We start from the raw sequence: 70,684 nt of genomic DNA, 5'->3' as shown, positions 1-70,684 counted from the left end.
AGGCCGGTAGAGTATGAGATTCTTAATCTCAGGGTTGTGGGTTTGAGCCCCACTTTGGGCCAAAAGGGGGTTGGACGAGATGACCTTTGTGGTCCCTACAATTCCTTGAAAAGTAGCAAACCCTACTGCATTGCTAGCAACAAGGCACTGAACTTGCCCTGAAGGAAGTCAACAATGTACCTTTAAAGTTGGAGGGCAAGTGTCCCTATTTTCCAGGTATAGTCCTGGATTTTAAAAAGCCGTCCCGGTTTCCAATTTGATCCTGGGATGTCCTGCTTTACCTTAGGACGTCCCTATTTTCATCGGAGAAATGTTAGAGGCCATGGAGGGTGTCTGAGCCAAGGAGATAAGTAACTGTGCAGCCTTTAGAAGACATCTGAAGGCAGCTCAGTCTAGGGAAGTTTTACAATGTTTAATTACATTTTTATATAAGTTGGAAGCCGCCCAGAGTGGCTGGGACAACCCAGTCACATGCATATAAACAATAAAATTATTATTATGGAATAGGACGTCCCTATTTTCGCTGGAGAAATGTTGGAGGGAAGCTCAACACCAAAAAAACGAAGATCATGGCCACTGGTCCCATCACCTTCTGGCAAATAGAAGGGGAAGAAATGGAGGCAATGAGAGATTTTACTTTCTTGGGCTCCATGATCACTGATTTATGGTGTTGGAGGAGACTCTTGAGAGTCCTGTGGACTGCAAGTAGATCAAACCTATCCATTCTGAAGGAAATCAGCCCTGGAAGGACAGATCCTGAAGCTGAGGCTCCAATACTTTGGCCACCTCATGAGAAGAGAAGACTCCCTGGAAAAGACCCTGATGTTGGGAAAGATGGAGGGCACAAGGAGAAGGGGACCACAGAGGACGAGATGGTTGGACAGTGTTCTCGAAGCTACCAGCATGAATTTGACCAAACTGCGGGAGGCAGTGGAAGAAAGGAGTGCCTGGTGTGCTCTGGTCCATGGGGTCACGAGGAGTCGGACATGACTAAACGACTAAACAACAACAACAACAAATGCTAGCTCTGTTGCTATCTCACTTTGATGCCACCTGGTGCCACAGCTGCTGGTGGAGAAAATTCTTGGAATGAAGGAGATAGATGGCCCAAACTTTCTAACGGTCCCTATTTGCCTGGCCTATTTACGGAATTACAGAAGTCATCCTGGCTTCTAATTTGGTCTCAGAATGTCCCAGGGATGAGCTGGCACTTGGAGCTGACTTGTGTGGCACCCAAAAGATGTGTATCTTTTGGTGTGCTGCCCTTGTTCGAGCTACCAGCACAAGACACGCACCCCGGTTTTTGCCAGAGCATGGCTTCATGTGCAGAGAGCCATTCATTGGACACCTGTTCAGAATTGTCCAAAGGAAGCAAATAAGACAGCCACGCTCAGCCCTAGCGCAGCAAAAAGCATTTCCTGGCAATGGCCCAGATTGCTCATGATCCAAGCCAGGAGGGTCATCTCATTTCATCACCTTTTGGCAGGAACCTTTTCATCTGCAAAGTTTAATGAACTCGTGTTCCCGAGGCAAAGAGCTGTTCAGCGCATATCTCTTTCCTAAGCATACAGAGCCAGGCTGGCAAACTCTCTCGACTGTCTAGAGCTTGAAGGTCTTTTGCAATTAGTCTGGCCAAAGCCCAGAGGCAAACGATGCTCGTGATGAAGGGTGAGGTCAGTGATTCATGTATTGCGCTAAGTGAGCCGGGCATTCAAAATTAAGTGTTTGGGGTAGTTTGGATGGGAGGTAAGGGTCAACTAACCCAACCCACCTGCTTGCGAGGCCTGTCGATGCAGTAATGGCCTAACAAATTTGACTGCCCAAGGAAGAAAAGACTAAAGGGTCATCTGCTGCAGCACTAAAAAGTAGCACTTTAATAATAATAATAATAATAATAATAATAATAATAATAATAATATATTATTTATACCCCGCCCATCTGGCTGGGCTTCCCCAGCCACTCTGGGCAGCTTCCAACAAAATATTAAAATACAATAATGCATCAAACATTAAAAGCTTCCCTAAACAGGGCTGCTTTCAGATGTCTTCTAAAAGTCTGGTAGTTGTTGTTCTCTTTGACATCTGGTAGGAGGGCATTCCACAGGGCGGGTGCCACTACTGAGGAGGCCCTCTTCCTGGTTCCCTGTAACTTGGCTTCTCTCAGCGAGGGAACCGCCAGAAGGCCCTCGGAGCTGGACCTCAGTGTAGAATGATGGGGGTAGAGACACTCCTTCAGGTATACAGGGCCGAGCTGTTTAGGGATTTAAAGGTCAGCACCAACACTTTGAATTGTGCTCGGAAATGTACTGGGAGCCAAAGTAGGTCTTTCAGGACCAGTGGTATACAGTCTTGGCGGCCGCTCCCAGTTACCAGTCTAGCTGCCACAGATACCTGGTTGTCACTCTGAGGGGTATTTCGGGTGTTGGAGGTGCAATTGTACCTCTGGTGGGGGACACACCGTGCCCCTTCTGAGGTAGTTTTTCCACCTTTGGTCCCCCACTCTGCACTCAGCTCTCAGCTTTGGCTCCTAGAAGCTGTCAGCATACGACTTTCACTCCGGGGGCCAGACCCGCTTCAAACAACATTTGTACTGGTTCAGAGTCCAGATTCCACCCGAGCTTGTGGACTAGCATCGCAAAACGCTACCAGTAGTTTCTGACGGTCAGGCTCCCCTGCTTGCACCCCATCAGCTCCCTCCGTGTCACGCTTTGCTCAATCTCACTGGAGAACATCACGTCCATCGCGAGGTAGAATTTCTTAAGATCTTTCAAAGCATCATTCCCCGATGCCATCAAGGGCCTGATCCATTCGCGCGCCCCATCCTGCAGATGTCCAATAATGTAAGCCACCCTCTCCCCGTCATCCGCAAAGTCGTTTTTCTGCAATTCCAAAGCGTACTGGATTTCCGTCCGGAAGGCATTGTAGTCTTGGGGCATTCCACCAAACTTGTGTACCAGCCCAGGGACCTTCCTCCCTATCGGGGTGGCTCTAACCTGTGCATCCTGAGCCCGTCTCTCCTCCAGCCTCGCAGACAGGGTAGCGACATGCGCCTCCAGGTCTCGGTTCCTCTCGACCAGACCTCGCACCATGGCTTCTTGCTCTGTCCCTCTGGCCAGCTCTGTTTGGCTCATCGTGCTGCCTCTCCGGTGCTGCACATAAGCAACGTCAGGGACTGACGGATTGCTGTAATGGTTCTAGGGGTTGCTCGTGCGTAAGCCGGTGCAAACACCTGGCTGGATTGCCTGAGTGAACCTTTTCTGTCCGGACAGCCACTCACCCGTGGCTGTCTCAATCGCTGGCAGAATCCGTCAGTGGGCGTTTCTTAAACTTCTTCCAGCAAAGAAGCTCTTTGACGCCTAGTCTCCTCCTACTCTCTCTGCACGGAAGCCTTCTGCGCAAGGAGGGTGTAGGCAGCGGAGGACCTCTACTCTCCCCGCTGGTCCCCGGCAAGGAGTCATGGGACCGCCTCGCCGCTTCCCCCATCTGCCCCCCTTCTCCACTGGTGCTACGCTGATTCTCTTCCCCAGAAGATGGGCTGCCTCTCCCAATCCCGGGACGCTCTCCGGAATCCCTCTGGATTTTGCTCTCTCCCTCCGGCACTGATGGCAGTTCCCTGACAATATGATATAAATATCAGAAAGGGCCTTATGATTATTTTCTCTCTCTCTTCTCTTTTTTTACTATTGCTTTTTATTTTTTGGTTTTTCATTACAGTACAGTGGTAACTCAGGTTAAGTACTTAATTCGTTCCGGAGGTCAGTTCTTAACCTGAAACTGTTCTTAACCTGAAGCAGCACTTTAGCTAATGGGGCCTCCTGCTGCCGCTGCACCGCCGGAGCACAATTTCTGTTCTCATCCTGAATCAAAGTTATTAACCCGAGGTACTATTTCTGGGTTAGCGGAGTCTGTAACCTGAAGTGTATGTAACCTGAAGTGTATGTAACCCAAGGTACCAATGTATTCCCTCCCCATGTAATCTGAATCTATCCTTTCTGCAGGAAATGTCACAAGTTTCTGCAGCAGCCTTTGTACAATTGAGCCAACATCTGGAATCCTCCTTAGAAAGGGAAGGTTTCACAGGAAATCTCCTATGCTCCCTCTGGCGGTGGCAGCTGGCTAGCACAAGTCTTTCATATGTACAGTGATACCTCAGGTTAAGTACTTAATTCGTTCCAGAGGTCTGTACTTAACCTGAAACTGAAGCTAATGGGGCCTCCTGCTGCCACACCACCGGAGCACGATTTCTGTTCTCACCCTGAAGCAAAGTTCTTAACCTGAGGTACTATTTCTAGGTTAGCGGAATCTGTAACCTGAAGCGTATGCAACCTGAGGTACCACTGTATTCTCATTCTGTAGACTAGTCTGATTCTTGTTGTATTTTATGCTGGGATATATATATATATATATATATATATATATATATATATATAATTACAAACCAAATAGATTTGACATACAAAGGGGCAAATGTTGAGTTTGGGCAGCAAGGCTCCTTAAGAGAACGATCAGTGACTGCAGAGCTTCTTGCATATTCTCCAGTCATAGAAGCACTTCCTGTCCCTGGAAAACCATTCCTCTCCAAACAGCCAGATTCTTAGAGCTGTTTGCTTGTGTCACAACACAGCAACTTCCATGCTGGAGTTTCGTATTAGGTGGGATCTGCAAAAGGAGCAGCTGCTGTCTTTTGTGCACATCTGCATTTCAGATACAGTGGTACCTTGGTTCTCAAACGCCTTGGTTCTCAAATGCCTTGGTTCCCAAATGCTGAAAATTTGGAAGTATGTGTCCCGGTTTTCGAATGTTTTTCGGAAGCTGAATGTCCTATGTGGTTGTTGGCTATTGTTTCTGGGGCGCCTGCACCAATTAGAAGCTGTGCCTTGATTTTTGAACATTTCAGAAGTTAAACGGACTTCTGGAACGGATTAAGTTTGGCGCTTTTGTTTTTGCTATTTATTTTGTGTTTTTTGTTTTTGAGGCTCTTTCGGTTAATTTGTTTTTGTGACTGTGTGGAACCCAGTTCAGCTACTGATTGATTGATTGATTGATTGTGTGACTGAGGAAATGGATAAAATCCAAAAAAATGATTACCATCAGTGCAGGTAAGAAAAAAATTAACTTTAATTTTTATCCTCTACAATACTGTCTTATTTATTTTATAGTACAGTACATTGATTATTGCTTTCATTTTATGGATCAAGGGTCTCGTTCAGGGCCGGATTTAGGTTTGATGAGGCCATAAGCTACAGAAGGTAATGGGGCCCTTTATATGTCCAGCTGTCCTTTGTCAACAACAAATTGTTGCTGCTTTTTGTGTTGAATATATGCTATATGGTAATTTATGGACCTAATAGGTATCTAAAGCCATTTGCACATAACAAATAGGAGCCTACAAAACACTGTTGCTGTATGTAGGTTTTTTTTTATTTGTTTTTTATCTTCTATTTTGTTAATGTGCATCCAGGGTTTTTTTTCCTTTATTTTTTGGGGGGGAGGGGCCCCAAGAAAGTGGGGCCTTAAGCTATAGCTTGTTTAGCTTATGCGTAAATCCGGCACTCTCTTTAGATAGTAAAATTCATGTCTAATTACTGTTTTAGGGGTTGTTTGGAACGGATTAATCCATTTTGCATTACTTTCTATGGGAAAGCGCGCCGTGATTTTGGAACACTTTGGTTTGTGAAATATACTCGGAGTCGAGAGTGGATTTCATGCTCTTTATTCAGCTCATAGTGGTGAGGAGGAATGGAAGTTCCCCCACAATATCTGCTTTATATACATTATTTACACAATGGGCTGCACGTGATTGGCTAATTTTGGGATTCTCCTGTAGGCCAATCAGGTTGCGGATTCACTTCCACCTGGAGCTGGATTGGGTGGCTCCTGCGGACCAATCATACTGCTGCAATGTTCTAGGACCATTCAGACTGCTGCATTCTGAATCCTATTGTTCTAGAACCAATCAGACTGCTGCATTTTGGATCCTATTCAACTCAGTACATAACACCTTTGGAACAGACTTCCAGAACGGATTAAGTTTGAGAACCAAGGTACCACTTTACTGGGGGCCAGTGGCAGCTGTTAATGAGTATGGCAGGCAGTGGGAAGGAGCAACAGCAGAGGAATGGTTTCCTTGCTGTTATTCTCTGCACCATTTGGAGGAAGGCCTTCCCAAGGAACGTGCCTGAGGTGCCCTCTGGTGGCCCAGTCTGGGACAGTAACAACCAAGAAGAGACAACAAGGTGTTCAAAGGCTGTGCGAATTCTAGGGCATCCAAGTACGGTCGCTTTGTATCCAGCGCGTCACGGTGAAACGCTGTAAAATATGCCCAGCCAGCGCTTCTTGTTTTCATGCAAGCTTCTTTTCTCCTGCTCTGGAGGGTAGGACTCAAACCCATGGCTTCAAGTTACAAGAAAGGAGATTCTGACTTAACATCAGGAAGGACTTTCCGACAGTAAGAGCTGTTTGACAGTGGGACGGTCTCCCTCGTAAGGTGGTGGACTCTCCTTCCTTGGAGGTTTTTAAGCAGATGTTGGATGCTCATCTGTCATAGATGCTTCAGTTGAGATTGGGGGGACGTGGGTGGCGCTGTGGGTTAAACCACAGAGCCTAGGATTTGCCGATCAGAAGGTCGGTGGTTCGAATCCCTGCGACGGGGTGAGCTCCCGTTGCTCAATCCTTCCTCCTGCCAACCTAGCAGTTCGAAAGCAGTTCAAAGTGCAAGTAGATAAATAGGTACCACTCCGGCGGGAAGGTAAACGGCATTTCCGTGCGCTGCTCTGGTTCGCCAGAAGCGGCTTAGTCATGCTGGCCACATGACCCAGAAGCTGTACGCCAGCTCCCACGGCCAATAAAGCGAGATGAGCGCCGCAACCCCAGAGTCGGCCACGACTGGACCTAATGGTCAGGGGTCCCTTTACTCTTTACCTTAGATGACCCTCAGAGTCTCTCCTAACTCTATCATTCTATGGAAAGGCTCTCCTCTCCTCTTCAAGCTCTTCTAAGAGAACACCTCCTGTTTCAGAACTTCTCTCCACTGCGCATTTTTTGGGTCAGAAAAAAAATTGAGGGTGGTAGCAGTTGTTATTACAGTCATACCTCGGGTTACAGACGCTTCAGGTTGCGTTTTTTCAGGTTACGGACCCGCCAAAACCCGGAAGTACTGGAACGGGTTTTGGCAGTCGCGCATGCGCAGAAGCGCCAAATCACAACCTGCATGTGTGCAGACACGCCGCTGCGGGTTGCGAACGCTGTGGGTTGTGAACGTGCATCGCGCACGGATCACATTCGCAACCCGAGTGTCCACTGTATTTCTTTTGCTCATTTATGTTTATATGTACGATGGAACCTTGGTTTTCGAACGTCTCAGCTGCCGAATGTTTCGGAAGCCGAACGTCGAAAACCCAGAAGTGAATGTTTCCGTTTTCGAATGTGCCTCGGACGTCTAACGGCTTCCGCTGAGTTTTTTTTCCATTTTCACCATTGAAATTGCCAACAACCCTTCGATTTTTGGTTTTCGAATGTTTTGGAAGTTGAATGGACTGAAAACCAAGGTTCCACTGTATATATAATTTTGATAAAAAATTCTGTTTTACAATTTAAAGTACCATATTTTTCTCTCTATAAGACGCACCAGACCACAAGACGCACCTAGTTTTTGGAGGAGGAAAACAAGAAAAAATTCTAAATCTCAGAAGCCAGAACAGCAAGAGGGATCATTGTGCAGTGAAAACCGCAATCCCTCTTGCTGTTCTGGCTTCTGGGCTAGCTGCGCAGCCTGCATTCGCTCCATAAAACGCACACACATTTCCCCTTACTTTTTAGGAGGGAAAAAGTGAGTCTTATAGAGCAAAAAATACGGTATTCATTTTTACATTCTTAAAATATCAATGACTTCCCTTCTTCTCTTTCCATGGTTCGTTTGACATATCATAAATCCCTGCATATTTTACAGAAACTATACCGCTCAGTATTCCATTATTACATCCATCAAAACATATTTACACTGTTGAATTTATCTTAATGCTGCCAACATTTTCAAGTGTACACAGTCCCCCCCCCCGTATATTCCATAAAAATTTTCCAATCTTTAAACGTGCATTCTTCTTGTTCTCTTATTCTATATGTTAGGTCCGCAAGCTGCAAATATTCCATCAGTTTAAGTTGCCATTCTTCTTTAGTTGGGACCTCGATCATTTTCCATTTTTGGGTTAACGAAACATGGGCCACCGTAGTAGATGATATACAGTGGTACCTTGGGTTACATACGCTTCAGGTTACGGACGCTTCAGGTTACAGACTCCGCTAACCCAGAAATAGTACCTCAAGTTAAGAACTTTGCTTCAGGATGAGAACAGAAATTGTGCGGCGGCAGTGGGAGGCCCCATTAGCTAAAGTGGTACCTCAGGTTAAGAACAGTTTCAGGTTAAGAACAGACCTCTGGAATGAATTAAGTACGTAACCAGAGGTACCACTGCAAATAACTTTTTTTCACACCTGGGAATTTCAGTCTGGATATTTCTTTTGCTCATTTCAAAGCGGCATTTTTCTAAGTGCCCCTGACACTTGCCCGCCTCTGTCTTAGCTGATCTTAGTTGATCCTAGGACCTGGGAAGTAAAGGTAAAGGGACCCCTGACCATTAGGTCCAGTCGTGGGCTTGCGGCGCTCATCTCGCTTTATTGGCCGAAGGAGCTGGTGTACAGCTTCCGGGTCATGTGGGCAGCATGACTAAGCCGCTTCTGGCAAACCATAGCAGCGCACAAAAACGCCATTTAACTTCCTGCCGGAGTGGTACCTATTTATCTACTTGCACTTTGACGTGCTTTTGAACTGCTAGGTTGGCAAGAGCTGGGACCAAGCAACAGGAGCTCACCCCGTCACGGGGATTCGAACCGCCCACCTTCTGATCAGCAAGTCCTTGGCTCTGTGGTTTAACCCACAGCGCCACCCGCATCCCTAGGACCTGGGAGACAAAATTCAAATCCATACTCAGACATGAAGCCTGCCAGATGACCTTGGGCTGGTCACTCTCTCTCTCTCTCTCAGCCTAACCTACCTCACAGGGTTGTTGAGAGGATAAAATGGAGAAGGAAAGGTGTATGCACGTCAACTTGAACTTCCCTGGAGAAATATGGGCTGTAATAATAATAATAATAATAATAATAATAATAATTCGATAACAAAAATATGAGCCAGCAGTGTTGTGCAATTGCTAGGAAAAGTAGTACAATCTTAGACTGCATTAGCAGAAGAATAGAGTGATATTCAATTAGGTTTTATTCATTCAGGTCCATTGAAATGAATAGACTTAGCTGAGTTATGTTGGCTAATTTCCGTGGGTCACAAGTTGGTTATTGCAAATACAGTATCAGGCAAGTTCAACAGCTTCCTAGATGACATCCGGTGTGGCTTGCAGAAAACAGCCTTCAGGGCCCTGTTAGGACTGCAGCTATCTAATAAAATGTATAATAGACTATTCCTTGTTTCCTTGGTTTTTCTTGGCACAGTTCAAAACAGTGGGAGGTTTGAAATCCACTCAGCCTTTGAACACATTACTTAGCTGTTCCTATCCCTTTCTGTGCCACCAGAGGGTAGCCTTGGCTAGTTCAACTTTGTGCCAAGCCAAGAAGGTTTCCCCAATATTTCTGCTGCTAGTGTATAAAAACTGAAAAGGCTAGCAATCAGATTTCTGACCCCAAAGCCAAGGAAATAAGTAACTATACGACCTTTAGGAGACATCTGAAGGCAGCCCTGTATAGGGAAGTTTTTGAATGTTTAATGTTTTATTCTGTTTTCATATATGTTGGAAGCCGCCCAGAGTGGCTGTGGCTACTCAATCAGATGGGTGGTGTATAATAATAATAATAATAATAATAATAATAATAATAATAATAATGGAATAGGTAGGCTATCCCTATTTTTATTGGAGAAATGTGGAAGAGTATGTGGATTTTCTATTCCCTCATAGCTCCCCCACCAATCCCAGATAATAATACCATAATTTATAATAATTTATTATTTATACCCTGCCCATCTGACTGGGTTTCCCCAGTCACTCTGGGCAGCTCCCAACAGAATACTAAAAACACGAAAAAACATCAAGCATTAAAAACTTCCCTAAACAGGACTGCCTTCAGATGTCTTCTCAAAGTCAGATAGTTGTTTGACATCTGGTGGGAGGGCGTTCCACAGGGCAAGCGCCACTACCAAGAACGCCCTCTGCCTGGTTTCCTGTAACCTCACTTCTCGCAGGGAGGGAACCGCCAGAAGGCCCTCGATGCTGGACCTCAGTGTCCCGAACGATGGGGGTGGAGACACTCCTTCAGGTATACAGGGCCGAGCTGTTTAGGGATTTAAAGGTCAGCACCAACACTTTGAATTGTGCTCTGAAATGTACTGGGAGCCAAAGTAGGTCTTTCAGGACCAGTGGTATACGGTCTTGGCGGCCGCTCCCAGTCACCAGTCTAGCTGCCACAGATATCTGGTTGTCACTCTGAGGGGTATTTCGGATGTTGGAGGTGCGATTGTACCTCTGGTGGGGGACACACCGTGCCCCTTCTGAGGTAGTTTTTCCACCTTTGGTCCCCCACTCTGCACTCAGCTCTCAGCTTTGGCTCCTAGAAGCTGTCACCATACGACAGCGGCCACACTCTGGGAAGAGTTTTGCCTGGCCGGCTAAACCAGATGAGGGTAGCCAATGGGTCTCAGACCCTCGGTGAGTGAGGGACTTCTACTCCATGGTGAAGACAGGCTCTGGTGGATTGAGCAAACAAGACCAAGAGTGGGTCCAAAGGTCAAGAAGGCAGTTTCTGCACGGGCTGTAGAGGAAAGTGAGGAGCAGATGGGGCTCATCCCACTGGGAAGGTACCCCACCTAGAAGGAAATCTCTGGTCTAATAATAATAATAATAATAATAATAATAATAATAATAATAATTTATTATTTATACCTCGCCCATATGGCTGGGTTTCCCCAGCCACTCTGGGCGGCTTACCAACAGAATATTAAAGGTAAAGGTAAAGGGACCCCTGACCATTAGGTCCAGTCGCGGACGACTCTGGGGTTGTGGCGCTCATCTCGCTTTATTGGCCAAGGGAGCTGGCGTATAGCTTCCGGGTCATGTGGCCAGCATGACTAAGCCACTTCTGGCGAACCAGAGCAGAGCATGGAAACGTCGTTTACCTTCCCGCCGGAGTGGTACCTATTTATCTACTTGCACTTTGTGCTTTTGAACTGCTAGGTTGGCAGGAGCAGGGACCGAGTAGCGGAAACTCATTCCGTTGTGGGGATTCGAACCGCCAACCTTCTGTTTGGCAAGCCCTAGGCTCAGTGGTTTAACCCACAGCGCCACTCGCATCCCAACAGAATATTAAAAACATAAAAAACATCAAGCATTAAAAACTTCCCTAAAAAGGGCTGCCTTCAGATGTCTTCTCAAAGTCAGATAGTTGTTTATTTCCTCAACATCTGATGGGAGGGCGTTCCACACGGTGGGTGCCACCACTGAGAAGGCCCTCCGCCTGGTTCCCTCTAAGCTCACTTCTCGCAGGGAGGGAACCGCCAGAAGGCCCTTGGATCTGGACCTCAGTGTCTGGGCTGAATGATGGGGGTGGAGACTCGCAGGATATTTTTGGGAGAAGAAAAGGTTAAGGAGTGAACCCTACACAAATCTGGAGTGGAGACCCTAAGATGGTTGGATGGCGCCTTGTACACTTCCTTCCAGCAACTCCTGCAGCCAAGCTGGAGTTGTAGCTACACTTTACTTAGCTGCAGAGAAAGTTTGGGAAGCCATTGTGGCAATCCTACTTTCTCAGACTTGGGTCTTCAGCTGTTGTCGGACTACAACTCCCACCATTCCTGACCACTGGTCTGCCAGCTAGGATAGGCTCACCATATTTCAAAATGTGAAACCCCGGACACGAAAGTTGTTGCGTTTCTTCTTGGGGGCAAAGCTGTGGAGCTTTTTTTGGGAAATCTCAAAAAAAGAAGATGATGTTTTGGAGCTCTTTTTAAGGAAATCCACCCCAAAATCAGCATCTGACATGGGTTGCCAAACACAGGGACCTTTTTCCCAACTGTTGGAAATTCTGCCCAGACTCTATTTCTGACGGATGGATCCCAGATATGTCCAGGAAATCCAGGCGCATGACAGCCCTGAGCTAGGGATGATGGGATTTGTAGTCCAAGAACAGCTTGAGACCCAGGTTTGAGAAACCCTGGTCAAATGGAGCTTCCACTTCTCTGAGGGCTACCAGGAAAAACCAGGATCTGCCCACTTCCAAGTAAGAACCTTTGTTAACTGCTCATCCACTTATGCCCCTTACAGGTGTTGATCCTTCACTTTGATATCATATCTTTATACCTACAACCTGGAGTGGAGTCCCTAAGACAGTTAGATGGCACCTTGTACACCTCCTTCCAGCAACTCCTGCAGCCCAGCTGGTGCCACACATCTTGTTCTGCTTTCCTTTGGACCACATCATTGAGGCTGAGAAGGGGGTCCTGTCAACTGGGCAGCCCAAGCCCTCCAGACACATTGCCCAGGCTTGTGCCCAGGAAGGTCGCTTTGGTGCTGGTTTGACTTCACCCTCAGAGGTGCACTCCATTGTCTCTCCAGACAGATGGATACCAACAAGAACAAATACCTTCAACATGATAGTGCAACGGATCCCCAATCCTAACAGGAGTGCTCTCATTTGGAGCTTCAGAAAGCCTGGAAGAAGAGTCTTGAAGCATTGTATTGAGCTCCCAAAGAGCTGCAGGCAAAAAGAAAAGCATTATTAATATTATTATTATTATTATTATTATTATTATTATTATTATTATTTCCTGTGCTTCTGCTCCTCCCTCACCTGATGTTCTATACAGTGGTACCTCTGGTTACAAACTTAATCCATTCCAGAGGTCCGTTCTTAACCTGAAACCGTTCTTAAGCTGAGGTACCACTTTAGCTAATGGGGGCCTCCCAATTTATGTTGTCATCCTGAGGTAAAGTTCTTAACCTGAGGTACTACTTCCAGGTAAGCGGAGTCTGTAACCCGAAGTGTTTGTAACCCGAGGTGTTTGTAACCCGAAGTACCACTGTATAGCAGTAAAGTTCAGAGCTAGTTGCTTTGTTGCTACGTGTTGGGATGGGGAAGGTTTCTGAAGAGTGGAGAAGAAAAGGAAAATGGCGCCCTTCCCTCCAGAAACCTTCCCAGGTGGAGTTTAATCTCCTCTTATGGAGAGTTCTCTTTCTTCTCTCATTTGTACTGGGATTCTCTTCAAAGGCATTGGAGAGGAGTACCGTAAGTTGGCAAGCTAAACCCAAATGTGTGGGTGCTTTTGCATGTATAACAACTTGTAATCAGTATTATTGTTTTTTTGTTTTTTGTTTTGTTTTAGGTATTTATTAATCACCCATTCTCTGAAGGAGCTCAGGGCAATATATTGTTGTTGTTGTTGTTGTTAGTAGCAGTAGCAGGAATATAATAATTATAATAATAATTTATTGTTTATACCCCGCCCATCTGGCTGAGTTTCCCCAGCCACTCTGGGCGGCTCCCAATCAAGTGTTAAAAACAATACAGCATTTATTAAAAACTTCCCTGAACAGGGCTGCCTTCAGATGTCTTTTAAAGATAGGATAGCTGCTTATTTCCTTCACATCTGAAGGGAGGGTGTTCCACAGGGTGGGCGCCACTACCGAGAAGGCCCTCTGTCTGGTTCCCTGTAACCTTACTTCTCACAATGAGGGAACCGCCAGAAGGCCCTCGAAGCTGGACCTCAGTGTCCGGGCTGAATGATGGGAGTGGAGATGCTCCTTCAGATATACTGGACTGAGGCCATTTAGGGCTTTAATTAGGTCAACATCAACACTTTGAGTTGTGCTCGGAAACGTATTGGGAGCCAATGCAGATCTCTCAGAACCGGTGTTATGTGGTTCCGGCGGCCACTCCCAGTCACCAGTCTAGCTGCCGCATTCTGGATTAATTGCAGTTTCCGGGTCCCCTTCAAAGGTAGCCCCACGTAGAGCGCGTTGCAGTAGTCCAAGCGGGAGATAGGGAAAATGTATATCTTGCCTTTCCCCCCAAAGGAGCCTAGGGTGGAAAACACACAAGCGATAAAACAATGAAAACATCTGCAAGCATCTAAGGACGATTCCAATATAGATGTCGGCTGGGAAAGCACTCTACTTAAAAGGCACGTCAGAAGATGAAGGTCTTCCGTAGGCAACTGAAAGACAACAATTCTGCTTTGCTGTGAGCGATTCCTCTTCCTTTACTTGAGCTATGTGGGATGATCAGACCTGGAATCACGGCCGGATTAAGACCTTTAGAGGCCCTAAGCACTTAAAATATTTCGGTGCCCCCAAATATATCTAATTCAAAACATAGACAAGAATAAACTGTCAAATAAAATTTTATTTTTCGAAACGAAGCAAAACCTACAGTAAGGTGGAAAACAGTGTTTATTTTGGTATACGTCCACTTTATTTATATTTGAGAAATTTTCTCCTGCGTTTTCTAATTGCAAAGTCTTTGATCAGATCCTCAGAGCTAATCTTACATAACACATCTGCTTTTGTACTTAGTCGAGCTCAGGCGTCCAGCCTGCCTTGTTGCACAGTTGTTCTGTTGGGATTTTTAATAAGACTTTGGCTGAGAGAACGAACGGTCAGCCGATAAATTTGTGGCCGTTAATGTTAAAAATATACAAAAGCAAATGTCTATATTTCGGAAGGCATGCTCAGTATTGTCATTTACAATATATATACTCGTGTGTGTGTGTGTGTGTGTGTGTGTGTGTGTGTGTGATTTTTTTCCCCATTTATTGTGGGAGCTGCACCGTATGGTCCATGATAAATCCAGAAATGGAAAATTTCTGAGATGCGCCCCACATTCCGGTTTCCCTTGATGCCTTAAAAGGTAAAGGGACCCCTGACCATTAGGTCCAGTCGTGGCCGACTCTGGGGTTGCGGCGCTCATTTCACTTTATTGGCCGAGGGAGCCGGCGTACAGCTTCCAGGTCATGTGGCCAGCATGACTAAGCCGCTTCTGGCGAACCAGAGCAGCGCACGGAAATGCCTTTTACCTTCCCGCCAGAGCGGTACCTATTTTTGCCTTGATGCCTTAAGCACGTGCTTGTGTGCTGGTCCCGGGGGGGGGGTTACCGTGCAGCGTGGTCCTGGGTCGAGGGTCTGGAGGCTGTCTGTCAAGGGCGAAGCGGGGTCCAAGGCAAGGAGCCGGGCGTGGTCAGGAACTCCGGAAGAGCAGGTCAGGGTGCTGGCAGGAACAGGTTTCCAGCGATGTTGCTCCTACAACCTGGGACTGGGCTGACTGGCCTTTATCTCCTCTGGGGCCTAGGGCGGCCCCGGTCCACAGGTGACTCACCTCTCCTGGCCTGGAGGCGAGCACTCCTCCTGAGAGAACTTAGTTCCCTCCGCCTCTCTGCCCTGAGCCTCTGAAGCTCAGGAGAGGCTGGAGGGTTACTGGACCCAGAGGCAACCTCACCTTCCCCTGACAGGGCTGGGAGAGGAGCACCTGCAGGCAATGGGTCCTCGATCACCTCTGGAGCCAGAGCGGATTCAGCTGGTGTCTGCTCCTGAGGTTCCGGCACAGGTGAGGACCCTTCAGGCTCAAGCCCCTGCCCTCGCTCAGCCGGCCCTGGAGGCGGGGACTCTTGTGCAGGCTGGGATTCTTCAGGTTCAGCCTCTGAATCAGATTCCCAGGCCATCACAGCTTATTTTGCTAAGTGGTTAATCCAGCCCTGGCTGGAAACCCCAAATGTTGGAGTCAAGTGGGAGCTGCTGTTGGGCGTTTGTGTCCAGAGCCCTGAGGCAGGGGGCTCACATTTCTCTGCTCGGAAATTCGTGCAAGTTCCCATGTGTTCAATAGTTACACTGTTGTGCTCAAGTCCTGCTTGTGGGCTTCTCATGGACATTTGGTTGGCCATGATGAGAACAGGATGCTGGGTCTAGATGAGTCATTGGCCTGATCCAGCCATGCTCTTATTATATTATTAAGTTCCCTTTCCCCATAGTTACCCAGCTGTTTTGCAGAATATTATTTTAAGAAAAAGGGACGCGGGTGGCGCTGCGGTCTAAACCACAGAGCCTAGGGCTTGCCGATTGGAAGGTCGGTGGTTCGAATCCCCGGGACGGGGTGAGCTCCCATTTCTCGGTCCCTGCTCCTGCCAATCTAGCAGTTTGAAAGCATGTCAAAGTGCAAGTAGATAAATAGGTACCGCTCCGGCGGGAAGGTAAGCGGCGTTTCCGTGCGCTGCTCTGGTTCGCCAGAAGCGGCTTAGTCATGCTGGCCACATGACCTGGAAGCTGTACGCCGGCTCCCTTGGCCAGTAAAGCGAGATGAGCGCCGCAACCCCAGAGTCGGCCGCAACTGGACCTAATGGTCAGGGGTCCCTTTACCTTTACTTTATTTTAAGAAAAAGCAATCGATAGATTTTCCTTGAGCAATTAACCCACTTGGCATGTGTTTCCCTACATCACCATTATCTTGTAGAAGAAGCACCATTGTACTTTCCAGTCTTTCCCTATTGTTGTCAGCACAGAGGAACTGTGGGTCCTACCGTGCTGGTATCATCCTTTTCTAGAGTATTTTCTCCAAACAAGACACTGATGCCAAAATCCAGCATCGCCTGAGCTCTGCGAGTGCAGCTTTCTCCCAATTGAAGCGCAGAGTATTTGAGGACCAGGACATTCGCAGGGAAACCAAAATGCTTGTTTACAAAGCTATTGTACTACCAACCTTACTGTATGCTTGTGAAACATGGATCACTTATAAACGCCATCTCCAACTCCTCAAAGGATTCCATCAACGGTATTTCCAAAAAAAAAATTACACATCACCTGGGAAGACAGGCAAACTAATGCCAGTGTACTGGAAAAAGCAAATATCACCAGTTTCAAAGCAATGAGAGCCAGTGTGGTGTAGTGGTTAAGAGCAGTGGACTCGTAATCTAGAGGACCGGGTTCGTTTCCCCGCTCCTCCACATGCAGCTGCTGGGTGACCTTGGGCTAGTCACACTTCTCTGAAGTCTCTCAGCCTCACTCACCTCACAGAGTGGCTGTTGTGGGAGAGGAAGGGAAAGGAGAATGTTAGCCTCTTTGAGACTCCTTAGGGTAGTGATAAAGTGGGATATCAAATCCAAACTCTTCTTCTTCTTCTTCAACATCAACTTCGTTGGACTGGTCATGTTGTTCGGATGCCTGATTGTCATCTTCCAAAGCAACTACTCTATTCCGAACTTAAAAATAGTAAGCATAATGTTGATGGTCAACCAAAGAGCTTCAAAGACTCTCTCAAGGCAAATCTAAAAAAAATGTAGTATAAACACCGACAACTGGGAAACAGTGGCCTGCGAGTGCTCCAATTGGAGAACAGCCTTTACCAAAGGTGTCATGGGTTTCGAAGATGCTTGAATTCAGGACGAAAGGGAGAAACGCGCTAAGAGGAAGGCACGCTTGTCAAACACTCATTGTGATCAACTCCCACCCAGAAACCTATGTCCCCACTGTGGAAGGACGTGTGGATCCAGAATTGGCCTCCACAGTCACTTATGGACTCACTTTTGAAAACCATGTTTATGGAAGACAATCTTACTTGGCTGCGAGTGATCGCCAAAGAAGAAGATCATCCTTGTCTAGAGTATTTGTTCCAAAGGAGGGATTGAAAAAGCCAGAAGGAAAGATGACCTTTGGGTGCCAACTCCTTTTCTATCTAGCTGTTTGAGGGATGAGTCGCAAATATTCTCGATTCTCCAGCCTTCTTCTCAGAAGCCCTCTTACAGCGCAACTCCACCTCCCCAGTTTTTCAGAACAAATATGATTCATGCTTGCGGAAAATGTGCAGGTTGCAATGGAAGCCTCCAAGGCGAAAGATCAAAGATTTGTAATAAGTCTTTCCAAGTTGCCTTTGGGGATGTTGCAGGGTTGCTGATGGTGAAGACTGCATCCAAGGACTATTCCAGGGATTTGCTTTGTCTCTTTCTGTCTTTTTATCTCTGTCAAACAACACCCCCCCCCAAAAAAAATCCTTTTTCTTGGTGCATTTGTCTTCAAGGGACCTGGGGTGTTCTTTTGATCAGTTCAGTCTCTCTCTGGCACTTGAGTCCTGATTGGCTGAAGGACTTAGGGCGGGGGGGGGGGGAGAGAGAGAAATCTTTAATTAAGTAGATAATCTCTTCTTACAAATTTCAGTGGCTCCATTTCACCAATCCCCTTTTGCTTGCACTTCAGGACCGATTGTCCTACAGCGCAGTTTGGATTCAGGGTCTTTTAACTTCTCTGCACCCTTTAGGAGCAGAGGCTAGGAGCTCATTTTGCTCTTCTTTCCCCCCCTCCCCCTCCTCAAATTACCATCCTAATATTTTAAGATCTTCTTTTTTCAGCCTTTTATTTATTTATTTTTGAGGGGGGAAGGGGCAGGATTATGTTTTGGATGGGCTCCTATCCAGCCACCTTGTTCCTCGTGTCCTTCTTCCATTTCAGCTATCCTTGGTGAGTATCGAGAGTTCCTTCCTTTGCGATGATGTAGCAAGACAGGCCCATGGGACACGGTCGTGCAGGGTCAAACGCACCCTCACCTCGCTCTCTGAGCAACCACCACCCCTTTCCTATTTCCCTTGGGTCGCTAAAGGGTGTTTTAGGCTTGTGGAGCCTGACCTCACCCGGAGGCACATCCTACAGACCCCCCAGAGGACTGCTTGGAGAGATCACTGGGGATCTTAGAGAAGCCACTTTGCAAGGTATCGCGTCCAATTTGCAAGATGAACTGATCGCAGAAGAGCAGGGGTTCCTCTGTCTGGAGGTTCCCAAGCTATTAAGTGCTTGCCTTTGCTCTCTCATTTCCTTGCATTCTGTGTCTCCTTTATGTTCCTAACCAGCAATTCAGCTGCTGCCTCCAAGATTCTGGTTGCATTGATTTAGCTGGTTGAAATCACAGCTTTCGGCTTGACAGTTCAGTAATGAGGGAATAGCAAGGGTTTTAAAGAAGAAGAAAGTGTCAAAAGGGAACATTCGGCCTCGTTTTTTTAACATCACGACTCGTTAAGATATTCCAATTGGCTCCCCGCAGCAGTCAAAAAAAGTCAACCGTTCTCAGATAAACTAGCAATCAATTCAATTGGACCGTTCTGCTGCGTAGTCTATGTTTTTCGTTGTTCAGCCTGAAATGTTTTGTACTGGTGAGACTCATGAAACTTTAGTGAATGCCTTTGAAATTGTCTGTTTTTAAAAAGAAAATTGGAAAGGATATCACAGAAGCAAATGCCCAGCGTTCGTAAGATAATAGGCAATGCATTATCTTTTACTGCGTCTCTGTTAATTTGTTTAAGTCCAGGCACATCTTTAGGTTACATGGAATTTACCGTCAGGCAGAATTAATTCCGACAAAAAGGAATTCCCCCAATCACCTGATCTTGCTTGGCATCCTCTTGTCTCAGTGGAACAAAGTTGTCTGTGAGGATTCTGTGCTTGATAGACTCTGCGCTTGCCATGCTATCAGCAAGCTAAATTTTTGCAACCTGTTAAAATCTGGGGCTAAATTTAACCAAGTTCAGTGCTGCTTGCGGCATCTTTTCAGAGAGTTTACCTCAGCTGGGATTCCAGTATACTGCGAGTGTAAAAATAACCAAATTGTGCTGGATGGGGAATAGCTTTCTCGTATCATTCCCCATTGCTCTTAATAAGGACTAACAGAGGGATAATTAAATCTGGAGAAATTGGCTAGGGAGCCCTAACTAAAACCCAGAGAGGGTTAGACTTTTGCAGTAGTGACTCTTTAATGTTCAGAGGAGAGATTCTAGTGCGGGGGAACAGTAGGAAGTTGTATCGAAATCTTGAGCCCCCCAACAATACAATTTGCTTTGGGGATGTTAACAGCAGAAGTGCAAAAGGACCAAGCGCAAGAACAAGTCGTTCAGGCTTGTTGAAATGTTTGAAACCCTCTCATGGTTAAGCCAAAGGTGTCTCAGTGGAACGGGAAATAGGGTTAGGGAGCAGTGTTGTTTGTGTGTATCCTAAGGTTAAAAAGGTTAAGTGCATCCTAAGGTGTGTATCCTAAGGAGAAAGGAAAGCCTCAGAGGGGCCTAAGAGCCTTCAACAAGAGCATTCCTCTTAAGGGGTTGAGGATAATCTACAATTTTTCCTCGTGGCTCCCCGCTTCTCCCTTCTAACATCATACCCGGTGGTCCTGTGTCGATCGGTCTGGCGGCAAAATGGGGCCACCCACAATTAAAGCGATCGTTTTTCTGCATCTGCATTCCAGATAGGCAGCGGTGGAGCATTAATTTAAAAAATAAACGTTAAATAGCTCCCAAGAACCACAGTCCAGCGGGTGAGGTAGTGGTGGAAATGTTTGTCTGTGAGCGAGAGAGAGTAAGAAAGAGAGGGAGAGAGGGAGATCAAACTCTTAAAAACTTATGGTATCCTGGAAGGATGCAGGGACCAGGGTCAGGATTTGTGCATGGTGAGGCTTGTATATATATTTTAAGGGCCCTAACCACTTTAAAACTTTCCCAAGGGGAAAGTGTTTTCTTCTGTCTGAATTTAATCGTCCTTCCAAAGCGTCTTGAGATGAGAAGCAGGTACAGTCCCAGCTGCTTAAAGTTTGCTAGACGGAGGATTGAAATGTGGGAATACGAGATGCACATTCCCAAACCTCCGTTCTCCCCTCTCTGGACTCTGTCATGTACACCATTGGGAGGAATATCCCTGTGTATGGACCATCACTCAGATTAGGTTCAGGACTTGATGAACCTCTTGCTACTTGCCTAGCGCCAAACCTCAGCATCCATCATTACAGAGCAAACTGTGCTATAGCACTTGACTGCCAGGTTCAATTGTCGCCTCCAAACTCCACAGCTACTGTGCTGTTTATTAGTTAAAATGCTTCTGGCTCCAGGCTCAGAACAGAATCAACACACTAGTGCAAATAAGGGCCACCGTTTTATTAATCTTGAGAACAGAACCTGCAATTAAACACCATCAGGTGCAATTCCAAAGTGTCCCTATATTCCAAAGTGTCCCTATACTCCAAGTGTCCCTATATTCCAGGGACAGTCCCGGATTTACAGAAGCCATCCCAGTTTCTGATTTGATCCCGGAATGTCCCACTTTTCCTTAGGGCATCCCTATTTTCATTGGAGAAATGTTGGAGGGTATGGAGTAATAATAATAATAATAATAATAATAATAATAATAATAATAATTTATTCTTTACACCCTGCCCATCTGGCTGGGTTTCCCCAGCCACTCTGGGCGGCTGCCAACAGAATATTAAAAACACGATAAAACATCAAACATTAAAAACTTCCCTAAACAGGGCTGCCTTCAGATGTCTTCTAAAAGTCAGATAGTTGTTTATTTCCTTGACATCTGATGGGAGGGTGTTCCACAGGGCAGGCGCCACTACCGAGAAGGCCCTCTGCCTGGTTCCCTGCAACCTCACTTCTCGCAGGAAGGGAACTGCCAGAAGACAGCCAAGGAGATAAGTAACTATAAGTAACTATACAACCTTTAGAAGACACCTGAAGGCAGCCCTGTATAGGGAAGGGTTTTTTTAATGTTTAATGTTTTGTTATCTTTTTATATATGTTGGAAGCTGCCCCGAGTGGCTGGGGCAGTCAGATGGGTGAGGTGAAAATATAATCATTATCATGTGCATTGACCCTGATTTTAGCTTCAGCTGCCTGTGACTCTTATTACTAGGATGAAAACCAGCAATGCAGAATATCTGCTAGCCAGTACTATTTTTTATAGAAAAAGAGGTACTGGAACTTACCATGAACACCTCTCTTGTTCTCTTATAATGGCAATAGTGACTACCTGAAAGAGCCAGTGTGGTGTAGTGGTCAAGAGTGGTAGTCTTGTAATCTGGGGAACCGGGTTCGTGTCTCCGCTCCTCCACATGCAGCTGCTGGGTGACTTTGGGCCAGTCACACTTCTTTGAAGTCTCTCAGCCTCACTCACCTCACAGAGTGTTTGTTGTGGGGGAGGAAGGGAAAGGAGATTGTTAGCCGCTTTGAGACTCCTTAGGGTAGTGATAAAGCAGGATATCAAATCCAAACTCTTCTCTTCTCTTCTTGCTGGAACTGACTTCCAGTGAGTTCTGGCTGAAAAGAGCCCTGCTGCTAGCGATGGATATAATTTGGAAATGTTCATCTGCAAGGTTCGTTGGGACAGTGTGCTCTTCATCTGTGAAGTGTCATGGCTCTATGACTTTCTATCTCAGGTCTACCAAGACATCAATGGGCAAATGTTGGTCTGCTATATAAGCTTTCACTGTAGAGACGATTCACCAGTTAAAATTTCGGGGAAAGAGCGAGCTTTTCCGTACGTTTCCCATTGATGTATGGGAACAAGGACGCGGGTGGCGCTGTGGTCTAAACCACTGAGCCTTGGGTTTACTGATCAGAAGGTCAGCGGTTCGAATCCCCATGACGGGGTGAGCTCCTGTTGCTCTGTCCCAGCTCCTGCCAGTCTAGCAGTTCGAAAGCACGCCAGTGCAAGTAGATAAATAGGTACCACTGTGGCGGGAAGGCAAACGGCATTTCCATGCCCTCTGGTTTCCGTCACAGTGTCCCGGTGCGCCAGAAGCATTTTAGTCCTGCTGGCTACATGACCCAGAAAGCTGTCTGTGGACAAACGCCGGCTCTCTCGGCCTGAAAGCGAGATGAGCGCCGCACCCTCATAGTCACCTTTAACTGGACTTAACCGTCCAGGGGTCCTTTACCTTTACCTTTTACAAGGAAATCAGCAAATTCTACAGGAGCACTGAGAATAAGGTTGAAGGGAAATTAGGCTGCTTCTTGAATAATGTTTTCTAAGCAATGAATCGCGCCAGAAGTGATTCCTTTGACGGTGGGGTTTTGTGTGTGTGTCATGAGAACAAGTTGTACACCCAGTTTGTGCAGCTGGAAAGTTGTGTTTCATGAGATTGTAAGGCAACAGATTGTTGAAATGACCCCTTCACTCATGGCTATGCATATATCCATAAATAGGATGCGCATTTGTAGGATATTGGAGTAATTACTAAAGGAGAATGAGTAGCCCATTCTGTAGTTGTTGTAGTCTTCATACTGCATTTCCCATTGCTCTTCTTGGTATGATGATTTCTCATTTTGATTGGTTTTGTCGATTTTTACGTGATTTATTTATTCTAACCCATGCATTGTGCTTGACCTGGGATATACTGTGCTGAAGAGCGAGCTAACAATATGCCATAATACTGCAACTAATAGCAATAATAATTAGCTCAAGAGATGAAGTGGTAGTTTTAGGAAGCAACCAACATTGCTTTTAGAGGTTTTACTTTCAGACGACACCTTGGCCCTTAAAAAGTGATTTATTAATATGCGCATACCATCCTCTTTAGATTGCAAATTACAATTTAAGGTGCTGTGGCTCTGCCAGCGGCAAGTATTCCTGAGGTCCAGTAATATTTCCTCGGCTATTGTTTTCCCCCAAAAACTGATACAGTTCTCTTCTGAGCATAATCCAGAAGATCTGCAACTCAGCCAAGCAGAAATAAAATCCAAAAGATTCAGGCCCAGTGGAAATAATGTTTTGACTGTCTGTTATCACTAAAAAGTCATTGCAACATAATAATTGGCTTACTGGATCAGGCCAGAGAAGAAGATACACATTCAGTTAAACAGTTAGTTAAACAATAAATGGATGAAAAGCAGGATTTAAGCAGTAAAAAAACCTAAAACAACTTTTAAAAATTTGACGGCTCTATTTCATATCCTAGCTTCAAGGCCATTCGGGTATTTACTGGTAATCCCATCGTCTTGAAGAAGGGGATCAGGGTGGTCTGCCTCTTTAGCTTAGAGTCTGCTTAGTTCGCCCAATTGGGAATCTGTGGCTGTCCTGTTCACTCCGTGGCAAGTGGTAAATTGACAGAAACTGGCTCTGAAAAAAGAAATAACCACAACTTCTATTGTTAAAGGGAACATCTCCACACAAAGATGCTTATTTTGTGCCAGCGATTAATCTGTCCCCTTGTGTGCTGACCGGTAAACTTGAATTTGTGCGCTCTGTCTTTTCTCCTTCCTTGACGACTGCCCTTGCCTTTGAAGGGAGATAAAGCCAGTCTACTAAGAAGTGATTGCTTCAAAGGTTTGCTACAAAAACGAATGTGAAGGTGCTTTAATAGAAATATTTCCATCGTAGTCTTTCCTGACAAAGGGTGCAACTTGAATGCAGCAACCTTTGCTCTTTCCTGCACGGCACAAGCAATCAAATCAAGAAACATCGTTTCGCCTTTTGTCCAAACTGGGAAACTGGTTCCCGGTTTCAGATCAAGCCAGGAGCTCAAACCAACTGTGGTTTTAATATCCTGGCTTGGTTCCTAAACTGGGAACCGGTTGTTCAGTTTGGACGAAAATGGGAAGTTTTAGAGGCTTCCTAATTTGATTGCTCATATTGTGTAGGGAGGGGCAAAGGTGTGTGCTACACAACATGGAAAATGGATACCTGAATTTATTAGGCTGAGATATGGTCATCTGAACGGGGCCATTATGGGAGGGTGATGAAAATCAGCAAGGAAACCTGAGAGATCGGGGTTGGAGAATCGCTTGGGGGATAAAAGCATTCTTCTTGGATTTCACAGTTGGTTCTTGCGGTCTATTCTTTGCATGTCCCACATGAAGTTTATTTCAGTTTTATGGTGGAGAGATGCAAAGCTTTATAAATTCATTATAAACTTACATTTAGGGGTAGCATTGCCTTGCCCTCATCTGCGCTGGGTAAAGGTCTGTTTCCATATCAACAGACACACCTATTAAGCTAAAAGCAACTGCAATAATTACCCAGATCTTCTAGGGAGGAACACTTTCCAGATATACATTTCTGTTCCTTCTTGTCCCATCCACAATGACTCTTGGGGGGTTGTTTCCCTTTTTCCTATGCGGTCAAGGAAGGCTTGAAAAGGAGGTCTTACTGGGGTACAATGATACTATCGCCTCTTACGTTTTGGCAAATCTTTCTGCAGAGGTGGAACTGCTCAAATTTCACTTGAAAAGCTCCGTTTTTGATACCACATTTCAACAGGAAAAATTGCAAGAAATACATTTTGGACACTACTATAAAAATACAGGATGGGCGCATAGACACCACCTTATACCGTAAACCAACTGACCGACAAACATATCTACATGCCTCTAGCTACCATCCCAAACATACCAAACAGTCCATTGTATATATCAATCAAATCCGTTTATTGTGAGGACCATGCCTGTACACAAACATCAACACAACAATAGTTAAAAAATATTAAAATTCATTACATACTATGCCAACAAAACCTTCATCCCACAAAATAGAAAGAGAGGGAAAACAAGCAACGAGTTAAACAGACGATGAAGGGGTCTTTACATTGTCATCCATAAATCTTTCCCTGGCTTTCATGGCCTTCATCACAAAAACCGCTACCACATGGGTAATACGTGGGTTTGCATCAACTAACAAAAATTTTACTCTATCTTCAGGATTGGTTATAGAGTTGGGTATAATTTGCAGCAATGCGTCTCTAAAGCCCGAGTAGATGGGGCAATAGAGGAGGTAATGTGTAAGATCCTCTTTAATTTTCATAAGGCAAGGGCATAAACGATGTTCTACTGGGGTTTTTGTGAATCTACCGGTCAGATATGCAGTTGGCAGTGTTTGAAACCGTGCCATAGTGAAAGCTCTCCGAAGGGTGGGATCAGTGATCTCCACCAAGTAGTTGGCACAGATTTTGACTGCTTTTACTCGGGGAAACCAGTAGGAAAACCCAGAGTTTTTTATCTTTGTGGAGTCCAAAAAGGCGTCTAGGAAAAATTGCATTTTCAACATTTTCAGACGATTTTATATTCTATTTCGTTATCTCTGTTAAATTGTAAATCTGGGCCACCTTCTGATTTCTTACGTGTTTAGTTTCTCACTTAGTTTTCAAGTGTTCAGGCAGCAAATGTCATTTTTATTTGTTATAGGGGCTTTCTAATTTCAGTTCTATGAAAAGTTCTCTGGTTTCTCTTGATATCATATAAATCTTTTGCCTTTTACTAAAGATTTCCATGTTTTAGAAGACATCTGAAGGAAGCCCTGGATTGGGAAGTTTTTAATGTTTGATTTTTTAAAATGTTTTTATATGTGTTGAAAGCTGCCCAGAGTGGCTGGGAAAACCCAGCCAGATAGGCAAGGTATAAATCAAATCATCATCACCATCATCTTTCCATCTTTCGTATACAAAGTACAAAATACACCTAACAGTTGCAAGGCGGGGGGGGATACAAATCAAATCTATATAAAATCATACTTAAGGTGTCATATCAAGAAATATCTAAAACCTGTGGTCTCACACCATGTTGTTAAATACATTTCTGATACCTTAATCGGTCCTCAGACTTTGGGAAGCGTTTTCCCTCTGTCCATGTTGTGGTTTCTTCTCCATTTCGTACAATACCTTTGCAGCCACAAGCCTACTGCCAACCACAACTCCATCCTGTTTTTTCAACCCAAGTGCAAATACTTGACCATCATTCAACTTACTCCTTAACTTAAAGAAAACATCCTTAACTTACTCCTTAACTTAAAGAAAACAAAAGAGATCATTGTGGACTTTAGGAAATGTAAATTGAATATTCAGCCACTTATTATTGAGGGGAAGTACATGGAACAGGTCTCGGTGTTTCGATTTCTGGGAATGGAGTTGAGAGACGACCCAACCTGGGGAGAAAACAGCAAAGACCTGGTGAAGAGAGCACAGCAGAGGTTATATTTTCTGAGAATCCTCCAGAAAAACAATCTCTCAAAGGACTTGTTGATGGCATTTTACCATTGCACTGTGAAGTGTGTATTAACTTATGGTCTGTGTGTGTGTGTTTTGGGAGCTGCACGGCCAGGGAAAATACAATGCTATCCAGGGTTGTAAAGACTGCAGAGAGAATAATTGGGTGCACTCTTCCCACCTTAGATCAAATCTATGCTGCCAGGTGCCATAAGAAAGCGGCAGAGATAGCGCAGGATAGTATGCACCCCGGAAATGATCTCTTTCAGCTTCTGCCTTCTGGAAGAAGGTATAGGGTTATAAAGGCCAGGACTCGCCGCCTGAAAAACAGTTTCTACGCTAATGCAATTCTGGTTCTAAACGCAGCATAAGGGGTCTCTATAGTATAGTGTATTTTAAAATGGGGTTACAGAGTTTTTAGGGGGCTTTGAATGTTTTATGTAGTTTTGTAGTAGTTTTATGTAGTTTTTATGTAGTTTTCCGTAGTTTTTCAATTTCATTGTTCTGCATGGGACAATGACAATAAAGATATCGTATCGTATCGTATCGTATTGTATCGTAACTATCTTTAGGCAAGGAATCAGGACAGGGAGAGGCTTGCAGCCCCAACGAACCTTCACCAGTGCCTGCTGGGCAACAATGGGCATATGCGCTTGGTTCAGTAAGTGGGACGACTCTCCGAGGGCTGGGCAGGGGTGGCACAGAGGAATTCGAGGCATTCCCTCTGCTTCTCTCCATTGATGAACCCTTTCCCTCCCTTCCAGGTCAGTGAATAATTTCCTGATGACTGGTCCCAAGGTAAGTGCGTTTCCTTTGATCTGTGTTTCTAATTCCAACAAGCCAAAATCGGCTGGGAATCAGGCTTGTTTCCAGCCTCCCAGGTTTGCTAAGGTTTGGACAGGGGCTCCCTGCACTCTCTGTCTCTTGAGTGCCGAATCTTAAGCACAAAAAGCAAGGAAAGAAGCTGTTTTTCTCTTTTACTAAAGAGTTCAGGGCAGTATTCCCCGTCCCCCGTCCCCAAATTCTATCTTCCCAACATCCCTGTCCAAGGCAATCCAAAGAGGTTTATGGCTGGGCAGGTTTCAGAGATTTGAATCCAAGTTGCTAAAGTCCAGATTCAGCTCTTCTACACCATAGTAGCTGATGACTTGAACTTTATGCATAGTGCTAAGCAGTGCTATTTTTCTAGAAAAAGAGGTGCCGGAACTCACCATGAATGCTTCCCTTGTTCTCTTATAATGGCAATGGCACCCACCTGAGAGATGCTGAAAAAAGCTCTGGTCCTAGGGTTACCAGTTTGCTGGCTTTTTTTGTTATTATTTTATTGGTCCCTATTCTTGCACCTTTCATGTATTAGGGATGCGGGTGGCGCTGTGGGTTAAACCACAGAGCCTAGGACTTGCCGATCAGAAGGTCGGCGGTTCGAATCCCCGTGACGGGGCGAGCTCCCGTTGCTCGGTCTCTTCTCCTGCCAACCTAGCAGTTCAAAAGCACGTCAAAGTGCAAGTAGATAAATAGGTACCGCTCCGGCGGGAAGGTAAACGGCATTTCCGTGCACTGCTCTGGTTCGCCAGAAGCGGCTTAGTCATGCTGGCCACATGACCCAGAAGCTGTACGCCGGCTCCCTCGGCCAATAAAGCAAGATGAGCGCCACAACCCCAGAGTCGGTCACGACTGGACCTAATGGTCAGGGGTCCCTTTACCTTTACCTTAATGCTAATTTCCATGCTGTGGAATTGCTCTGTTTTCCTTTGGACCAAATCAGCGAGGCTGAGAGTGGGGGGTCTTGTCGTCTGAGCAGCCCAGGACCTCCAGACACACTTGTTCCCCAGGAAGGTCACTTCTGTGTTGCCAACACAGTGGTTTACCCCCGGAGGCGCACTCCATTCTCTCTCAAGACAGACAAATGCCAACAACAGCCGTGTTGAGGGCCGTGCGGAAGCATCACCTGATAGAGCCCAGAGATGTCAAGTATAAAATGGAGCAGGTCAACATATAAATGCAACCTAGCAAATACAAGAACAGTTCCTTGAGCTAACAGCCTCATAAGCTTCTTGAGTTTTAGTGGCCTAGCGTGGGGGGGACCCACAGGGGCAGTTTCCCTGGCGTCAAAATGGTCAGGGGCACAAAATTGCAACACCCGGCACTGCCTCAATACTTCTGTTGCTGAGCTCTGTTGAAAATGGCTTCTCCAGGCAAACCAGGAAGTGGCATCTCAAGACAACAGAACAACTCTTCTTATTTCTCTAGTCGCAATCTCCTGGGTGATGTTCCGAGCGCTGGCATTTTGCTACAAAACCCTGCTTAATCTTTTAGATACAGGAGTGAGGGTCAGACAGAGGCAGTAAAAGTCGAACATAGTGGTTGGGACAGTTAGAGTGAAAGACAGGGATGGAACTGAGAGAGAAGAGTGTGACAGTGTGAGATAGTGCCACATCTAGTTAAGGGCGCACATCTGAGAAACCGTTCTGAACATATTTAAAACTTGTTTGTTCTTCAGTAAACTTTAATCTTTGTTGTTGACTTTACAACCTGACTGAGACTCAGAAGAAACCTGGTTGGTGGCAGCAGAAGAATAAAGCAGTGGTGTACAGGTCAATAGTCAGTAAAACGACCGGGGGCTCTGAACAAACACCACAAAATTGGGCTCTCCCCACCTGTGTACTCTGCAACAGTGCATTGGCGGTAGATTTATTCTGCTTTCGTGTGTTCTGTAGTGCTTCCTCAATGCTTCCACATTATTGCCTTCTGGAGGGGCAATAGCGGAACGAAAGCAAAACAAAATACAGTGGTACCTCTACTTACGTTCACCTCTGGTTACGTATCGTTTGGGATATGTACACAGCAAACCCAGAAATATTTTTCTGGGTTTCGCCACACGCACATGCGCAGAAGCGCTCTACGTGCCACACACACGTGCAGAAGCACTAAACCGCACCACACGCATGCGCAGAAGTGGCACCTCCAGATAAGCACACCTCGGGATCCGTCCGGAGCTCCAGAATGGATCCCCTGCAAAACAGGAGGTACCACTGTAAAGAAACTAGAACATTTGCGGCATAAAATTTACCAGATTTCTTATGCGATATGCCCTGATTTAGAAGAGAAGCAGTGTGACTCCCCCAAAAAAACGTTTGCAGATGCAAACAGTATTAAAAGTGGATTGCATGTGACCATTCCTGTAGCATCTTAAGCACAAAAATTCCTGGGTGCCTAATAAGAAGGAGATTTGAAGGGGCCCTTTGGCTGTAATCCTATGCACACTTACTTAGGAGTAAGCCCCATTGAAGCTGCTCTGCCGGTCCGTCTGTTGCAGCAAAAGCAAACACAGCTGCCTGCCTTGAAGACTCTGAATAGGGCTTCCTCCACCGATACTGTTTCATAGAGGAAAACACCATATTGAACTTGGCCCCCTGAAGTAAAAGGAAGGAATGGAAAGGGGGTGGGGAGTTGAGGAGGGGGCCAAACATCTGAAGAGTCTAGATAAAAGTCTGGCTGTACTTGACAGGTTTGCTGTTTGGGGGCTGGGCTGGGAGGTGGATTAAGAAGCTGGGAGAAAGCATGATCCAAGTGGGAAGTTAGCAAACGACACAAACGAGAGGCTCTGCAGTTCTCAACAGTGTGGGGTCTGGCTCAGCCATGCAGTTAGCACATAGACCAGGTCAGGGAAAGCCCAGCACATAGACCAGGTCAGGGAAAGCCCAGCACATAGACCAGGTCAGGGAACCTGCAAAAAGAAAACGGGAGCAAACTAACTAAAACACAAAACAAACGAACAAAACACCTATGTGGTAAATGGTGGTATTGATCCTGATCCAAAAGGTTCCATATTCTACTGGTCCTTCTTCAGGGAAGTTGAGAGAACAGTAATTCAAAGTCCCAATGTGCTGCCAGAGGCCCTGTTTTCCAGGGACGGTCCTGGATTTACAGAAGCCATCCCAGTTTCTGATTTGATCCTGGAATGTCCCACTTTTCCTTAGGACGTCCCTATTTTCATCGGAGAAATATTGGAGGGTATGTGCTGGCCCTTCTATCTCTTACCCAGAGGAGATAGAAGAGGTGGCACATCCAGATTTCGAATTCCTCTCATCTGAAATTCCTGAGGAAGGACCAGTAGGGTCTGATGCGCATTGGCTCAATGAGCCCTTTCCCTCGCTGTCCTGCTGCTTTTTTGCTTTTATTTCCAGGTCAGGCAAAGCCGCCTTCTGTGCCAGAACTAGTGCTGGGCTGTGGTGCACCATAAAATCTTAGAATCATAGAATTGTAGAGTTGGAAAAGACCCCGGGGTCCTTTGTTCCAACACCCTGCAATGCATAAATCTCAGCTAAAGCATCCACGACTCTCCAATTTCTTGTACATTTTCCTCTCCTGTGATTGAGACTTCGATTTGACTGCCTCATTCTGAGGGCACTTGAACATTTCTTGGCTGAAATTTGGGTCGTCGTGGGGTTTTGAACTTACCTCAGTGTCATGTTTAAACATTTCTCCAGCCTCCCTAAACTGACCGCACTGCCTGATCTGAAAAAAACCCCAACTTATCTCCCTCCCAACCACAGGAATTTCACACACACCCCAACACTCTCCTCTGCGATTATTATTTTGTTATTAATAATTAAATTTCTCCACCGCCCTTCATCCGAGGATCACCAGGATGGAGAAAAACTGGGATAAATTTTCAGCACAGCCCTGAAAATTCAACGTCCTTTTTTTCAATGCAAGGAAAAAAGAAGGCACTTAAGACCCAGTTCAAAGGAAGAAAATCCTCTTGGTAATCTAAAGGAGGAGTAGCAGGCGAGACATTCCGAAAGCCCTGGAATGAGTGGTTTAGGAAGCTGCACTTTCTCATTTTAGTACTTTATATTCAGATCATGCCCTGTTTCGCCTTTTCAGCTTCTAATGGAATTGTTTGTTGAATTCGTCACTTACTGGTTGAATGTTAAATATGGAAGATGTCACCAAATTCACTGTACAATCTTATCTCTGTCGACTCGAACCCTGGACACAGTCAGACAAGTCTCCTGGACTTGAGCACATAGCCACGCACTTCCTGGGCCTCCCAGGAGACAATGATGCTAAGTCCCATTTTGCTGTTGAGGATACAAATAGGGTTTCCTTTGTCAGGCAAGGATTGAACTCTTAGAGGGAGGTTTCAAAGGCATGGCAATCTCTGCATGTCCCCTTGTGGAAGCTCCTCTTTTGCCCTTGCTCTTTCCTCCCTGCAGGCATACCTCATCTATTCCAGCAGCGTTGCGGCCGGAGCACAGAGTGGGATTGAGGAATGCAAGTTCCAGTTTGCTTGGGATCGCTGGAACTGCCCAGAGAGAGCTTTGCAACTCTCCAGCCATGGAGGACTGCGTAGTGGTAAGAAAATGTCAGGAGGGTTGCCCGGGGCCTTCCTGAGACATTGCCTGCCTGAAGGGTAAAAGGTAAAGGGACCCCTGACCATTAGGTCCGGTCGTGACCGACTCTGGGGTTGCGGCGCTCATCTCGCTTTATTGGCCGAGGGAGCCGGCGTACAGCTTCCGGGTCATGTGGCCAGCATGACTAAGCTGCTTCTGGCGAACCAGAGCAGCACACGGAAACGCCGTTTACCTTCCCGCTGGTACCTATTTATCTACTTGCACTTTGATGTGCTTTCAAACTGCTAGGTTGGCAGGAGCAGGGACCGAGCAACGGGAGCTCATCCCGTCGCGGGGATTCGAACCGCCGACCTTCTGAGCGGCAAGTCATAGGCTCTGTGGTTTAACCCACAGTGCCACCCACGTCCCTTGCCTGAAGGGACCCCCCCAAACAGGTCCCCCCTTAACTCAAGTTGGTCCAGCACCAAAGCTGGTCAAATTATTTTAAGCCCCTGAGGTAGAAAACCCCACAAGCACCTCCCTCCCTCTCTGGCAATACAAATATGATGGTAATGCATTAAATAACTAACAATTTGCAACCAGCTCATGACACCCAGGAAACTCCCTCGCTCAGTCTAAAGATAGGACCGGCCCCATAGGAGCTGTTAAGGGGATTTAAGGATGCTTTTAACTCCAGAGTTTATGTGCCCTTTTAAAGACGCAGTCACCCAAGGAAGAAGCTTTTATGATCTCACAACCATCACTGACATAATCTAGTTCCCTGGCAATTGATCTATCTATTACACAACAGGGGAGCTGAGGAGAAAAAGCTATGGCCAACTGCTGCTTTAGCCAAATATGGTTAACCAGTGCTTTTCTTCCTGGGGGTACGCATAACCCTTAACATTTTGTGAATCTAACGGAGAAGAAACAATTTTTAAAATTAAAAAATAGTTTCTTCTCTAGCATGGTGAATTGTCAGTGCCGTTGAATAGCACGATGATTAGCCAGTTTCGTTGTTACTACCTCTGATTGTTGTTACCACCTTCATTCCTTTCCAGGTGTTTCCTGAGTCGCATACAGAAGCGAGCGTCAGGGGTCAGCAAACTTTTTCAGCAGGGGGCCGGTCCACTGTCCCTCAGACCTTGTGCGGGGCCGGACTATATTTTGAAGGGGGAAAAATGAACGGATTCTTATGCCCCACAAATAACCCAGAGATGCATTTTAAATAAAAGGACACATTCTACTCATGTACAAACACGCTGATTCCCGGGCCGTCCCCGGGCCGGATTTGGAAGGCGATTGGGCCGGATCTGGCCCCCGGGCCTTAGTTTGCCTACCCATGGTTTAATGTGTGAAGCAGTGTGGAGTGTGGATGTGTGGTGTTTTGCTGATTAAAGTTTGGTTTCATTGAGGGTCAGTCTTTCAAAATGAGTAATGCACGTTCTTTGTACTTTTGTCCATTTACTGTATTCATTTCCCCCGATTTGAACTATAAGATGGTGATTTTCTTGAGTCAAAATGAGAGTACCCCTAAATGTGTTTTTTTAAAAGGAAAAAGGGGCTGTGGTTACCAAATCCGGTTGCTTTGCTTACCTTTGCACATCTGTACCTCCAGCTGTGACCCATCAGCGGCACTGCCACCCGAGAGAAATGTAGAGAACCAAAAGCCAAACAGTACGCTCTGTGTATTGTTTTCTCTAACAGGTTTGGGTTTTTTAGTGCAATCTAGATGGCTTCAAGGGACGCGGGTGGCGCTGTGGGTTAAGCCACAGAGTCTAGGACTTGCCGATCAGAAGGTTGGCGGTTCGAATCCCCGTGACGGGGTGAGCTCCTGTTGCTCGGTCCCTGCTCCTGCCAACCTAGCAGTTCAAAAGCATGTCAAAGTGCAAGTAGATAAATAGGTTCCGCTCCGGTGGGAAGGTAAACGGCGTTTCCATGCACTGCTCTGGTTTGCCAGAAGTGGCTTGGTCATGCTGGCCACATGACCTGGAAGCTGTCTGCGGAAAAAAGCCAGCTCCCTCGGCCTATAGAGCGAGATGAGCGTGCAACCCCAGAGTCAACTGCAACTGGACCTAACCATCAGGGGTACCTTTACCTTTACCTTAAAACATTTTTTTTCAATTCAGTATGGATCATTTCCCAATACAGTACTCTTTCATCCTTTTACAAGTCCAAGTTTCAGCCTTACTGTTCAGGATGCTCCAAATCACAGGAGCTGCTGCCGTATCCTGTCTTGCACCTCCTTTAGTTTCCTTTTTCCTGTGTCTTCGTTTGACAGCAAACCGAGAAACAGCCTTTGTCCATGCGATCAGCTCCGCTGGAGTCATGTACACACTGACACGCAATTGCAGCCTGGGTGACTTTGACAATTGTGGATGCGATGATTCACGCAACGGGCAACTTGGTAAGGACTCTTGTGTAGGGTTGCCATATTTCAAAACGTAAAAAAACCAGGACATCCCAAAAGTTGTGGAGCTTTTTCAATTCGCTTGCCTAAGATCCAGGACAAAGTGCTGCCTTTTGGACCCCCCCCCCCCCATCGATTCTGCCTTTGAAATCCAAGTCATGTCTGGAAAAATCCGGACGTATGGCCACCCTACTCTTGTGACCATTCTTATTGCAAGAGAAACAAAACTGCCAATCCAAACATAATATTTCTTGCCCTTCTCTACGTCCTCGCTTTATTAGAATCATAGATCAGAGTTGGAAGGGTCCCTGAGGATCCTGTAGTTTATATGTAGCTTTCCCATATGGGGATCAAACCTGTGACCTTGCTGTTATCAGCACCATGCTCTAACCAACTGAGCTAGAAAACTGTGCAGAATTGATTCTCCCCTATCAGTGCTATGGCAGTGAGTGCAATCCTATGTGTGTCCATTCAGAAGTCAGTCCCTCTGAATTCAGTGGAAATTATTCCCACCAGGTTACATAGGACTGTAGCTTCAGTATTCTGCAAGAAATGGTGTATTTTCATAGAATCCTAGGGGTGGGAGAAGAACCTTGGAGGTGATCTAGTTCAACCTCCTGCACAATTCAATGCACTCACTCAAACGAATTGAAACCGTCGCGGCTTTTTCCAAAGAATCCCAGGAACTGTGGTTTATTAAGGGTGCTGAGAGTTTGCGAGGAGTCCCCTATTTCCCCTTGGAAAGATACAATTCCTGGAGTTCCCCACAAAATGGGTTTGATTGTTAAACCACTCTGGGGGTTGTGGAATTTGTTATTGCCCCTAAAACAAATCTCGTTATTGAGAATCCAGCTCTTTTCTGGCTGCAGCTGTAATACTCACCATGAGGATGAAAGGACTGAAAGAAGCTCGCCTGCCTCTTGACTCCATATACCGTATTTTTCGCTCTATAAGACGCACCAGACCACAAGACGCACCTAGTTTTTGGAGGAGGAAAACAAGAAAAAAAATATTCTGAATCTCAAAAGCCAGAACAGCAAGAGGGATCGCTGCACAGTGAAAGCAGCAATCCCTCTTGCTGTTCTGGCTTCTGGGATAGCTGCGCAGCCTGCATTCGCTCCATAAGACGCACACACATTTCCCCTTACTTTTTAGGAGGGAAAAAGTGAGTCTTATAGAGCAAAAAATACGGTATCTGATGACATCTCTCTCTCTCTCCAACAGGAGGACAAGGGTGGCTGTGGGGCGGCTGCAGCGACAACGTGGGCTTTGGGGAGGCCATTTCAAAGCAGTTTGTGGACGCACTTGAGACAGGGCAGGACGCCAGAGCAGCGATGAACCTGCATAACAATGAGGCAGGCAGAAAGGTAACGACACATTTTCCACCTATGGCAAATGAAAAAGGTTGAAGGAGGAGATGGGTATCCTTTAGCCTTCTTCCTGATGAGGTAGCCTCCCCTGGAGCAGCCAATTCAGATGGATGGCTTGATACAGAGAAACACTTTGGCAAGTTTCCTGAAGGCTCCAGAATTTAATGTCAGCAGGTTTGCCATTCATAAATTTCTGTCGAAATTGGAAGGAAGACTCTGACCACCGATGGAACTGTTTTGCAAAACAGTTGCAAAGTACCCCCTCCCTTTCAGGTAGAAAATTATGATCCATTTCCGTCAAAAGTCTTCTAGTTCTAGATACTGAACTCGCAGGACACGGGTGGCGCTGTGGTCTAAACCACTGAGTCTCTTGGGCTTGCCAATCGGAAGGTCGGCGGTCTGGATCCACTCGACGGGGTGAGCTCCTGTTGCTCTGTCCCAGCTCCTGCCAACCTAGCAGTTCAAAAGTACGCCAGTGAAGTAGATAAATAGGTACCGCTGTGGCGGGAAGGTAAACAGCGTTTCCATGCGCTCTGGTTTCCGTCACAGTGTCCTGTTGCGCCAGAAGCGGTTTAGTCATGCTGGCCACATGACCCAGAAAGCTGTCTGTGGACAAAAGCCAGCTCCCTTGGCCTGAAAGCGAGATGGGCGCTGCAACCCCACAGTTGCCTTTGACTGAACTTAACCGTCCAGGGATCCTTTACCTTACCTTTTTACTGAACTTGGGCTGGGGAGTGGCCAGTGCCGGATTTACGTATAAGCTAAATAAGCTATAGTTTAGGGCCCCACTGTCTTGGGGGCCCCAAAAAAATTTAAAGGAAAAAAAGGGGATGTACATTTCCAAAATATAAGATAAAAAGCAATTGCTTTGATAAAATACATATTTTGTTATGTGCAAATGGCTTGAGATAACTATTAGGTCCAGAATTGACCATATAGCATATATTCAACACAAAAAACAGTGGCAATTCGTTGTTGACAAAGGGCATATAAAGGGCCCCATTACCTTCAGTAGCTTAGGGCCTCATCAAACCGAAATCCGGCCCTGGGATTGGCTTCCGGTCCACCTGGCCTTCATAGAATCATAGAATCATAGAGTTGGAAGAGACCACAAGGGCCATCAAGTCCAACCCCCTGCCAAGCAGGAAACACCATCAGAGCACTCCTGACATATGGTTGTCAAGCCTCTGCTTAAAGACCTCCAAAGAAGGAGACTCCACCACACTCCTTGGCAGCAAATTCCACTGTCGAACAGCTCTTACTGTCAGGAAGTTCTTCCTAATGTTTAGGTGGAATCTTCTTTCTTGTAGTTTGGATCCATTGCTCCGTGCCCGCTTCTCTGGAGCAGCAGAAAACAACCTTTCTCCCTCCTCTATGTGACATCCTTTTATATATTTGAACATGGCTATCATATCACCCCTTAACCTCCTCTTCTCCAGGCTAAACATGCCCAGCTCCCTTAGCCGTTCCTCCTAAGGCATCGTTTCCAGGCCTTTGACCATTTTGGTTGCCCTCCTCTGGACACGTTCCAGTTTGTCAGTGTCCTTCTTGAACTGTGGTGCCCAGAACTGGACACAGTACTGCAGGTGAGGTCTGACCAGAGCCTTCTTGCATGGCATTCCCTCTTGTCTTTTCCTTCCTCTCTAGGCAGTGAAAGGGACCATGAAGAGGACCTGCAAATGCCACGGAGTATCCGGCAGCTGCACCACGCAGACCTGCTGGCTGCAGCTGCCCGAGTTTCGAGAAGTAGGGACCTACCTGAAGGAGAAATACCACAAAGGCCTGAAAGTCGACTTGCTCCAAGGGGCAGGCAACAGTGCCGCCAGCCGGGGGGCAATTGCAGAAACCTTCAGCTCCATCTCCAAGAAGGAGCTGGTCCACCTGGAGGACTCCCCTGACTACTGCCTGGAGAACAAGACTCTGGGCTTGCTGGGGACGGAGGGCCGGGAGTGCCTGAAGAGGGGCAAGGCTTTGAGCAAGTGGGAGAAGCGCAGCTGTCAGCGTCTGTGCGGGGACTGTGGGCTGGCCGTGGAGGAGCGGCGAGCCGAGATGGTGTCCAGCTGCAACTGCAAGTTCCACTGGTGCTGCGCCGTCCGGTGCGAGCAGTGCCGCAAGCGCGTCACCAAATATTACTGCGTGCGCAAGGAGAAGCGGGAACGTGGTGGGGGCAGCGCGGCCTCCCGCAAACTCAAGAGGAAGCAGCCCTAATACCAGCCCCCTGCCAACCTCCTCCCCCTCCGATTTTTCTTCACTTCTGGATAGTATTTAAGTTAGAACCAACAACCCCGTACAGTGCTACCTTGGTTGCTGAAAGGCTTAGTCGTCGAACGAATCGGCTCCCGAAAGCCGCAAACCCAGAAGTAAGTGTTCCGGTTTGCGAACGTTTTCCAGAAGCCGAATGTCCAGCGCGGCTTCCGCTCGGGTGCGGGAAGCTCCTGCAACCAATCGGAAGCTGCGCCTTGGTTTTTGAATGGTTTCGGGAGTTGAACAGACTCCTGGAATGGATTAAGTTCGAGAACCAAGGTACCACTGTAGCTGGGGAAGCCCAAAGGGAGGGAGCTCACAGGCATTCCAGCAAAGATGAAGTTTCCAGGTGCCCCTGCAGACAGTTGTCGTGTGTGGTGAAATTTTTCATAGGGGAGCAGTTAGGGCCAGAGGCAACAGTTTGTGAGGGTGTGTGTGAGAGAGAGAGATTGCACATACATTATTTCAATGTCCTGCATCATGCCTCCCTCCCTAAGCTGGACAGAAGCTTCCTAGACTTTGCAAAGGAGGTGTTAGGCCTCTGCCAGGATGCTGAAACTTGCTGCCTCCTTGCCAAAGCTGGGTGGGCTTTGGGAAGGTGGGGAAATGTCTCTTGGACCCGTCGGAGCATCAGATATCCCTCACTGAGCCAAGCAAAGGCTTCCTGGGCTTTGGGAAGGAGGCAGCAGGCTATAATACTATAATACTCTGATTTACCGGGAACATTTAGGGGACTAGCTTAGTCCACTGACCGCATACCACTGGAGCGGATTTGTTGTTGGACCCAAGAATTGGGTTTCTTTTCCAAGTAAAGGAAACACATGGTCCTTTGCTGCGACCTCAGAGGCCATCCTACCCTTAACAGAAGCTACAAAACATCCACCCAATCTAGGATTTTTTTTTACCCACGATTCCACATCTGCAGAGCTTGCTTACATAGGCAGGAAATTCCAAGTGTGTTTGAGCCACGTTGCTCTATCTGCTGTCTTCAAGGATAGCTTCCCTCTGTGTCCTTTGCTATTAGCTTTGAACTCCACATTCCAGTACAGTGGTACCTCGGGTTAAGTACTTAATTCGTTCCGGAGGTCCGTTCTTAACCTGAAACTGTTCTTAACCTGAAGCACCACTTTAGCTAATGGGGCCTCCTGCTGCTGCTGCTGCTGCTGCTGCTGTGCCGCCGGAGCACGATATCTGTTCTCATCCTGAAGCAAAGTTCTTAACCCGAGGTACTATTTCTGGATTAGCGGAGTCTGTAACCTGAAGTGCATGTAACCTGAAGCGTATGTAACCCGAGGTACCACTGTACATACCTGGGATCAGGACCATGCTTCTGTCTACAGGTGTGAGAAAAGCACAGCTACCCACCCACTTTTTTAAAATAAAAAGTAAGAACCTGATTAGCCCTTTTATTGTGAGAGCTGAATCAGGGAGGAGTGAAGTGAGTTAAAAAGAGTTTTATTTCAGGGAAGCCAATAGTTTTGAGTGGCTCCTCAGGAAAAGGGCACTGTTAGGGATCCCTGAACGCTGAAACGAACCTTGACGGGTCAGGAGGAACAGGAAATAGGAGTGGCAGACTACGTTGCACATTCAGGGAGGGAATAGGAACCAGGAACTGGTCTCAGTTGGAAAGGAATGCAGTTCTGAAGTGGAAGGTGAAAGGAGAGACAAACATGGGTGAAAAAGGAAGGATACAGCTTCTGTTTTGGGTGCCCCCAATGGAAATACATTTCCATCACTCATAAATTTGCTACAATGTGCCGAAAATAAAAAAAAAATATGGACACACTGTTCCTTAGAATCAGGAAAAAAAATTATAATCTCATGGCCTTACCAGGTGATGAGAGATTGTTCTGTTATGTTTTTTGGCACGATAATTTTACATTCATTGCTCAGTCAGCCGTCAGGTCAAGACATCTTCTCTCAGTATAGTTCTTCTGGGGTGAGGATATCACATTTTCACGGCACTCAAGTGATCAAGGCTTTTGTACTTGGAAAATGCCGTTCTTCTCCCAATAGTGCGTTGTAGCTTTTTGCAGCTGTAGTGGGAGCCAAATTCCACTTGGATGGTGGCTTCATTTATGACAAATGACACCGAAACAGACAAAGAGAACATGCCTTTTTGCGAACTTTTATGTTCTCAAATCTTATGCACACATGCTCCCTGTGCATGCTGCAGTGTTCGTCTAGTGCTTAAAGAACTACTGAAAAGCAGTAAAGCTATTCCATGAGCACCCAACTTTCCCCAAACTGGTACCCTCCATATATTCTGCACTACAACTCCCATCATACCCAGTCAGCATAGCCCATGAGTCATGGATGATGGGAGTTGTACTCCAAAACATCTGGAGAGCACTAGCTTGGGAAAGGCTATTCTAATAATTCCTTTGCTTGCTGTCTGCAGGCTCCTCAGCCAGGGCCGGCCCACCCATAGGACAGGATGGGGAGACTGCCTCGGGCGGCAGGATCCACAGGGAAAGCAGAGCCCAGTGTAGGTCCCCCTTGTATGGTGCCAAATTGTAGGGGCTAGACCCTAGCTAGACTCGCCCAGCCCCATTTACAAAAAAGACCTGACAGCTCCCTCCCTCTAAGGCTTCCCTCAAACCTATCCATTACAATATGGGGATAAGATATTTCATGACTTCTTCTTCTTTGGCAATCACTCATAGCCAAGTAAGATTGTCTTCCATGAACACAGTTTTAACAGTGAGTCCGTAAGTGACTGTGGAGGCCAATTCTGGATCCACACGTCCTTCCACAGTTGGGACACAGGTTTCCGGGCGGGAGTTGATCATGGTGAAGGTTTGCCAAGCGTGCCTTCCTCTTAGCATGTTTCTCCCTATCGTCCTGAGTTCGAATGTCTTCAAAGCCCATGACACCTTTGGTAAAGGCTGTTCTCCAATTGGAGCACTCGAAGGCCAGTGTTTCCCAGTTGTCAGTGTTTATACTATGACTGGTGCTAGACTGAAGATAGCAAAAGTGTAGCTCTGAATTTAAAAAAAAACCCTTTGCTCCTCTGGAAAGCCCTCAGCAAAAAGTGAACGATGGAGATCATTGCATATCTTCACCATGGAAAACATGTGATATTGCAAGAAGGAAATTTTGATGCAGGAATATAAACTAAATCTCAATACACGGGAGTGTTATTTTCAATGCTTACTTAATATCTGGAGTTTTATTATCTGGAGAATTAGAAGGATTTTTCTTTGAGCACTTCTGGGCTGGCGTACCTTCTGTGCCACGGGGAGAATCCTCTGCCTCTTTAATAATCTCTGCAGCCCTCAACAGTGCAGTGCAGTGTGAATAAGCGTTTTAGAGGCTCTGGGTGGAAAAATTCAGGGTGCCATTTGACCTTCTTAATCAGCTGCTGTCTCAAACGTCCTGATTTCGAGATCCCATGACTCCTTCTCTCATGTTTTCGGCAGTCCATCTGGAGTATCCATTCTTGCTTTCTTCAGCGCCTTCTCTTTGTCCCCGTTAAGATCCTCGCCAACTCTCTCCTCCCTTTATCTCTCCCAGCGATGCTGCGGAGAAAGCCCTCTGCTTCTTCCCAGGAACTGATCGCAGGAGAGTTGTTCCCCACAAGTCTGCACTGCCAAGCGTTGTTGTTGTTGTTGTTGTTTAGTCGTTTAGTCATGTCTGACTCTTCGTGACCCCATGGACCAGAGCACGCCAGGCACTCCTGTCTTCCACTGCCTCCCGCAGTTTGTTCATAGCTTCAAGAACACTGTCCAACCACCTCATCCTCTGTCGTCACCTTCTCCTTGTGCCCTCCATCTTTCCCAACATCAGGGTCTTTTCCAGGGAGTCTTCTCTTCTCTTGAGGTGGCCAAAGTATTGGAGCCTCAGCTTCACGATCTGTCCTTCCAGTGAACACTCAGGGCTGATTTCCTTCAGAATGGATAGGTTTGATCTTCTTGGAGTCCATGGGACTCTCAAGAGTCTCCTCCAGCACCATAATTCAAAAGCATCCATTCTTCGGCGATCAGCCTTCTTTATGGTCCAGCTCTCACTTCCATACATCACTATGCCAAGGAGAGCAAACAGGGGCCTGATCTGAGCGCTAACTGCTGCTGGCACAGGGAGACTGCTTCTTGGGTTGAAAATAAAAATACCCAAATTTGAGCAGCCTACACTTTGAGCTTATGTGGATAGGCAGGGTGCTGTGTCCAAAACCAGTTTGTAGTCCATCGGCACAGCAGCTTTCTCAGCCCCCAGCCTCACATTAGACATTATATTTGAGGGGAGGGGGTGAAAGTGCTTTCCTATGTCCTCCCCAGTCACTCCAGAGCAGGATGAAATTATTAAAACCCTCTTTGTTATTATTCATAATGTTACGACTTACAAAACCCTTCCCCTTAGTAGACGGCATGGATAACACCAGTAAGGTATTTAATTATGTTGTAAATAGGAGAGTTAAGCACTTTGAAGTTTTATTTATTGCACAGTTAACTGTGATATACGTATGCATAACTGTTTATCCGTCTAGATTGTGTATCTCCATTAGGCCTAGTGATGAAGCTTTGTAACTTTGGATAGAAAACTGGTTTGCTTGTTTTTTCCCTCCTTGCTGTGCATGGGTTACACAACACAACTTTTTTCATGGGACTTTGGGATGTGACTTGCTGAGATTAATCCCCGAGGCATTAATTTATCTATGTCGTTTCAGCTTTTGCTGTTAATTTTCAGTATTAAAGCCAGTCTAGCTACCTATTACTGGTCAATAGACCTCTGTCTAGGTTATAATAAATAAATTGAAAGCTAAGTGCTTGCTAAACACTGAGATGTCCGTGTGGTATTTTTTAATTTCTATTTTTTCAGCCCGCTGCACAATGTTGTAGGTTTATGAAGCATTCATTCTTATTTGTTTCTGGTGGGTGTTACAGGACATCACAATTGTTATTTCACACTTTCCAGTGAACCACTTTACCCAACACTTTCCTAACTGCAAAAATTCCCCAAATAAGAGGATCTGTTGAGTGCCAAATCCACGATAATTGTGCAACCTGGCCTGGCTGCTATGAGCTAGAATTCCCACTTGCAAAATAGCGACAGTCTGGAATTGCCCTCCCTTTGCTCGACGATGTTCTCAATGATCTTTTTGGCTTTCAATAGTCATCCTTTTGAAATAAAATTCCAACCTGCGCGCTCCCCACTTGAGATTTCATGATTACAAGAGAAAGAGGAAAGGATGGAAAAGGAGCTCTTTGTTTTTCCCCATGTTCTTACTGTTGTTAGTGCCACGGGACTCCAAAGAACCAGATCTTTGTCTGCAATAAAACGGGGAAGAAACACTGGAAGATCCAGTGGAAGACTCTGTAGTCTTAGGGTGCTTTCAGATGGGTGCTCCTTGCAGTCTGGGTGCTCCTCACACATGCGAGTTTTTCGCAGCATCAACACATGTTGTGGGTATCAAAATGCCCACCGGCGGGATTGCCGTAGTGGGGCAAAATGCAGATTTGCACCGGCCTGACTCCACATTACTACAGTGGTACCTCGGGTTAAGTACTTAATTCGTTCCGGAGGTCCGTACTTAACCTGAAACTGTTCTTAACCTGAAGCACCACTTTAGCTAATGGGGCCTCCTGCTGCTGCCATGCCACCGGAACCCGATTTCTGTTCTCATCCTGAAGAAAAGTTCTTAACCTGAAGCACTGTTTCTGGGTTAGCGGAGTCTGTAACCTGAAGTGTATGTAGCCTGAAGCGTATGTAACCCGAGGTACCACTGTATAGTGGTGTTTTGCAATCCTTGGAAAGTCCAAGATGGCCAGGATTGGAGGGAAAACCCCTCCCTTAAAATAGGGGGAAGATCCAGGAATGACACTGGGAAGGAGAGGAAGTGATATGGATGCCACTAATGGGAAGACAAGCAGGTATAAATCCTCATTTTGTTGTGGGATAAACAAGCCTGGTATTCCCTCTCCAAGTAATCTGAATTTATCCTTTCTGCAGAAAATCTCACAAGTTTCTGCAGGAGCCTTTTGTATTCCAACTCCACGTAATCTGAATTTATCCTTTCTGCAGAAAATCTCACAAGTTTCTGCAGCAGCCTTTGTACACCTAAGCCAACATCTGGAATCATCCTTAGAAAGGGAAGGTTTCACAGGAAATCTCCTATGCTCCCTCTGGCGGTGGCAGTTGGCTAGCACAAATCTTTCATAAGTAGTAGAAGAAGAATCTTTATTTGCATCAGCCACTGAAGTTGCCATTCTTCTTTGGTTGGGACCTCGCTCGTTTTCCATTTTTGGACTAACAAAACACAGGCCACAGTAGTAGCATACATAAATAACCTTTTCTGACACTTGGGAAATTCAGTCTGAATTATCCCCAACAGAAATGACTCTGGGTTTTGGGGGGGAAAGTACTTTTGAACATTTTTTTCCCAATTCATTATGTATCATTCCCCAATACTCTTTTACCCTTTTACAAGTCCACCACATATGAAAAAATGTTCCCTCAACCTCTTTGCATCTCCCGCAACCTAATATTTCAAGCGGTCTGGAATTTCTCTCCCTGGGTGGAACTGAGTGCACGAACCCACCGTTCTGCATACAGACAGGCTGGTACGCCAGCATTTAACAAAGACAAGTGTCTGAACGTTTTCTCGTTCTTTCCCCTTCTGTAACCATATCTTACTGGTTCTCTCCATAGTACCTGGTTTCCTTTAGGACCACCAGTGCCGGATTTACGTATAAGCTAAAGAAGCTATAGCTTAGGGCCCCACTCTCTTGGGGGCCCCAAAAAAATTAAAGGAAAAAAACCCTGGATGTACATTTCCAAAATATAAGATAGAAAACAAATAAAATAAAACCTACAAACAGCAACAGTGTTTTGTGCTGTGTAGGCTCCTGTGATGTAAGTCGGGGTGGCCAACTCCCGAGAGACTGTGATCTACTCACAGAGTTAAAGACTGGCAGTGATCTACCCCCTTTGAGCTTTTTTTAGTTGAGCTTCCTTGGGGGGAGCCAGTGATCTACCAGTAATCTACCACTGACATCCACTGATCTACCGGTAGATCATGATCTACCTGTTGGACATGCCTGATGTAAGTTATGGGCCCCGCCTGCCAGCCTGTTCCCTAAAATATCACTGGTTTGCTCATTTCTATATATAGGGTGCCTACATTTTGCATGGACTGGTTGCTTGGCAATATGTGCAAATGGCTTAAGATACCTATTATGTCTATAAATTACCATGTAGCACAGGGGTGTCAAACTCAGATTCATCGGGGGCCGCATCAGCAGTTTGGTCACCCTCAAAGGGCCAGTTGTATCTGTAGGTCCTACAGATAATAAGCAGACCCCCCTCCCCCTCCCACATACATCATATGTACTTACAGTACAGGAGAGAAGGGTTCAGGCAGCTGTTGGATCTGTCACATCACAGGATGGCATGCACTCAATATAAAAACAAGTGGAGGTTTCCTGAATGCATGTAAAGTGGAGGTTTCCTGTGTAGAACGGCCGGCGCCGCTAGAGGGCAGACGTTCTCTGGCTTGTAGGCTGCCGCGCATGCGCTGAAGAGGCGGCTTTCTTGTGTCAAAAAAAAAAAAAAGCGAGAATAAAAGGTGAAGGCTGGCGGCCGGCGGCGGCTACATGGACCACATGACGAGGTCTGGCGGGCCGGATTCGGCCCGCGGACCTTGTGTTTGACACCCGTGATGTAGCATATATTCAACACACACACAAAAACAGCGACAATTTGTTGTTGACAAAGGACAGCTGGACATATAAAGGGCCCCATTACCTTCAGTAGCTTCAGGCAGGGGTAGGCAAACTAAGGCCCGTGGGCCCAATCACCTTCTCAATCCAGCCCGCGGACGGTCCGGGAATCAGCGTGTTTTTACATGAGTAGAACGTGTCCTTTTATTTAAAATGCATCTCTGGGTTATTTGTGGGGCATAGGAATTCGTTCATACCCCCCCAAAAAATATAGCCTGGCCCACCACATGGTCTGAGGGACGGTGGACCGGCCCACGGCTGAAAAAGGTTGTTGACCCCTGGCTTAAGGCCTCATCAAACCTAAATCTGGCCCTGAGGACCAGCAGCTCTATCATAGAATCATCAAATTGAAGAGTTGGAAGGGACTATGAGGGTCCCACCCCTGCAATGCAGGAATATGCAAGTGGTCCATATGGGTATCAAAGCCACAACCTTGGCATTATCAGCACCACGCTCTAACCAACTGAGCTGTGTCCTCCTTTGAAGCCAAGTGCCAAATGCCTTCATTTTGGCTCTGGGGCTAGGTTAGGTGGAGAGGTTGCAATTGGCACACAGTGACAATAACTCCCCCAACAAACGTTTGAGACTAGCTCCCCTAAATCTAAAAGATGGATCAAACAGTGTGATGCGGCAGCTAAAAAAGCCAATGCAATTCTGGGCCGCATCAATAGGAGTATAGCATCTAGATCAAGGGAAGTAATAGTGCCACTGTATTCTGCTCTGGTCAGACCTCACCTGGAGTACTGTGTCCAGTTCTGGGCACCACAGTTCAAGAAGGACACTGACAAACTGGAACGTGTCCAGAGGAGGGCAACCACAATGGTCAAAGGCCTGGAAACGATGCCATATGAGGAACGGCTAAGGGAGCTGGGCATGTTTAGCCTGGAGAAGAGGAGGTTAAGGGGTGATATGATAGCCATGTTCAAATATATAAAAGGATGTCACATAGAGGAGGGAGAAAGGTTGTTTTCTGCTGCTCCAGAGAAGCGGACACGGAGCAATGGATCCAAACTACAAGAAAGAAGATTCCACCTAAACATTAGGAAGAACTTCCTGACAGTAAGAGCTGTTCGACAGTGGAATTTTCTGCCAAGGAGTGTGGTGGAGTCTCCTTCTTTGGAGGTCTTTAAGCAGAGGCTTGACAACCATATGTCAGGAGTGCTCTGATGGTGTTTCCTGCTTGGCAGGGGGTTGGACTTGATGGCCCTTGTGGTCTCTTCCAACTCTATGATTCTATGATTCTATGAACAATGTAGCTGCGAATATGCGTCCATAGGATGCTCCTGTTTTCTTTTTTTAGTTTTTAGTTTTCGATTTTATACATTTCATTAGTTCTGCAGTCAATTTAACATTTCAAAATTTGACTCCCTTCCCCCTATTTCTGCGGTTCCTTAAATTTATTTTTTCATACCTCCTGCATATCCATGTTCATTTAACTTGCTCGTTTATTTATCTACTGGAAATATATACTCTTATAAAACTGAAGGTTGTTACACTAATCCTGCCAATGTTTTTATCTGTTTACAATTTATCTGCAAATATTCAATAAACCATTTTTTAAAAGTTTGTCATCTTGATTTCTTATGCTTCCGGTAAGTTTCGCCATTTCCTAATCATTTTGTATCCATTCTTCCCTTTACTGGGACTTCTGCTTCCTTCCACTTTGGGGCAAGCAACATTCTTGCTGCTTTAGTAGCATACCTAAATAAGTTTCTATTCTGTCCCTATTTTCATGCTCCTATTTTCATCGGAGAAACAAAAGGCATGCAAACCAGAGTGCAAGAACCATGCAAACCAGCTTTCGCATTTGGCCAAAAAGGAGGCCCCTTTTTAAACAAAGATTTTCATTTTATTTTATTATAAGCGTTTGCTGCAGACTGAGATAGCCATATGCTAGGTGCAGGTCAGCAGAAAAGAACTGCTGGGAAATTGCAAACAGGGAAGAACTACCATATTTTTCGCTCTATAAGACGCACCAGACCTTAAGACGCACCTAGTTTTTGGAGGAGGAAAACAAGAAAAAAAAATTCTGAATCTCAGAAGCCAGAACAGCAAGAGGGATTGCTGCGCAGTGAAAGCAGTGATCCCTTTTGCTGTTCTGGCTTCTGGGATAGCTGCACAGCCTGCATTCGCTCCATAAGACGCACACACATTTCCCCTTAATTTTTAGAAGGGAAAAAGTGAGTCTTATAGAGCAAAAAATATGGTACTCCTGCGAGTGAGCCCTCCTGCAATATTTTAAGAGCGATGTCCTGCGCAATTAGCATTGCGAGTTCTGCTATAAAAAAACAAACAAACCAAGTTTAGGAATGGCTTGTAGCCACTGAAGAGTTCAGCCCAGGAGAGTCGAGAGACCCAGATAAGCCATGAATCACCCCTTGCCCCTGTCATTTTTACTGCGGCGGGAGTAAAGCAGCAACTCCAGGGGGAGGACAGGTGAACTTGAAGTGCACAGGCCCTTTCATTTTTGTGGAGAATGTTCACAAATTATCTGAAGAAGCAAGGCTGGGCCTGTTTTTTTGTAGACCTGCGTGCTTCCTCTCCAAGAATGGCCTTCTCCACCCCGTTTTGCACCTCAGAAAGAGCACGCCTGAGAAGCTCAGAGGGGCTGCACGTTGAGTGCGGAGCCAGAGAAATAAAGATCACTTTTCTGCGCCGCCCTCCCCTTCTTGAAAAGCTCGTTTTCTTCCCCTTTCCTTGTCTCGGTGCCAATTAGTCGACAGGCAAAAGCGGGGAGGGGGTGGCACAAGGATGGGGGGGGGACCTGGGAGAGCAGCTCTCTGACGCTGCCCTTCCACCCGTGTTGGGAAGCAGAAAGGCCCAGCCCGGTCTGGTCCACGGGGGCCCCCTCTTTCACGGCCGGCATTCTTCCCCACACAATTGGCACTTGGGGGCTGCGGCCTTCCAAGCCGTGCCATTCAGCAGAGTGACACCTGTTGGCAAAGCGCAGGACGGTTTCCCTCCAGGCGGGTGCCCAAGCAGGCGGGTCTCTGGGAACTCGGCCGAAGGCTCCTTTCTGCGCCACATATGCCGGTGCAACACAGCTGCAGAGTGCGTTGACCCCTCACAGCAGTGCAGGGCCAGCCCGGGGTCGGCCGGAGCAACAGGCTTCCCAGCGGCCGAGGCAGCGGGCCATTGTCCTCGCATATTGGATGCTTCCCCATATTCATTTCTCCTTAATGAAGGTGCATTCCTGAGAGGAGAAATATTTACATTGGGCTTCCCAGGTGGCCACATCTCGAGCGAGACAACACAGACCCAGCTGCCTCCCAATCAAAACCTCTTTAGCAGGCCTCGAGAGGAGGGTGACGCGAGGGAACAAAAGTCCAATAACCAAGACACCCAACTGCCTTTCTCCCTCCCCACGGCGGAGTCAATGGAAAGTCCATTTCACATGCTAATCCCCACTGGCTCTCTTCAACAACACCTTTTCCCGAAAGTGTTTGGGAAAAGTCCTTGTGGCGGGTACACAGCGCCCCGCTGCTCGGATTCTTCCTTGTTTTAGTCCTGTGGGTCTCTTCCCTCCAGCAGGGCCATTTACAAGAGGGAAGAAATTAAACAAAGACTTTGGAGTTCATCAACCTCCCACTGAAATTCACAGCTGCTGAACAAACTAATCCCCTCTTCAGGGCTTTCTTCCTTTCAATGGGTTCTTGGCTTCAAAGACACTTCGAGAAAGGACTTTGCGGGGACTCACACTGTTCCCTCAATAGAAGTTAGTGCAAGTATTATACTCAAAGCAAGTGCCTTTACAAACCCCATCCCGCTAAACAATCGAGCCCCCTCTGACTCCATCAAATGTACCCACAGCAATCGAGGCTTCGGGCGCCATGTTCTCCTCGAGGCATTTTGCCCTCTAGAAGGGAAGTGACATGCTCTCACACACAGCTGGCTCTGTGTGGAGGTGTGTGTGTGTGTGTGTGTGTGTGTGTGTGTGTGTGTGTGTATGGCTGCATGGGAATGGCACAGCGCAGCAAACAGGGCACGCTCAAAGTTGCCCCCACTTGGATATAGGAGCAAGGCTGAGTGCTCTTCGGAGAGAAGGCTTTGCAAGCAAGGCATGCTGGGACTACCCAAAGTAGCTGGCGCAGAGTCAACCCCTTGTGTTAGTTGGCACCTTCTCTTGTCATAAGCTGCAATAGCTCAGTTGGTAGCGCATGAGACTCTTAATCTCAGGGTTGTGGGTTTGAACCCCACTGTTGGGTGAATGATTCCTGCATTGCTGGGGGTTGGACTCGATGACCATCATGGTCCCTTACAGCTCTACGATTCTAAGATACCCTCCAACATTTCTCCAATGAAAATAGAGACATTCTATTCCATTCTTCTTCTAATTATTATTCCCCACCCATCTGATTGGGTTGTTGCAGCTACTCTGGGCAGCTCCTGACATCTATAAAAACATAATACACCATTAAACGTTTTAAAACTTCCCTATACAGGGCTACCTTCAGATGCCTTCTAAAGATTGTATAGTTACTTATCTCCTTGGCTTGGTAGGGTCGCATAACTCCATGCCCTCCAACATTTCTCCAATGAAAATTGGGACACGGGTGGTGCTGCGGGTTAAACCACAGAGCCTAGGGCTTGCAGATCAGAAGGTCGGCAGTTCGAATCCCCGTGACGGGGTGAGCTCCTGTTGCTCGATCCCTGCTCCTGTCAACCTAGCAGTTCGAAAGCACGTCAAAGTGCAAGGAGATAAATAGATACTGCTCCGGAGGGAAGGTAAACGGCGTTTCCATGTGCTGCTCTGGTTCGCCAGAAGCGGCTTAGTCATGCTGGCCACAAAAGCTGTATGCCAGCTCCCTCGGCCAGTAAAGCGAGATGAGCGCCGCAACCCCAGAGTCGGTCACGACTGGACCTAATGGTCAAGGGTCCCTTTACCATTACCTTTAAGGAAAAACAGGACATTCTGGGATCAAATCAGAAACAGGGATGGCTTCTGTAAATCTGGGACTGTCCCTGGAAAACAGGGACACTTGGAGGGTCTGGGAGCAGGATAAAACTATCGCAGTGGCTGCGGCGCTCACCTAAATTGAGATACTGCAATTGTTGTTTCACTCACATCACAGCAGCCCTCGGTTTTAAGTTCTCAGCAGCTTTGCTGGTCCTAAACAAGCTTTGTGGTTGCATTTCCCACCCCCATTTTCTTTTCCAGGCAGCACCACCAAGACTGGGAAGGTGTAGCTGTGTTGTTTCTTCAGTCTCCAGCACTACCGAGCTGGAGAAAGTTGGGGCGTCCGGGCTTCACTGCTGCTTCTTTTCCTAACAGTACCGCAGCTCCTGGTGGGTTAGCCACAGTGCACAAGGGCAGAGTTTGACGGAAGCTGCCCTGCCCCTTGGCAGAAGAGTGGATCCCAGCTCAAAAGAGCATATTTCCAGGGAGGGACACCTGACAGGGGGAGGGAGTGGCTTGTGTTTGTGAATGCGAAAAGCATACACTCCCAATGTCCCAAAGACAGCTGTCCTCAGATTGCTATTAGCAGTGCAGGAATTGCAGTATTTTTTCCTACTGCCATACCGGGTGGTGACGAATAGGTTGCCTGTACTTTGGGTTTTTTAGTGCAATCTAGATGGCTTCAAGGGACGCGGGTGGCGCTGTGGGTTAAACCACCGAGCCTAGGGCTTGCCGATCAGAAGGTTGGCGGTTCAAATCCCTGCGACGGGGTGAGCTCCCGTTGCTCAGTCCCTGCTCCTGCCAACCTAGCAGTTCAAAAGCACGTCAAAGTGCAAGTAGATAAATAGGTACCGCTCCGGCGGGAAGGTAAACGGCGTTTCCATGCGCTGCTCTGGTTCGCCAGAAGCAGCTTAGTCATGCTGGCCATATGACCCGGAAGCTGTACGCCGGCTCCCTCGGCCAATAAAGCGAGATGAGTGCCGCAACCCCAGAGTCGGCCACGACTGGACCTAATGGTCAGGGGTCCCTTTACCTTTACCTTACTTTATATCTGGAGACTCTTGAGAGTCCCATGGACTGCAAGATCACACCTATCCATTCTGAAGGAAATCAGCCCTGAGTGCTCACTAGAAGGACAGATCCTGAAGCTGAGACTCCAATATGTTGGTCACCTCATGAGAAGACTCCCTGGAAAAGACCCTGATGTTGGGAAAGATGGAGGGCACAAGGAGAAGGGGACGACAGTGGATGAGATGGCTGGACAGTGTTCTCAAAGCTACCAGCATGAGTTTGACCAAACTGCGGGAGGCAGTGGAAGACGGAGTGCCTGGCGTGCTCTGGTCCATGGGGTTACGAAGAGTCGGACACAACTAAACGACAACTTTAAATCTATGCATCTCTTCATTTATTTTTCTCCCCAAGCTACTCTATTCCATTCCCAACTGGCTTTCATACCCCCTGCCCCCCTAGCTTATTCATCAGGCTGTTCTGGGTGCTTCTTGCAGTTTCCCCTCCCACCTCCCATTTTTTGCACTTCTGGAAACATCGGGGTTACCCTGGTTACCTCCCTCTTGCGTCCAACTGTTGCAGCCTTGGCTACGTAAGAGGCAGCTCTCGTCTCTGAAAAGCAGAGCACGAGGCAAGCAGGGCCAGCCGCTAAATGTTGCAGGGTGCTCCTGCGTGGCGATTCCCAGGTTGAAAAACAAATTGGCATCAAAACACCGGGTTTTGTGTTTGTGAACGTTTAAAAGTACAACCAGTCTGCATGCAAGCCAATGGAGCATGAGGCTTCGTAACCAACTGCTTGATTTGGCTGGGGAGGAAGCAAAAGAGAGTTGCACCCATCAACCTTCCCACTCTGCTCGTTCTGTCACTTTCTTGCACCCGGATTCCCTCTGCACCTCTCCTGGTGCATCTCAGCCTACAAATGCTTTGTATGTCCCATTGTATCCACTGGTGCTTACTCTCAGGAAGGCATTAAGATCCCAGTGCTATCTGTATCTGAGCAGCCTGATCCTCTGCAGTCTTAACAGTCACTGCCTTTTCTGGCAAGGTCCTGTATTCTCCACCCCCTTCCCCCTTACAATTACGTGGGGAGGGGGAAGTGGGAGCATTCTCTCTGACACTCTCATGGCATCGCAGCTGCTCCCACCCCCCTCCATATGCCGGGGGCTAAATTTAGTCAAAGTGCTCATTCGCATCAAGGAGCGGACTACATCGCCGGGTTGTTGTTAAGCAGCACTGCAGCAATGTTGGTGGAATGCTGTTTCGTTATTACAGCAAGCTTTGTTGTTGAACTGATCTGCTCATGCCGCTGGGGCGAGACATCTTTATAAAGGGATCTTTAAAATGCACTCGGACTGAACACATACCACTATGCAAAGGATCATTTTCTTTGGCTTGGTGCCAAGTAACCCAGAGAAAGAAAATTAGAATTTCCCTTCACCCAATTGTATTGCATTGTATAGCCTCCGGGATATAAAAATAGAGGTATTCTATTTATGCAATGCCCCTATTCTCACACTCATTCCAAGGGTTTATCCACTGTTAACTTTGCTGCAGGCTTGTGTGTACCTCCTCTACTCCTTCATTTATTCTTCAATACTCTGTTTGTTTTTATTACTGGTGCTGGCCTTTTTTTATTTCTTACACATGGTGAGAGTTCTCATTTGGTTCTGCTTGTTTCAGCCCTGAGGGGATATTTTTTGGTAGCAACTTGTGATCTATAGATTTCTGTGACAATTCCTTGTGAGTTGATAGCTAGGTTTTGATGAAGGGCAAGGAAAAGCTTTCTTTTTGAAGTCACCTTTTTTGATTTTCCGTCATTGCAGTCTGGTACTCTTTGCTGGCGCTGTACAAGTGGTGGTGGAGGGGAGGTTACTGGGTTGTTTTTGATTATGTATTTAGTGGTTTTATATTCTGATTTTATCTTGTGGGCAATATACAAATTTAATAAATAATAATGATAAATGTTTCTTTACTGTGGATCAATGGATTTTTAAATAGAAGACAATTTTATCTATTATCACATTTATATCTCACTGCTCAAAGCTGCATATATAACTGTCCTCCTCCTCATCTTTCACAAAAGCCCAGACACATAGCTCAGGCTGTGACTGGCAAGAGTTAATTTTATGTCGGAATGGGCACTTGAACCCAGGCCTTAGCCTGACAAGCCAACCACACAGTAGGTGAGGTTGTCTTATTTTATTTTGCTGACTGTTTGCCCCTCATTCAAAAATAAGCTGGTGCAGTGCTACTTACTGAATAACCTGGATGTTTGTCAGAATATTGGTGCTCATTTGTTTTTACTTTACAATATTTCTGAGTCATGCTGTATTGATCTTACTTTGTGTGCCGATTCTCACATGACGCAAAAGGTTCTGAAGGAAACAAGGTTACGCCTAAAAGAACTCTCTTTAGGTTTTAGAGCGACGTGGGTGGCGCTGTGGGTTAAACCACAGAGCCTAGGACTTGCCGATCAGAAGGTCGGTGGTTCAAATCCCCACGACGGGGTGAGCTCCCATTGCTCAGTCCCTGCTGCTGCCAACCTAGCAGTTCGAAAGGACGTCAAAGTGCAAGTAGATAAATAGGTACCGCTCAGGCGGTAAGGTCAGCTGCGTTTCCGTGCACTGCTCTGGTTCGACAGAAGCGGCTTAGTCATGCTGGCCACATGACCACATGCCGGCTCCCTCGGCCAATAAAGCGAGATGAGCGCTGCAACCCCAGAGTCGGTCACGACTGGACCTAATGGTCAGGGGTCCCTTTACCTTTATGCTAAGTCCACATGGCCCACTGTACAACATACTCATACAAATCAGAAATAACTAAGTAGAGGCTTTCATGGTTGTGCCCTCCTGTCCTTCCCCCCCCCCCCATAAAAAAACAACACCACACCAGGATCTTGAGAAGAGTGGTGTACAGTTTGTTTTATAGATAATCCTGATCAGAGAGGATAAAAGAGGAGTTGCAGTTCCAGCCATCCTTATATCTCATAGTGCTTCACCACAGGTGTTTCGCTGGGATCCCCACCTCGTGCCACATGCAGGTCACCGTAGGGAAATTGCTTTGGGCCCTGTAGAGAACAGGAGACAGCGAGAATTAACTCATCACACTACATGTTTATAGAGTACAGAACCAAGAGGCCCAAGTGAGCCCTTTCAAAGCAACAAAATACCTGCCAACCCACATGCTGAATCTGACCATGTCCCCCACTTTTCGTTTGCTCACAAGGCCACCTGCATGTGGCATTTCTCACTTAAGACAGATTATCACCTGCCAAACAATCTATTGTGAGCAGTAAGAACCCAATCCTTGTAGACCAAGTTCAAGGTTCAAGGATAGTTTGTTTTCAGGGCCACCATTTCTTTATGGGGCTACCTTTGAAGGTGACCCGGAAACTACAACTAATCCAGAACGCGGCAGCTAGACTGGTGACTGGGGGCGGCCGCCAAGACCACATAACACCGGTCTTGAAAGACCTACATTGGCTCCCAGTACGTTTCCGAGCACAATTCAAAGTGTTGGTGTCAACCTTTAAAGCCCTAAACGGCCTCGGCCCAGTATACCTGAAGGAGCGTCTCCACCCCCACTGTTCTGCCCAGACGCTGAGGTACAGCGCCGAGGGCCTTCTGGCGGTTCCCTCACTGCGAGAAGCAAAGCTACAGGGAACCAGGCAGAGGGCCTTCTCAGTAGTGGCACCCGCCCTGTGGAACACCCTCCCATCAGATGTCAAAGTGATAAACAACTACCTGACATTCAGAAGACATCTTAAGGCAGCCCTTTTCAGAGAAGTTTTTAATGTGTGATATTTTAGTGTACTTTTGGTCTCTGTGGAAGCCGCCCAGAGTGGCTGGGGAAACCCAGCCAGATGGGCAGGGTACAAATAATAAATTATTATTATTATTATTATTATTATTATTATTATTATTATTTATGGGGATCCATCCAGGGCTGCAACTCTGACTTTGCTACAGCAGATTACATTCCAGCCACATGCTGGAATACACCTGTGGGTATAGGGCGATATACAAACTTAATAAATAATATTAATAATAACTCACAAGCTTTACACCCCACCCCTCTTCTATGTAGGCAAACCAGAGGCACGATCACAGTTCAATGACACATTCCAGCTGGGCAATAGAAAGTGTGGCTTGGGGAGAGGGGCATAGCTTAGGGAGAGTCCTGAGGAGCACAGATGACTCCCTAGCCTGAGGTTCCCCAAATATTTTAACAAAAGACAGAAAGTGGTCCCCCCCCCCCCCCAGATGATATGGGGCACTGGAGTCTAGGTATGAACTTTAGAGGGCTCTCACAGCCAGATATTCAAAAAGGCTGACTTGTAACTCACCACAGGCTGGTAGGATGGAAATATCTCGCCCAGAAGAAACATGGAGACCATGAAGCCAATGAAGCCGAAGAGGTACTTAAACATTGTGTTCCGGGGCACGAGAGTGGGAGATGTGTCAACCCGGTTCCGGATGAACATATCAAAATGCCAATGCAGCTGGTCAAAACAAAGGGGAGGTGTGGTTATATATGGCCAACACCACCTGCGAGTTATCTTGGGGTTATTATGGAGATGAGAGAGGGCTTCACACAGTTTACTGCTAATACTATGAACCAGGGGTTGTCTATGGGGGAGCTTAGACATGAACTAGTTCACATGGCAGGAATAAATCTTCCCCTTGAACTGATGTGACAAGCAAACAAAGTTAGCTGTGAAGACCCAGTAAAAAACCAGGAAGGGGGGGTGGATCACCCAGTTTCCTCGCATGGTCCCCTTCCAGTCTTGTTTTGCTTCCCCCACAAAAAACAACAAAAAAAAAACTGATTTCTTCTGCAAATAAGGGACTCTGCAGTGATGAGACATCATCCTATGATGAAATTTCCTATTTTGTATCTTAATATACTGTATTTTCTGGCGTATAAGACTACTTTTTAACCCAAGAAAATCTTCTCAAAATTCGGGGGCCGTTTTATACGCCGGCTACAGCAACAGCTCCGGCAGCAACTCCCCACCAAAGGATAAAAAGACAACAAATTAAATCAGAGGACACCAAGCTCTCTAGATGAAGCAGAAATACGCTTGAAAATTGGCCCCAGAAGCCCCGGCCACTGGGAAGTGGAGTGGATTTCCGAGCCGGACTGGAGACTGGTTTTTTAAATTTTTATTTGGTGTGCGTTGGAAGAGGAGTAGTCTTATATGGCGAGTATATCCCAAACTCTATATTTTAACTGGAAAAGTTGGGGGTTCATCTTATACGCCCAGTCGTCTTATACGCCGGAAAATACGGTACTCTCGCCTGTGATCTTCACTCCTCCAAGTCTGTTGCGCTGATCTGCTTAGAGACCTCCTGCTCCCTGAAACAGAGCCATCCATTCAGCCTTGATGCTGTTTACGTCATAGAATCATAGAGCTGGAAGGGACCCAAGGATCATCTAAGTCCAACCCCCTGCAATGCAGGAAGTCTGGATGATGTCTAGGTGACATCATCCCCCTGAATGCATGCACCTTCTCTTATTAGTCTTCAAGCCACTGATAAAGATCTCTCTCTAATATTTGCCCTCCCTTGTTAAATCTGTGTTTCCAGGAGAAAACACATCCTATGTGCCTATAACTTCAGTTGCTTCTGCTTAGCCCTTAATACCAGAACCTTCCCATCCCCTCCCTCCCTATCCATGTTTAGACTAAGTTCTTAGGAAAAGGACCTGCTCAGTTTGTGTTACATTTCAAAGCACCACAAGTATTGATGACACTGAGTGACTTCATACACTGCAATCAGAAAGCAAAATATCTGCAAGGTCAGAATCTATTTTTAAAACACATACAATTATCATTTTCATACTCAAAACTTGGATTCTAAAGTGTCAATGTGTGTACACTAAGTAAATTCAAAAACAGGAAGATCTTTTGAGCTTGGAAGCATCAGAATGTGATTCAGTAAAAAGTCTCAACTCGGTGATACTCTCCCTAACCCAGATAAATATGGACTGCAAACTGAAATCACAGAAATGGAACACAAAAAACTATCATCCTTACGGTCTCGCCGTAGTTACGCCTTAACTCAGGATGGTCCCACTGATAATAAGGATCTCTCTCATGCTGGGATCGGTCAGGAAGCTTGGGATAGTCACCGTAACTATGAAAAGTATATAAGGAAGTCACCATAAATCCATTGCACTAGACAAACAGAAAAATGCTTACAAGAACAGTAACACAAGAGCAGAAGAGACAGCAGGTAAAGCATCCTATAAAGATCTGAGTACTCTAGGTTTATGCATTAAAAAATACTCAGCCATTTCATCCTGTAAAAAGCAATATGCCTGTGTTTTACCATTTCCCAGTTTTCCTAGTTTGCAGGTTCTGTGGGATATAGTGTGATATACCACTAAGTCATGGAAACAAAACCCACTCGGAGTTGTGTATTTAATTAAAAATATGTAACACAGGGTTAGAAAAGATCCAAATTCCAATCAGGAAGGAGGGGAGAGAGAGGGAGTTTATGTCACAGTGGCAGCTAGTGCCACTTTAATATTATTACAAATGTGAGCTAAGGGAGAGGATCCTCCATGAATTAGGCCAATGTTTCTCAATTATGAGTCTTGAAGAGCTTCATACTACAGAAGGACAACATTAACATGGAATTGTTTACTTACATTTAAAAACTTTAGACTTAATGTTGTTGTATTTCAGCAGTCACCAACCTGACCCCCTGGGTATCTATGGAGTCTGTTAAAAAGGTTTCTGTAAATATTGCCCTCCAAATCAGCAATGCATGAGGGCCTATTTGCCCTTCCTGCTCAGTACTTGTGTGTATTGGCTCAGCATCTCTTACACTGAACAGGTCCCCTTAAACATGCCCACATTTCATTGGATGCCATGATTGGACATCAACCCTCCCTTCCGTTCTGAAAACAGAAGGCGTGCAAAGAACTGCTCTCTGTGAGTGAATGCAGAAGTGGTTGACGTAGGTACCTTTTTTCTGTTGGTGGAAAGGGGATGCCCACGTCATTTTGCATTCCTGTCTCTTTCTAGATATGGCAAACATTTGGTGTTCTGTCACCCGCACCCCCAGAGCAACCATTTTGCAACTGGCACCCCAGGATTTGCTCAGAATTACCCAATATATTCATTGGCCCAAACCAGTTGAGAACCCCTGTTGCATTTGGATTCCTGCCTTCACTTCAAATCTAAGCTTCCCTATCAGTTATGGATTCCCCACAGTGTAGACTGTAATTCTAAAGCAGTAGTTTAAGGTAAAGGTACCCCTGACCATTAGGTCCAGTTGTGACCGACGGGGTTGCGGCGCTCATCTCGCTTTACTGGCCGAGGGAGACGGCGTACAGCTTCCGGGTCATGTGGCCAGCATGACTAAGCTGCGTCTGGCGAACCAGAGCAGCGCACGGAAATGCCATTTATTTTCCCGCCGGAGCGGTACCTATTTATCTACTTGCACTTTGATATGCTTTCGAACTGCTAGGTTGGCAGAAGAGGGACCGAGCAACGGGAGCTCACCCCGTGGCGGGAATTCGAACCGCCGACCTTCTGATCAGCAAGTCTTAGGCTCTGTCGTTTAACCCACAGCGCCACCCACACTACTAACATTTTCAACACAGGGACGTGGGTGACGCTGTGGGTTAAACCACTGTGCCGCTTGGGCTTGCCAATCGAAAGGTTGGTGGTTTGAATCCCTGCGACGGGGTGAGCTCCCGTTGCTTGGTCCCAGCTCCTGCCAACCTAGCAGTTCAAAAGCACACAGTGCAAGTAGATAAATAGGTACCTCTCCGGCGGAAAGGTGAACAGCGTTTCCATGTGCTGCTCTGGTTTCGCCAGAAGCGGCTTAGTCATGCTGGCCACATGACCTGGAAACACTGTCTGTGGAAGCGGACAAACGCCGGCTCCCTCGTCATTTAAAATGAGAGGAGCGCCACAACCCCAGAGTTGTTTGCGACTGGACTTAATTGTCAGGGGTCCCTTTACCTTTTAACATTCTCAAGTGGGTTTGGATAGGGTAGGAATTTTCCCTATTTTAAAATCCTGAGGCGCTGCCCTGACCTCATGTTGCTAATGCAGGTTCATTTCCCTAGTTTTCATTACTCCTTGGTAAAAACCGGACTAATAACCCAAGTCACTGAGTTGATGTCAAGATGAACAAATATCTCAAATGTGGCTCACGCTGAGAGAGACAGTATTGACCTGAATATGTGCTTAAAATTGTCCCTTCCTTTGTGGCTGGCCTTGCAAAGTCCAAGGGGTTCCCAAGATGGTGTGGTTGGATTCCCATTGACTGAACTTCATGAAAACCATCTGTTATTGCTGGGGGTCAAAAAGCATGAATATTAACTTTATTTTACCCAAGTGCCTGCAAACAACACCAGGAGAGACATATGCTTTTCACAATCCCAGCTCCCCACATCACCCAATCTTTGAGTCAAGTATACCTCACCCCATGCCATCATCTGGATAAGGTTCATAGTCCTCCAGTCTCATGTTGTACTTTTTTGCCGCAGCTGCCCGTTCCTCCGGAGTTTTGGGGTAAGGCCCAGGCAGCAGGTCTTTTGGCGTGTCCGAAGCTAGAGGAAGAAATGCAAGTTAAGCCCAAGGCTACAGGGGGAAATAGCAGCTTACAAAGAATACATTGTTCAGAGAAGGAACAGTACAGTGCTGTAGAACAAAAAGCTGAATTCATTTAGGCCTGCATTGAAGGAAGCTTTGAATTCGCAGTTAAGGAAATAAGTGTACAGCTGTGTTCAGCAGCACTCTCACCTCACGGCAAAACTAGTGGGGTTGCCACTGAAAATGTCAATGTTCTCCCCCTTCACAATCTAATACTTTTGCCAGATCTAGTAGTGTCACTTCCCTGCATTTTTTCTTACCTCTGTGACAATCAATGATGTGGAGCGAGTGTAGGGGAACACACAGCGAGCTCACATAACACAGGAAAATCTGCAGAAACAACCCCAACATGGGTGTGTTTCCAGCAGCCCTGCATGTAGTCTAGAATCACAGGCGGTTCCATCCTCAGTCACCACCTGCCATTCAAAATGAGAGCTAAAGCAAAGAGATCCAAAAGCACAAATCCCTGCCCTTTATGCAGAAAGAGCACAACGTTCTGCATAAAGCGCAGCGGCAGCTAGGGGGCGAGGGGTGGAATGACCAGACGAGTCTAATCAATAAGGGTGGGGGTGTGGAGGTTTGGCATGAAGGTACCCTAGAAAAGCCTCTCCCAGGCCACAGCTTTAAGAATAGCAGAAGTAACTGCGAAGGCTCTCTCTCTCTCTCTCTCTCTCTCTCTGTGTGTGTGTGAGAGAGAGAGAGAGAGAGAGAGGAAGGAAGGAAGGAAGGAAGGAAGGAAGGAAGGAAGGAGTCGGGGGGGGGGATTCCTTTAATAATTTCAAATGTTATGTGACCTTGTTGTTCAAGTCAATCTTTTTTACATAGTTTAATGTATCGTGGTATTTTATGACTTGCTATTTTTATTGATTATAATTTAGTAATGGTTATTGTAACTGTTGAGAGTAAATTTCTCTTTAATCATTATTGGCTGATATTTTGAGAGCTGAATTTTATTGTGTATTACAGGCTGATGGATTACTGAATATTCTTTATTTTACATGTTTATTTTAAGTCATTTTAAAATTATGACTTATTTGTATTGGATCGTTGTAAGGCGTGTGACCTTTCTTGCATATTTTGTTGCCACTTCAGCTTGTAAGCTGCCTTGTGTATAGCAACACAGAACGGCGGTATGCAAATTAAAAGTGACGATGGTGATGAAGATGACAGAAGCCACAGAGAAAATTGAGAAGACGTGAATAGCCCAGATATTGTGCTGGCAGGAGCTAGCTTTGGTTTTTTTTCTCTCTCTTTTTAAAGCCACCATCATCCTCGGTGCCACTGAACAGGGAATTCTAACCTGGGACCCGGGACCCTCTGGTCACAGGCATTCAGGAATGAAGCCCCACTAAATTCACAGCACAAAAAGAAAACTAGAAAACAATGAAAATCAAGCCACAGCCCTTTCCCACTCTCTTTTACTCAGTGATAAAGGCACTGTGTCTTCATGGAGCTGTCTCCCAAAGCCAGCATGCAAAAGGACTGCAGCCACCGTTGGAGGATTCATAGAATCGTAGAGTTGGAAGGGATCCTGAGGATTATCAAGTTCAACCCCCTGTAATGGCAGGAATATGCAGTTATCCCATATGGGGATCGAACCTGCAATCTTGGTGTAATCAGCACCATGCAGCTGTCCCATATCAACTGAGCTATGGAGTGACAGGTAAAAGGAAGCTCTTCTTCATGCAGCATATAGTCAAACTGTGGAACTCGCTCCCACAGGAGGCAAGAGGGGGACATCAACCAGAATGGATTAGACAAATTAATGGAGGAGGAGAGGGCTATTAATGGCTTTGCCCCCAGCACATGGAGGCAGTGAATGTTTCCAAATTCCAGTTGCTGGAAACCATGAGTGTGGGATTTTGCTCTGGTGCTCAGTTCCTGCTTGCTGGTTCCCCACAGGTACCTGGTCAGCCCCTGGGAGAACAGGATGCTGGACAAGAAGGACCAATGGCCTGATCCAGCAGGCTGCTCTTTCCATTTCTTCTATTTCATACACCACTTGATGGTAAAACAACAACAACAACCCTCAAAGCAGAGACGCTAAAACCGAGAACCTTGAAATGTACAAAAAATTAAAACACTGAAACAGGTTAGAAACCATCTCAATCCTCTAAGCACCTAGGTAGGCTTCCCCTAAACAGGAATGTCTTTTTAAGCAGGTGCCAAAAGAGTGCAGTGAAGATGTCTACTTGGGATCAATAGGCAGGGAGGTCCAAAGTGGTAGGCGCTACCTCACTAAGCAACCAAGTTCTTACAAACACAGAAAACAGGTGTTTGGTGGCACCCGTAGGTCCAGCGCAGCCTCAACTTCCTCCCAGCTCAATGGACCCCCAAGTGAAGAGGAAGGGGACCTCCACACCTGAGGGGAAAGTAACCCCCCCAACTTGAGATGGCCCCCACCTGTGGAGAAGTGAGGGGATGTTGACCTCCCACCTTAGAGCATGGTGACCTCCACCTGAGGGGAAGGTGACTCCCCCTACTTCAGGGGAATGTGACCCCCCCACCTGTGGAGAAGTGAACCCCCTGTTTGAGGGGATGCTGACCCCCCACCTGGTAGTCAATGACCTGTCTACCTTAGAGCATGGTAAACCCCACCTGAGAGGAAGGTGACTCCCCCTACTTCAGGGGAATGTGACCCCCACCTGTACAGAAGTGAACCCCTTGTGTGAGGAGATGCTCACCCCCCCCCACCTGGTAGTCACTGACCTGCCCACCTTAGAACATGGTAACCCCCACCTGAGAGGAAGGTGACTCCCCACCTAAGGTGACCCCCCCATCTGACAGTCATTGAACCTTGAAGGAAGGTGACCCCTCCATTTGAGAAATTTCTTTATGTATGCTACAACAGCAGCAAGAATACTCATTGCAAAGCATTGGAAGACACAAGATTTACCCACACTGGAGGAATGGCAGATGAAATTAATGGACTATATGGAATTGGCAGAAATGACTGGCAGAATCCGTGACCAGGGAGAAGAGTCGGTGGAAGATGATTGGAAGAAATTTAAAGACTATTTACAGAAATATTGTAAAATTAATGAATGTTAGAATGATGTTGGATTGAAGTTAAGGGGTTTCTAGCTGTATGGGTACAAAAGAATATGGAAAAATTGGTTTTTAATATGTAAAAATCTAACGTTACAATATATCAAGACTAAGGATTAGGAGTAAAAAGGAGGGAAAGGAATTGTTGGATTAACAATTGAATTAGAATACAAAAGAGGGAGGTATGAGGAGGTCCGGGAAACAAGTAAACGTAAAAGAAGTGAGGAAAAGATGGAATTGTTTTTAACTGTTTTTTCTTTCTTTTTTTCTACTTTGTATTTTTCTTTTTTATTGTTACTTTTTTTTATTAATGTGATCTTTTTTTCCTTTGAAACTTTAATAAATATTGTTTTTTTTTAAAAAGAGAAAGTGGCCCCCAAACCTGAGGGGAAGGAGACTCCCCCTACTTTAGGGGAATGTAATCCCCCCACCTGAGGTAGTGACCCCCCTCACCTGTGGAGAAGGGACCCCCCCATCTGAAGGGATGCTGACCCCCCCCCAATCTGATAGTCACTGAACCTTGAAGGAAGGTGACCCCTCCATTTGAGAAAGTGGCCCCCAAACCTGAGGGGAAGGAGACTCCCCCTACTTTAGGGGAATGTAATCCCCCCACCTGGGGTAGTGACCCCCCTTACCTGTGGAGAAGCGACCCCCCCCCCATCTGACAGTCACTGAACCTTGAAGGAAAGTGACCCCTCCACTTGAGAAAGTGGCCCCCGCACCTGAGGGAAAGGTGACCCCCACCTGTGGGGCAGTGACCCCCCCCCAAGGGATGTTGACCCCCACAACCGCCTGCCTGAGGGGAAGGTGACCTCCCCACCTCCCCTCTCTGCACCACCCCATGGGAAGCGGCGGAGGCGGCGGCAGCAGCAGCAACTCACGGACCGGCACGGGCGCCGCTCGGAGCCGCCGCTTTCCACGCCAGCGGCCGCAGCAGCTGGAGAGGCCGCAGCCGGACAGCAGCGGCGCCGCCGAACGCCATGGCGGCCCTTCAAGCGCCGAAGGGAACTCTGACCTTTGACGGCGGAAAGGGGCGGAGCTAAGGTGGGGGGAGGCGCGCGGCGCGCTCCGTCACGCACATTACAGACGCATTAAATGCCGGCCTTGGTTGCCCGGATGTCGTTTGGACTACAGCTCCCATCACCCCCAGCCTTTGCGTCGCAGGACCTAAGCCCCGCGCTTCCTTTGGACGCCATTCCTCCGCGTGCGCACGCGCGCAAGCACGCACCGTCGCCGCCTCCCGCCGGGCGGAAGCGGCCTCTTCCCTCACGGGGAACAGTGGGTCGATTTACAGCGCACGCGCGGCTAAGGGCTGGTTGCTTCTGTGGCCTCTTGCCCCCCAAGCAAGAGACAGGGCGACGGGGCCTTCGTGCTCTCCCTCAGCTGAAAGCGAAACGTTTAATTTAATTGTCGCGTTTTATTTATTTATTTTTCAAAAATTTTTTACTGGTTTTCACAACATTATAAACAAACACATAAAACAAACAAACATAAATCATAGCCTTATTAAAAATTACGCTTATTAACATTACAGATAGGTAGCCGTGTTGGTCTGCCATAATCAAAATAAAAAAAAATCCTTCCAGTAGCACCTTTAAGACCAACTAAGTTAGTTCTTGGTATGAGCTTTCGTGTGCAAGCACACTTCTTCAGATACACGTGTATCTGAAGAAGTGTGCTTGCACACGAAAGCTCATACCAAGAACTAACTTAGTTGGTCTTAAAGGTGCTACTGGAAGGATTTTTTTTATTTTGCTTATTAACATTGTTAAGTGACTTCCTCGCTTGAATTTCATTGCATATCCTTTTAACGGTTTTCCAAATCACAGTCCTTATAAAATTTAACTTTAAACATTAACATCCTTAGATCTTCACATTATGAAATTAAACATATTAATTCATCACTTAACTTAAATAAAATCCTAAGCCAATTGAGTATCTGCAAGCTGTTTTCAGTTAATTTAACTTAACATATTTAACTAAGTAATCGTTAAATTTAATCCAATCTTCCCGATACTCCTCCTTCTGGTCGTGGACTCTTCCGGTTAGGTCAGCTAGCTCCAAAAAATCCATCATCTTCATCTGCCATTCTTCCATCGATGGTAATTCTTGGGTTTTCCACTTTTTAGCTAACAAAATACGAGCAGCAATTGTGGCATACAAAAATAATTTAACATCTTTCTTGGGCAATTCCAAACCTGTTATTTTCTTGTTTAAACAAACCTCATGGCTGTTTCGTTGCTATTTAATTTATAGCATGGCTCCTGCGGAGACTGAGCTTGTCTACTCGATAGTAAGTCCTATTGAATTCCACGCGGCTTACTCCCCGGTAAGCTCGTGGCCCCTTTTGATAAAGGGTGGGTATACAAATTGAAATAGTAATGATGATGATAATAGGTTAAGGGACCCCTGACCGTTAGGTCCAGTCGTGGACGACTCTGGGGTTGCAGCACTCATCTTGCTCTATAGCCTGAGGGACCTGGCGTTTGTCCGCAAACAGTTTTTCCAGGTCATGTGGCCAGCATGACTAAGCCACTTCTGGTGAACCAGAGCAGCACACGGAAACACCGTTTACCTTCCCTCCAGAGTGGTACCTATTTATCTACTTGCACTTTGACGTGCTTTCGAACTGCTAGGTTGGCAGGAGCAGGGACCGAACAACGGGAGCTCACCCCGTCGTGGGGATTCGAACCACCAACCTTCTTATCGGCAAGCCCTAGGCTCTGTGGTTTAACCCACAACGCCACCCGCGTCCCCTTGATGATGATGATGATAATAATATGCAGTAACTGGCTACATAGTCAGAATCCACAGGGGTTGCGGAGGCAGGGTAGAAGGAGATGGGGGAAGTATTTTATGGTGGTCTGCTGAGTTCAACATGAGTGTTAATGTTAAGTTGTGGGTGAACATATCAGACGACACAGCGATTCTTCAAACAGCTCTTGTTTATTCACAGACCAGAACAGAACAGAACTGAAGGGTTCAACCAGCCTGCTTATATAGAGCTCCACTAGAATGCAACAGTAACCATTTTCTGTAATTATCCAATCACTGAACGTCACTTTCAATCCCTTATTTGCATATGTGGACCTGAGTGAAAACTATCTACAGTATCCCCTGCTGGCCTAGGGTGAGAACTTTAGGAACTTTAGTACATAACAGTTAACATATACACCACCTCTTCTGCCCGGGGTAAAATTACACTGTTTTGCTGACTAGGTTGTACTCCTCCCATGACACATCTCTGAATCCAACTATCACTACACACGGTTGAGGTTGCTCTGGTAGTGGGGTTACACTGATGCAAAGTTAAGCCATAATATTCCTCCTGATACTGTAATATGCCAATGTAAAGTTCCCAGCAGCAGCATGTCTTCCAGGTCTGCTTGCACAGGGGAGGGTTCTGTAAATAAGAAAAAAGGCAGAAGACACAGAAAGAGCAAGCAAGCAACACATTCGTGTTGAGAATAAACAGCAGTTAGATGTAGGTATACCTGTTTTATCACTGTCTTCATTAAATTAGTATGTTTATAACTAATGTTGTCATTAGAGCAAATGGGTTTAATGATAAATAATCTGGAATGGGTTTTGATCTGCAGAGGTTTATAATAGAGATCGTTACAGAGACATTCCCCATTATGTCTGATGTGAATAACGGGAGAAAAAATGAGAACTAGTACGCCAGAGTTTATGTAATGAAGTAAAATGTAGGCTTCATTAATGTTAATATTGATCTTATGCAAGATAATGCATCAGTCATGCTAATATTATATATATATCTGAAAGTAAGCATGCTGTTTCAGCTGTTTATATTTTCCCAGCTCTGCCAGGACAAGACAATTAGATTTGGATATTAACTTTAATAATATTGATACCATTCCAAAAAAGGCAATTTGCATAATGAGGTGAGATGCAAAATTGATCTTATTTGGAATTGATCCCTCCATCCCATAAAACTCTGCCCCGTAAATTCTCATTAACTTTTGCTAGAATTTGCCACATGGAGAGAAAGATTACATCAATGGCCATTTCAACTTTTAAAGTCAATATTATTCTAACCATGGCTGAGTAAATGAAATATATTTTAGCAAGGGGTGGGCAGAAATAAAGAGATGGCACAAGCCAGAAAGGGAGGCCTGTCGCTTGCCGCAAGAAGGGCAAGCACATAAAATACGCAACGCAAATGTTGAGCTTCATGTTCTCATAAGATACCTTGACCTGGCTTGACAAAGCTGTGTGACGGAGGGAGCTCCCAGAGTGGACTTCAGAGCCACCTTGCTCCCCCCTGGTCCTTCTTACTGCCCTGCCAAGAATTAACTCAGGGGTCGACATAAGACTCTGGGTAGCCCCGCGCGTGGCCCTTTTCTACCTGTGAGCGAGCGGGGCGCAGGGAGGAGAGCGAAGCGCCTCCATAATGACTGACTGGGAGACAGCCCCTGCTGTGGCTGAGACCCCTGATATCAAGCTGTTTTGTAGCCTTATTAGAGTTTACCGATTGGGTCTGCATTGCTCCGGGACAGGAGGAAGGAAGTCAAATGACACTGATAGCAGAAGGCACTTGCGTGGTGAGTCCACAGCAAGTCCAAAGAAATCAGAGATTACATGCAGTATACATATCCTCCAGGAACCCTCTCCCTCCTTCCCCAGGAATCCAACCACGTCAGCCTATGTACGCAGGTTGACATCACATATGTTCTTGCTCTGGTATTCTTAACCATAAAAGGGTATTCCTTCCTGTACTTCTGACCATAAAAGGATCTTTCTCTTCCTACTCTTATCTTGGAGGAAGAGGTCGTCATCTCCGAGAACACGCTCTGGCGTTGTTCCCGGACTTGGGTCTGTGCGTCTTTTGTGGTCAGAACGTAAGATAAGGCACAAACGTGTCTTCTCTGTTCTACTGGTACAGTCAGGGCCATCCCTTGCCGTGACTGATAAAGGAGAGAGTTTGTTTATGCAGCTGTGTCCTTGTTATGCATTTGCTCAACAGCTCAAGTTTTATGAATTTTAGAGTGCTCTCTTGTAGAAACAAGAAAAGAGGGGGGGGGGGTTGAGTCAGTTTTAAACTGACTGCACAGAAACCCATTCCTTCAGTTTGGGAAATGGAGTACAGGTGATGTGCAGATCAGTGACATCTCCTTGCAGGATTACATTGCAGTGAAGGAGAAATACGCCAAGTATTTGCCACACAGTGCTGGGCGCTATGCTGCCAAGCGCTTCCGGAAAGCCCAGTGTCCTATCGTTGAGCGCCTCACTAACTCAATGATGATGCACGGACGCAACAATGGCAAGAAGCTCATGACTGGGCGCATCATCAAGCATGCCTTCGAGATCACCCATCTGCTCACAGGAGAGAACCCCCTTCCAGTTCTGGTGAATGCCATCATCAACAGTGAAGACTCTCCCTCGTGAAGACTCTACCCGTATTGGTGGAGCTGGCACAGTGAGGAGACAAGCTGTTGATGTGACACCTTTGCGTCGTGTCAATCGGGCTATCTGGTGGCTCTGCACTGGGGCTCGTGAAGCTTCCTTCCGCAACATAAAGACCATAGCAGATGAGCTGATCAATGCAGCTAAGAGTTCCTCCAACTCTCAAGAGGTCCCAGGCCCTAAGGAAGTTAGATTAGCTTCAACCAGAGCCAGGGCCTTCTCAACACTGGCTCCGGCCTGGTGGAATGCTCTGTCTCTTGAGACCAGGGCCCTGCGGGATCTGATCTCTTTCCGCAGGGCCTGTAAGAGTTGTTCCATCTGGCCTTTGGCTCAGAATCAGTTTGATTCCCTCCCCCTCTTTCTTTTTCCTTTCTCCTCCTATGAAGAGATTGCTCCCTAATTGTTTTAATGTTGTATCTTAATTCTTTTAAATTGTATTTTAATCAGCTTTTTATTATTATTGGTTGTTAGCCGCCCTGAGCCCGGTCTTGGCTGGGGAGGGCGGGGTATAAATAAATTATTATTATTATTATTATTATTATTATTATTATTATGCCATCAAGAAGAAGGACGAGTTGGAGCGTGTGGCCAAGTCCAACCGTTAAGAGCTGCTGCTGCTGCTGCTGCTGGATATCCAAAGCAAATAAATTCTCATTTAAAAACAAAACAAAACTCAGGGGTTGGCATGGGCCGGATCACTCCCACTGAGATCCTCCGTGGGCCAGACCGGTGAAGCGCGATGCAGGAAATCATGTCTGCGCATGTCCGCGGTGCCGGAAACTGCTTCTGCGCATGCCCAGACGGAAATCACTTCTGCGCAGGCGCAATTTTCGGCATCTGGGCATGCGCAGAAGCAATTTCTGGCGCTGCGAACATGCACAGACGCGGTTTCCGGCATCTGGGCATGCGCAGAAGCGATTTCTGGAGCAGTGGAAGAGAGTCCCCATGCCGTGCTGTGCCGGTTTAGCGCAGCGCATGGGGACTTGCCGAGTGGTTCGCTCAGGGGCCGCTTGCTGACCCCTGGTTTAACTCAAGGTGTCGTCTAAACTGGGACTTGTGGCTAAGAGCTCTCTTCACGAACCACGAGGTGCAGCCAATGTTTGTTGAAATGTGGACCAACCCACTGCAAGAAGGGCTTTCAGTATACTTTGCTGCCTCAAGTTGACAGGCTTGGCAAAGCTTCGTGCAGAAGAAATGTCTCTCCAGATATTGCATGGAACCTTTTTGGGAGAGGAAGTTCCCTCTTCAGAGAGAAAGACTCACTCTCCAGCCAAGCCAGACTGTGGAGCTCTGTGAGCTGTGGTGGACTATGCCAGCCATTTGCAGACCATTGTTATGGAAAAATCTAGGTGTGAGGCTGCTCAGTCACCCAGCTCGCGGAATAAAGGAAGGAGTCCAACCCACCGGAGCAAATAGCTGTAGACCAAAGTTTATTGCGCAATAGGTTCAAAGAGCAAATTTGAACCCCGAGGATGGGGTGACAAAGACTTTTAAAACTTTCCCACCATATCCCAGAATACAGTTTGTATAACGTGATTGCTACATCACTGGCATGTCACAAAAGGGGAGGGGTTAACCTTGGCAAACATGTCCAGACAAGTCCTTGGTACAAGATTAGCATAAGCAGACATGGCAGGGCAAGACTCAGGTATAAGATTAGCATAGACAAATTTGTCTTAAGTACCCACCACCCAAAAGTACAATAGAAGTTCCTTTGCATGTCTGGAGCCTGAGGCGAGTCAGGTGATGAGATTTGGCTTCCCTTGGCTAACAGTGAGCCCAGCAATTGTCACCTCTGGGAACTACCTGGAGTCCTTTTTTCAAGGGGAAAATAGCTTTGGAATGG

The 70,684-nt window shown here is 46.5% G+C and overlaps 2 protein-coding genes, 1 long non-coding RNA gene and 1 pseudogene across 4 annotated transcripts; 2 read left to right on the top strand and 2 right to left on the bottom strand.

The window, feature by feature from the left end:
• The first annotated feature begins 18,217 nt into the window (after positions 1–18,217).
• On the top strand, positions 18,218–38,111 carry WNT8B (Wnt family member 8B). The gene is made up of 6 exons (XM_081005682.1): positions 18,218–18,491; positions 27,528–27,561; positions 31,986–32,124; positions 34,384–34,509; positions 35,737–35,879; positions 37,530–38,111. The coding sequence occupies exons 1-6, from the start codon at positions 18,424–18,426 to the stop codon at positions 38,088–38,090; spliced, it is 1,071 nt and encodes a 356-aa protein (XP_080861808.1). The 5' UTR covers positions 18,218–18,423; the 3' UTR covers positions 38,091–38,111.
• Positions 23,358–26,551, bottom strand: LOC308477307. The gene is made up of 3 exons (XR_013986470.1): positions 26,364–26,551; positions 24,705–24,782; positions 23,358–23,906 (listed from the first exon to the last, which is right to left on the bottom strand). It is a non-coding gene; the product is annotated as an uncharacterized lncRNA (long non-coding RNA).
• A 16,534-nt stretch (positions 38,112–54,645) lies between the features above and the next one.
• On the bottom strand, positions 54,646–64,458 carry NDUFB8 (NADH:ubiquinone oxidoreductase subunit B8). The gene is made up of 5 exons (XM_081005772.1): positions 64,297–64,458; positions 60,194–60,320; positions 57,787–57,886; positions 56,095–56,250; positions 54,646–54,816 (listed from the first exon to the last, which is right to left on the bottom strand). Exons 1-5 carry the CDS (start codon positions 64,391–64,393, stop codon positions 54,727–54,729), a joined length of 570 nt encoding a protein of 189 aa, XP_080861898.1. The 5' UTR covers positions 64,394–64,458; the 3' UTR covers positions 54,646–54,726.
• A 2,853-nt stretch (positions 64,459–67,311) lies between these two features.
• LOC308477627 (small ribosomal subunit protein uS7 pseudogene) lies at positions 67,312–70,193 on the top strand (annotated as a pseudogene). The gene is made up of 3 exons: positions 67,312–67,316; positions 68,487–69,025; positions 70,188–70,193. The product of its transcript is annotated as a small ribosomal subunit protein uS7 pseudogene (transcript).
• Positions 70,194–70,684: the final 491 nt, after the last annotated feature.

This window comes from Podarcis pityusensis (genome assembly GCF_964106645.2).
Source record: "Podarcis pityusensis genome assembly, chromosome: 5".
In the NCBI taxonomy this organism is placed as follows: Eukaryota; Metazoa; Chordata; class Lepidosauria; order Squamata; family Lacertidae; genus Podarcis; species Podarcis pityusensis.
This window is presented reverse-complemented; position numbering and strand designations above follow the sequence as displayed.

What these genes read in the sequence shown, in the direction of transcription:
- WNT8B (XM_081005682.1), top strand. Translation starts at nt 18,424, where the DNA reads ATGTTTTGGATGGGCTCCTATCCAGCCACCTTGTTCCTCGTGTCCTTC. An exon ending in TCCTGATGACTGGTCCCAAG is followed by an intron (nt 27,562 to 31,985) that starts GTAAGTGCGTTT and finishes TCCTCCCTGCAG; the next exon opens with GCATACCTCATCTATTCCAG. An exon ending in TTCACGCAACGGGCAACTTG is followed by an intron (nt 34,510 to 35,736) that starts GTAAGGACTCTT and finishes TCTCTCCAACAG; the next exon opens with GAGGACAAGGGTGGCTGTGG.
- NDUFB8 (XM_081005772.1), bottom strand. Translation starts at nt 64,393, where the DNA reads ATGGCGTTCGGCGGCGCCGCTGCTGTCCGGCTGCGGCCTCTCCAGCTG. An exon ending in TCCGAGCGGCGCCCGTGCCG is followed by an intron (nt 60,321 to 64,296) that starts GTCCGTGAGTTG and finishes TTCTTCCTCTAG; the next exon opens with CTTCGGACACGCCAAAAGAC. An exon ending in TTCCATCCTACCAGCCTGTG is followed by an intron (nt 54,817 to 56,094) that starts GTGAGTTACAAG and finishes TGTTCTCTACAG; the next exon opens with GGCCCAAAGCAATTTCCCTA.